We start from the raw sequence: 72,089 nt of genomic DNA, 5'->3' as shown, positions 1-72,089 counted from the left end.
GACTATTTTAAACAGATATATTGGTGTCTGAACAGTCAGGGAGACACTATTACTGTTTTTTTTTTATGGAAAAAATGCCAAAAGCAGGATAATACAGAGATTTGACCCGTGGAACTGCAAAACCACAGTTCTAGTTATCTGGCCTACAACAGATTCTTTTAAACAGATATATTGATGTCTGAACAGTCAGGGAGACACTATTACTGTTTTTTTTTACGGCAAAAAATGCCCAAAGCAGGATAATACAGAGGTTTGACCTGTGGAACTGCAAAACCTCAGTTCTAGTTATCTGGCCTACACCAGACTCATTTAAACAGATATATTTGTGTCTGAACAGTCAGGGAGACACTATTACTGTTCTTTTATACGGAAAAAATGCCATAAGCAGGATAATACAGAGATTTGAACCGTGGAACTGCAAAACCACAGTTCTAATTATCTGGCTTACACCAGAATCTTTTAAACAGATATATTGGTGTCTGATTAGTCACAGACACACTCAATTTTTTTTTTGGGGGGGGGGATACCAAAAGGTTAATAAGATGCGTATTTGTACAGTCTGACTGAGGAAAAAAAAAAATACAGGATTTAGATGAAAAAAAAAAGGATTTTTCCTGGCCCTTGAGACCGGGGGATAAGTCTAGCAATTTGACCAGCAGGAGCACACAGGACTGTAATGCAGCATTTGCTGGTATAACCACTGCTTCTCCTATACAGCCTGCCTGCCTGCCTGATATCTGGGATGGATATTAGTCCTGAAAAGGACTGTTTTTTTTATTTGGCAGGCTTTAGAGACCCTACACTACCTATTTCGCACTAGATATCTCTCCCTAACTCAGTAGCACTCTCCCTACACTGTCTGATCCGGAGCGACTGTGTCCGGCGCCCGGTTTTAAATACTCGAGGTGACGCTGTGCGGCCAGCCAATCACTGTAATGCCCACAAACAACATGGCTGCGGCATTACAGTGACTGGCTGGCAATCCCTGCATGTTCATTGGCTCTGTAAAGAGCGCCAAACGTGCAGGGCGGAGATCCAAGCTCCCGCCCGAGTATCCCGGAAATGCTCGGTGCTCACCGAACATCCCGAGTACCGAGCAGTGTCGAGCATGCTCACTCAACAATAGTCTTGAATAATCATTGATATGAATATCTATTGCTTACCTGTTGGTGCATGTTTTGGGTTATTATTCCCTCACATGTCTCTTGGTTTCTTTCTCTTTTAAATGTTTTTAATATTCTTCTGTGTGGTCTATATGATCCTTTGTCAAATGTTTGTTCAATAAAATATTATATATTTTTGTAATACAAATATTTGGGTGTGCCTGGCTTTATGTACCTGTGGCTTTTTCTCTTCTCACACTATATGCATCACACAGGCTGCCTTTAGCACCTCTCTCATATCTTGCAGTGCCTCCTATTGCTTTTATCTCATTTGTAGAATGGAGGGCACATGTAGGGTGATAGAGATGAGAGAGGAGATATAGGGTGGTGCAGAACTGTGGAGAGCTTTGTGTGTGAGAGAGATAAGTTTATATAGTATTCTGCAGCAAATTGGCAACTAGTGATGTATTGACTGGAATAAGGTGGAGGCATCGGTGAAGCGGCTGGACAGAAACACGAACCTGGCTGCTGCATTCAGGACGGATTGGAGAGGAGAGAGTTTGGTTAGAGGGAGACCGATCAGTAGAGAGTCGCAGTAGTCTAGACAAGGATGAATAAGAAATACAGTAATAGTTTTATTAGTTATGAATATATCAGTAGTCTAGTATATATGTGTTAATATATTTACTGATCACATCTGTTCCAATGTCCAGAGTGGCCTCATTATTTTTCTAAACCACATGCCACTATTTAGCTTTGTTGGCTCACACATCATTTCCTGTATGGAGCGGTAGCTGCTTGGCCAATGTAACCCAAAAGAATCAGAACAAAACTCCATAGGCTTGCATTCAGAAATTGATTTCCAGTCCACACATAAAACCCTATGTGAGTCGTCTGATTTTAAATAACATGGTTCAGAAGAAGATTCGAAAAATGATGGAAGCCAGAGTGAACAGCAATTGGTCAATTTTTAACATACACTATATACACTAAACTACAGATATATTCATGATCAGGTGTCAAGTCCTCCAGAGTCATACCATAATCCTAACAAACTCTTTACAAACCAGTGGGGCCATTAGGCACTGTTTTGATCTATTATACAGATCCAGCACAGTGTTTTAGCTTCCATTATGAAAGGAAACCACCAAGCATTAGAGTTGTGCAGAGCGATTTGCAGTATTCCGGTCCTTCACCAGGTCAGTAATCTCTGGTCGCTGGACTGGAGGCTCACAAATCTTTTACCTTCTGGGATCCCTGGCGCGGCATTACATTAGTTGGGTTGGTGCGATGTTATCATTGTGGTGTGACGCAATCAAAAGTCATGTCAAAGACCATGGAAGGTAAGAGATTTGTGAGACTCCTGTAATGGGGCCAGAGATTATTGACTTGGCCAATGGACGAGAGTGCAGCTAATCGATCTGCCCAACTCTGCTAAGCACATGTGAGCAAAGCCTTACAATTGTAGTTGGTGCCATAGAAAGTGTCTTTCAATCACAGCCATTCTTATGTGCCTGGGCACAGCTCCTGTTACCACCAGCCCAATTCAAATATTTTAGATGTCATTATGAGAAAGAGGTTAAAGTATTGTTTTACTCTGACGTTTACTTAATTTTTTTATTTCTTCTCATAATTTCTTTTCTTTTTTTCTTTTAGTGTATTTTTCATTCCCTGTTTCGGCAGTGTGACAGAACACACCAATAATGCACATTTTAATACATGAAAAGAAACAATATTCTGTTATTTATGAACATTTCGAGTTCACACGAGACCTCTTTTCCTTCTTTTTACCAGATACAATAATAACAGAGGATACCCACAAGTCTCCTTCTAAGCTCTTTTTCTCTGTAGCACACAGGAAAAAAATTATTCTCAGAAATATATTTTAGTTTTCAATAAAATTGAGTTCAATAAAATTGAAAGTTGCCATCTGTGTGAACAGATGGGGATTAGCACAGGGATAGTCTGTCAGGATTGCTGACATATTAACAACCTAATCATGGCATACAAGGTCAGCGATAAGAGAGCTCCAATCTGGGAACATCAAAAATCCTTCTAGAGGTACTCAGCCCGGCACCAGCCGCTGACATGCTTCATTAAAATATGCATGAGCTGTGCCACTGCAGCCGCAATGTTTCCACAAGGTTTTGTTTTGTAGGTACGGTGGTGACACTGGAGCTGCCGCTAGTCGATCAGATTTAGGGATATCCCTGCATGAGCACAAATGAATTAATCACTAACTCGGTCATTTCTGATGGTGCCACCTGTGCTGACATGCAAAGATGCTTACTGTTTGGCCAGTCTTCTGTCCGCGGGGACAGCAGCTGAAAACCTCTAGATTTACCATGTGCTATATATGACCTTTCCATTGAATCATTCTCAAAATCATTCATTATGACTTTAAAATAATTCCATGCTTTTTGTATTCACCATATTTATCCCTACAGCATTAAAAGAGTTAACACTGGCTGCTGATAGTACAGACCACAGTGTTAAAAAAATGACTTGCCCTATGGTTAAAACGAAATAAAATACTCTCACTGCCACAATGTTCACAAAAGGCATAATAACAATATTTAAATAAGGAGCTTGAAAAACTTTAGGAAAACTGTTAGGCTATGTGCCCATGATTCGTACGTAGCAGCGCTTTGGACACAGCATATTTTTGCTGCGTCCAAAGCGCTGCATTTTATTGAATGCAAGTAAATCCGCATGTGTTCACTGAACCATGCGGATATACTGCATTCAATACATTCTAATGCTCAAATTTCTGCTGCGCAGACTTGCGACTCCGCTAGAAATTGATATGCTGCAGTCAAGAAAGATGCACCACATGTCTGTGTCCATGGGTGATTCGCAACCTCAGATGCATGCATAGTGGACATGGGATTTCTAGAAATACCATCCACTATGGTGTAACATCTGGCCGCTGCCGGTTTGACGCAGCATTTCCTGATCACGTGTACATACCCTAAGTACCCTAAGGGTCTCTGCACACTTTGCAGATTTGTCACAAAACCTGATGAGTTTCCTGACTCCAGCAAAATAGATGAGAATCCTGACATCTCATGCACACGTTACTTACAGTTGAAACCAGAAGTTTACATACACTATATGAAAAGACACATATTAATGTTTTTCTCAATATCTGACATGAAATCAGAATAAACCTTTCCCTTTTTAGGTCAATTAGGATTACCATAATTTTTACTCTTTGCCAAATGCCAGAATAATGAGAGAGACAGAATGTTTTAAGGCATTTTTATTACTTACTGAAAAGTCAAAAGTGTACATACCCTAAGATTACTATATATTTATACATATAGTAACATAGTAACGTAGGTTGAATAAAGACCTAGGTCCATCAAGTTCAACCTTTCTATAAAAGAAAAAAATATATATATATTTATTTACATATTTACACATACACATAAATAATGTATTTTTAACACTGGAAAAATCTGGCCAGAAATAAAATTGAAGCATCAAAATTGTGTTTTTGTTATAACTGCATCTCAAAAAAGCGATCATAATGTCATATCTCCACCAAAATGGCAAGAAAAAATAGCATCAGCTCGCCATGCTAAAACAAGCCCTCACACAGATCTATCAACATGAAAATGAAAATGTTTCAGGTCTTGGAAAATGGCAACACAAACAATATTTTTTTTTACAAATGTTGACATTTTTTTCTCCACTTAAATAAAAAAACATACAAGTGCGATCTTTATGAACCTATATCTTTTTTCAACCTATATAACTATGTAACAATTATATCTCCATAATTGCACTATCCTGGAGAATCATGTTGATCATGTTAACAAGCTATTTTTACAATAAACACCATAAAAACAAAAAAACAATTATGAAATTCATGTTTTTTTTTTCATTTTTTCCCTCCATTTCCCAATACAGTGAATGGTAAAATGAATATTGTCCTTTAAAAAAACAAGCCATCTTGTGGCTATAATCGACAGAAAAATAAAGAAGTTGTGGCCCTTGGAAAAAGTGGAAGAAATAGCAAAAGTGGGAAGGGGTTAAATGTAAAATACACTGCATTCAAAGCTTTTTGATTTGTGAAAATTTTGGTGCCATTTTTTTCAATTTAGTGGATTTTTTTTCAAATTGCAGCATACTTTTGCCATACTTTTTTTCAAGTATGTGCCAAAATACACAAAAATAACTAATTACTAATGTCTAATAAAAAAAATATAAGAAGGCTGTAAATTAATGAAGGTTGTTGCAAGTATTCAAAAATGCTGATAATATAAGAGTATGTAAAGAAGGTATAAATCTCATCACCACCCTTTCCAAAATATTTCGGTTAAGTTGATCATATGTTACACAATTTTTCACCCATTTAGAGCTTTCTCCTTTCATTTAGGATAATCCACTGAACTGCATCTTCTACATGACACCTTTTATATCTTGTTTGGTGAAATATATTTCTTATTGAATTACATGACACATGATTTATAGCAAATAATACAAAAATCTATAAGAAACTCTTTCTGGAGGTGTCTTGGCTTCAAGACGTAAGAATCATCTGTCTATATATTAATGGACATGTTTTGGTGTGATAAATCTGTGTTTCACACTCTTTGCCCTTATGTAGGCCCTAAGGAGACTACTGTAAATTTGTGTTCACATAGAGCACATCTTAATGTGAAATGGATCACTTGATGGAGAAATCTATCTTCCTAGCTGTAGACTATGCACATGTACAAGGTTGGATTTTTTTTATTTAAAAAATTATAGCTAGTTTCCTATTTCTGATACATGTATGGAAAGAAATACACTTGCATGGCTGTGTGCCCACTATGTGTTTTTTAAGAGTTTTCCGCTGCAGAAACGCTTAAACGCTTGGTAGAAGGTCTGCCATGTTCCCCAATGATAATCCGCACATGCTGCGGAAATTTCCGCTGCGGATTATCATTGCGGAAAAATCCGCAGCACTACCAATTATTTTGAGTAATCGCTGTGTTTTCACCGCCATTGACTTGCATTGAATCGCTTAATATCCGCATGACTACATGTGCACATGCGGATATTAAGCGATTCAATGTGCGGATGGTACCTGGGTCTGGAGAAGAGGAGACTCTCCTCCAGACCCGGGTACCATAGTATCGGTAAAAAAAAAGAATTTAAAATAAAAAAATACATTATACTCACCTTCTGATGGCCCCCGGTCTCCATAGTGATGCATCCTGGCTTCCCGGCGTCTCGCGATGGTCTAAAAGGACCTTCCATGACGTCATTTAGCCATGTGACAGGTCACGCGACCACCGACGTCGGTGGTCGCGTGTCCAGTCACATGACTAAATGACGTAATGGAAGGTCCTTTTAGACCACTGCGAGCCGCCCAACACACCGGACGCACCGGACAAGAAGACCGGGGGCCATCGGAAGGTGAGTATAATGTTTATTTTTTATTTTTTACCATTCTTGTACGGTCACACTATATAAATGTATGCTGGTTGCATGGATTTATATAGTGTGACCAAGTGGCAAGCACTTTCCAAGCGATTCTAAAATCGCTTGGAAAGCGCTTGACAACCCGCATGCGGAAATACATGCAAAAACGCTTCACTTCCGCTTGTCCCTGTCAGGAAAAATGCATGTAAAATCCGCATGCTTTTTTTCTGCCAGGGAGATGCAGAAACGCTCAGGAAAAATCCAGAGCATTTCTGCATCGTGGGCGCTTAGCCTAAATCGAATTAGTAAAAACTGTAAATATAATTTTTTTTACTTTTAAATAGACGGATAAGCTTGGCTTCATATGAAATACCCACTATTGGGTTTATGTATGTGTGTTTAAAGGGGCTTTCCACTACTATTTAAAATATGCCAAAGCATTTTTATGATGAAAAGCAGCTTCTTTGTAATTACCTCCCTTTGCCTTTTCTGCCTGTGAGCGGCGCTATCACTGGCCGCTCACAGGCATCACATGACCCCTGGCTGCAACCGGCTCTGACATCCGCTGACGTCACGAGAAGTCCAGGCTGCAGCTGGGGGTGGGGTTATCCCCGCGTGTCATACCCAGCATCCACCGCTCGCTCTCCCTCTCCCCATTCATTGGGAAAGCGTGCGGTGGATGCTGGGTGTGACGCGGTGGGGTAACCCTGCCCACAACCCAGCAGCCACCGCGGGGACCCCAGCGCTGAGTCATGCCTCAATAGAATGGACGTCAGCGGGGGGGTCACGTGCTGCCTGTGAGTGGCCAGTGATAGCGCCACTCGCAGGCAGAAAAGGCAGAGGGAGGTAATTATAAAGAAGTAGCTTTTCATCATAATAACGCTTTGGCATATTTTAATGTAGTAGTGTATAACCCCTTTAAATAGGGAATTTAGATCATTAGCTTCTTTGGCACAAGTAATGATGATATCTCATAACAATGGAGATGCTGTAAAAACAAGTAAAAAAACTCACTCAGTAGAGATGTGTGGAGCTTTTGAAATTCAAATTCACCAGTGTTGCAGAATTTTCCCCAAAGATTCAATTTGCCGCGAAAACATTTTTGCTAATTTCAATGCTTGGAATCTTGTAATTGCTTGGAAATTACACATGGAGGAGCTGACGATAAGAGCTTACACTCTACAGATGAGAGATAGAGAAAACCCCGCTGATTATAAGAGCTTACACTCTACAAGGGAGAGAGGACCCTGCTGACCATGAGAGCTTACACTCTACAGGAGAGAGAAGAGCCTGCTGACCATAAGATCTTCCACACTACAGGTGAAACAGAGGACCCTGCTGACCATTAAAGCTTACACTCTACAGGAGAGAGAGGAGCCTGCTGACCATAAGATCTTACACTCTACAGTTGAAACAGAGGACCCTGCTGACCATAAGAGCTTACACTCTACAGGGAAGAGAGAGGACCCCACTGACCATAAGAGCTTACACTCTACAGATGAGAGAGAGAGGACGCCACTGACCATTAGAGCTTAAACTCTACAGATGAGAGAGAGAGAAGACCCTGCTGAACTTATGAGCCTACACTCTACAGATGAGAGAGAGAGAAAAGAATCCACTACCATAAGGCCTTACACTCTATAGGAGAGAGAGAGAATGAGGACCACACTGATGATAAGAGCTTATACTCTAAAGATTAGACAGAGAGAGAGGACCCCACTGACCATAAGAGCTTACACTCTACAGATGAGAGAGAGAGGACCCCGCTGACTATAAGAGATTACACTCTACAGATGAGAGAGAGGACCCAACTGACCATAAGAGATTACACTTTACAGATGAGAGAGAGGACCCCACTGATCATAAGAGCTTACACTTTACAGATGAGCGAGAGAGAGCACCCTGAAACTTATTTCAAACATCAACACAATTTCTATCCGCTCCTCACGTGTTAACCTCTGCGACATGTCAATGGCTGTAAACAAAGAGAAACTTGTAAATAACTCATTAAAGAATAAAGTTACGTTAAAACCAAGCACACCATTGTTTTTCTTATGAAATTCTCAATAAGTTTGATGTGTCACAAGACCCTCTTCCCATTGAAAAAAATGAAGTTGGATCCAAAATGGCCAGCTTCAAATTGGCCGCCATGGTCCCCACCCATCTGGAAAAGTTTTTCCCCTCCCATATACTAATGTGCCACAAACAGGAAGTTGATATCACCAACCATTCCCATTTTATTTAGGTGTATCCAAATAAATGGCCCACGCTGTATAGCATTGGAGCAAGTGCTATTCGATGAAACATCAGACAGCACTCTTTCGAGTTATACGCTGGCTACTGGCCAGTCTGACTGAGCCCTAAAAGTGCCATGTCTTACTGTACTACCTTCCAGAAACCTTAGATGTAAAGATGTCTGACAATTGAAAGGAACCTGTAGGCCAGTATCTTAACATCCACTACCTTGTGTTCTACAGCAACCCAAATTTTTGAAGATCAAATTCTGTACAGAAAAAAGTTTTAATAATTAAGAGACAATTTAGAATATTTAATTAACATGTCTCCATAATTTTGCCTCCATGGTTTTCACGGACCACTTGGTCCGCAAAAGAGCACATGCATACTGTATGTACAGCCCCATCTATAATATAATCATCCAAACGTCCCTCTGTCTGAAGCCTCTATAGACTGCGCAAGCGTGACATGCCTGCGCAGTCTGGCTCCAAACAGAAGAATGCATGGAGGCGCTACAGGTAAGAAGAGTGTATGGTGCAGGAGATCGCAGTATGCATAGAAACTGAACACATACCGCAATCTCCAGCGCCATACTTACATACTTACCTGACCGGGAGAAGCATTGCCGTGGCGCCTCTCTTCGGGCCAGAGACAGGGGGCGGAGTGAAAGCATCGGAATTGGCGCATGCACATAGCGCTATCCGGCGCCATTTTACTGAAGACACATTTGCAGTGTGTCTTCAGCAAAATGGCGCCGGACAGCGCGGTGGTCCGGTGCCACATCCCCCCCGCCCCCAGCCTCCGGCAGAACAGGACAGCGCAGCGCTGGAGCACAGGGAAGAAAAGTGAGAATAAGTGTTTATTTTTTTGTATGTGTGCAGCGTGAAAGAGATGAGGAGTACCATGCATACCAGGATTGGGGGGTGAGGGGGCCACACATACCCGGATTGGGGGATGAGGGGGCAACACATACCAGGATTAGGGGATGAGGGGGACACACATCCCAGGATTGGGTGATGAGGGGTACCATACATACCAGGATTGAGGGATGAGGGGGTCACACAAACCAGGATTGGTGGGTGAGGGGGCCACACATACCAGGATTGGGGGATGAGGGGGCCACACATACCAGGATTGGGGGATGAGGGGGCCACACATCCCAGGATTGGGTGATGAGGGGTACCATACATACCAGGATTGGGGAATGAGGGGGCCACACAAACCTGGATTGGGGGGATGAGGGGACCCATGCATTCCAGGATTGGGGGATGAGGGGACCATGCATACCAGGATTGGGGGTGAGGGGACCATGCATACCATAGTTGAAGGATGAGGGCGCCACATATACCAGGATTGGGGGATGAGGGGTACCATACATACCAGGATTGGGGGATGAGGGGTACCATTAATACCAGGATTGGGGGTGAGAGGACCATGCATGCCAGGATTGGGAGGTGAGGGGGCCACACATACCAAGATTTGGGGATGAGGGGGCCACACATACCAGGATTGAGGGATGAGGGGTACCACGCATACCAGAATTGAGGGGTGAGGGGTGCCATGCATACCAGGATTGAGGGGTGAGGGGTGCCATGCATAGCAGGATTGGGGGTGAGGGGACCATGCATACTAGGATTGGGGGTGAGGGTACCAAGCATATCAGGATTGGGGATGAGGGGTACTACACATACCAGGATTGGGGGATGAGGGGTACCATGCATACCAGGATTTGGGGATGAGGGGTACCATGCATACCAGGATTGGGGGATGAGGAGTGCCATGCATACCAGGATAGGGATGAGGGGGCCATACCTACCAGAATTGGGGATGAGAAAGCTATGCATACCATGATGAGTGATTGAGTACCATACATACTAGGATTGGGGGATAGGGGGTGCCATGCATACCAGGATTGGGGGATGAGGAGTGCCATACATACCAGGATTGGGATGAGGGGTGCCATGTATATCAAATTTGGGATGAGGGGTGCCATGCATACCAGGATGAGAGATGGGGTGCCATGCATACCAGGATTGGAATGAGGGGTGCCATCTATACCAGAGTTGAAATGAGGGGTGCCATGCATACCAGGATTGGGGATGGAGGGTGCCATGCATACCAGGTTTGGGGATGGTGGGGTGCCATGCATACCAGGATTGGGGGAATTGGGGGTGCCATGCATACCAGAATTGGGGGATGAGGGGTGCCACACATACCAGGATGAGGGGTGCCATGTATATCAAATTTGGGATGAGAGGTGCCATGCATACCAGGATGAGAGATGGGGTGCCATGCATACCAGGATTGGGATGAGGGGTGCCATGTATACCAGATTTGAAATGAGGGGTGCCATGCATACCATGATTGGGGATGGGGGGGTGCCATGCATACCAGGGTTGGGGATGGTGGGGTGCCATGCATACCAGGATTGGGAATGAGGGGTGCTGTGCATACCAGGATTGGGGGATGAGGGGTGCCATGCATACGAGGATTGGGGATGAGGGGTGCCATGCATACCAGGATTGGGGATGGTGGAGTGCCATGCATGCCAGGATTGGGATGAGGGGTGCCACGTGTATCAAATTTGGCATGAGGGGTGCCATGCATACCAGGATGAGAGATGGGGTGCCATGCATACCAGGATTGGGATGAGGGGTACCATGCATACCAGGATTGGGGATGGGGGATGCCATGCATACCAGGTTTGGGGATGGTGGGGTGCCATGCATACCAGGATTGGGGGATTGGGGGTGCCATGCATACCAGAATTGGGGGATGAGGGGTGCCACACATACCAGGATGAGGGGTGCCATGTATATCAAATTTGGGATGAGAGGTGCCATGCATACCAGGATGAGAGGTGGGGTGCCATGCATACCAGGATTGGGATGAGGGGTGCCATGTATACCAGATTTGAAATGAGGGGTGCCATGCATACCAGGATTGGGGATGGGGGGGTGCCATGCATACCAGGGTTGGGGATGGTGGGGTGCCATGCATACCAGGATTGGGTATGAGGGGTGCCGTGCATACCAGGATTGGGGGATGAGGGGTGCCATGCATACGAGGATTGGGGATGAGTGGTGCCATGCATACCAGGATTGGGGATGGTGGAATGCCATGCATACAAGGATTGGGGATGAGGGGTGCCATGCATACCAGGATTGGGGGATGATGGGTGCCATGCATACCAGGATTGAGGGGTGAGGAGTACCATGCATACCAGGCTTGGGGGATGAGGAGTACCATGCATACCAGGATTGGGGGATGAGTGGCCATGCATACCAGGATAGGGATGAGGGGTACCATGTCTACCAGGATAGGGATGAGGGGTACCATGCATACCAGGATGAGGGATGGGGTGCCATGCATACCAGGATAGGGATGAGGGAGCCATGCATACTAGAATGAGGGGCACAATGCATGCCAGGATTGGGGATGAGAGGTGCCATGAAAGCCAGGATTGGGGATGAGGGGTGCCATGCATAACAGGATTGGGGATGAGGGGTGCCATGCATACCAGGATTGTGGGTGAGGGGTGCCATGCATACCAGGATTAGTGGTGAGAGGTGCCATGCATATCAGGATTGGGGGTGAGGGGTGCCATGCGTACTAGGATTGAGGATGAGGGGTGCCATGCATACCAGGATAGGGATGAGGGGTGCCATGCATACCAGGATTAGTGGTGAGAGGTGCCATGCATACAAGGATTGGGGGTGAGGGGTGCCATGCGTACTAGGATTGAGGGTGAGGGGTTCCATGCTTACCAGGATTGAGGGTGAGGGGTGCCATGCATATCAGGGTTGAGGGTGAGGGGTGCTATGCGTACCAGGATTAGGGGTGAGGGGTGCCATGCGTACCAGGATAGGGATGAGGCGTGCCATGTGTACCAGGATAGGGATGAGTCGTGCCATGCTTACCAGGATAGGGATAAGGGCAGCACATAACAGGATGGGGGAACAGGATTGGGGAGCACAAATACCAAGATGGGGACAGCACAAATACCAGGATGGGGGCAGCACAAATACCAGCATGGGAGACCATATACCAATATAAATGCTCGCCATCCGGGCATAGAACGGGCTCAAAAGCTAGTAAAATATAAGAGGCTATAATGGGTACGTATTTTATTTGTGAAAAACACAGAACATATACATGTATACATGACTCACAGATGTCTAAATGAGATCTTATTCATTTTTAAAAGGTTTCCTACAATAATTGTTGCATTCCCCAATCACATACATAATAGCAGTTTTAGACTTAAAGGGGTTGTCCACTTAACGGCAACCCCTTCTTGATCTGAATGTTTCCCCCATGAAAATAAAAACACTTATACTCACCTTCTGTGCCGGTGCCGTTCCGGCGGTGCCGACACTCGCATTCCCAGGGCTGACGTATGGTTGTTATGACACGTGAGCCCTGAGCCCAATCAGCGCTGGTGTCACAGTCCCCACCTTCGGACGTATTAGCAATCAAAGAAAGTAAGCAGCCAGCCGCAGCATCCATTTCCTCTTGATTACATATATGTCCGAAGGTGGGGACAGTGACGCCAGTGCTGATCGGGCGCAGCGCTCAAGTGTCATAACAACACCGTTCGGCTATACGAGGCTATGCAGAAAAAAAAAAAAAAACTTTCCATGAAAGATCAAAAAGAAACCGACACTAGAGAAAGAAAAAAAGGTGAAACAGGAGTAGCAAAACACTTTTTGAATCAAGACACGTAGTGTCTGACCTCAAATGGTTAATATTGGAAGAGATAGAAGGTAATAAAAGAGATGCGATTAAGAAGCGTTTGCTTCAGAGAGAAGTTTTTTGGATTTTCACAATGGATTGACACTAGTGTTGAGCGAGTATGTTCTGTTCGAGTATGCTCTGGCCGAGCTCCGAGTATTTACAGCTGCTCGGTGATATGTTTGAATCACTCCCGTGTGCATGATTTGCAACTTTTTGACAGCTTTATTACATGTGAGGAATGTGTAAGAAATAGACATTCCTACCATGTAATAAAGCTGTCAAACAGTTGCAAATCATGCACACGGGAGTGATTCAAACACATCACCGAGCAGCTGTAACTACTAGTGTTGAGCCACCCCCGTAGTGTTCGGGTTCGGTTCGGTTCATCGAACACCGGGATGTTCGAGGAACTGTTCGTCGAACTGTTCGTCGAACACCTTAGAACACCGTCGAACACCGTTAAAACCAATGGCAGGCAAACAAAAACACATAGAAACACATAGAAAACACCTTCAAAGGTGCTCAGAAGACACTCTCTTTAAAAAAGCCGGCCGGCAAATTCAGCAGCGGCATACACCGGTACCCGACAATTTATAACAGAAAGAATAGAGCATCACACATAGATTAGATAGATAGAAACATGTCAGTCACACATATAAGAAGCACAGTGACAGTGTTGGTTACTGCACTTGTCATTTAGTGTAAAGGATTTATTAAAAAAAATATTAGTGTTTTCATGCACCGTCTCTTTAAAAAAGCCGGCCGGCAATTCAGCAGTGGTACCCGACAATTTAGAACAGAAAGATAGAGCATCACATATAGATTAGATAGATAGAAACATGTCAGTCAGATATATGATAAGTACAGTGATAGTGTTGGTTACTGTACTTGTCATTTAGTGTTAAAATAAAGGATTTATTAAAAAAAAAATTAGCGTGGGGTTCCCCATAATTTTAGTCTCTAGCGGAGGTTAAGCAGACAGCTGGGGCAGATGTTTGAAGCCCGGGAAGGGGGTAATACCCATGGAGCTTCCCAGGCTACTAATATCAGCCCCCAGCTGAATACCTAGCCTTTACTAGCTATTAAAATGGGGGACCCCCCCAAAATGATGACGTGGGGTCCCCCCTATTTTAATAGCTAGCAAAGGCTAGGCAGACAGCTGGGGGCTGATATTAATAGCTCAGGAAGGGTGCCATGAATATTGGCCCCCTCCCAGGCTAGAAACACCAGCCGTCAGCCGCCCCAGAAATGGCGCATCCATAGGATGCGCCAATTCTGGCACTTAGCCTCGCTCTTCCCACTGCCCTGTAGCGGTGGCAGTGGGGTAATAGGGCTGGGGTTGATGTCAGCTTATAATGCCAGCTGACACCAAGCCCAGGTTAGTAATGGAGAGGCGTCTATAAGACACCCCCATTACTAACCCCATAGTGAAAGTTAAAAAAAACACAAACACCCATAATAAAATCCTTTAATTGAAATAAACACACAATTCTTTATTGTTCTAAATTAAACCATACTTACCGTCACGCCCATTCCAGCTGAAGCCAATGATCTCCTGCAATAAAAATAAAATAATAAACCAACATCATCCTTACCTTTCGATGGTTCCCAGGACAGCTCCAGCTCTGCTACATCGAGATGACAGGCTGGACCGCAGCAGAACGCTGCCATCCAGCCTGTCAACCCGCAGACACTGAGAAGAGCAGGCTTGCTTGCGCTCCTCAGTGTCTCGCTGTGACGGCATCCAGATGAGCCGAGGTCATGTCCAATGAACTCGGCTCACCTCATGCACGTCACTGACAGCGTGGGAAAATTCTCCTGCACTCAGCGCTTCAGTGTGGGAGCATTCTCACGCTGAAGCGCTGAGTGCAGGAGAATTTTCCCACGCTGTCAGTGACGTGCATGAGGTGAGCTGAGATCATTGGACATGAACCCACCTAATGCACGTCACTGACAGCGTGGGAAAATTCTAACGCTGAAACGCTGAGTGCAGGAGAATTCTCCCACGCTGTCAGTGACATGCATAAGGTGAGCTCATGTCCAATGAACTCAGCTCACCTCATGCACGTCACTGACAGCGTGGGAAAATTCTCCTGCTCTCAGCGCTTCAGCGTGAGAATTTTCCCACGCTGTCAGTGACGTGCATGAGGTGAGTTCATGTCCAATGATCTCAGCTCACCTCATGCACGTCACTTACAGCGTGGGAGAATTCTCACGCTGAAGCGCTGAGTGCAGGAGAATTTTCCCACGCTGTCAGTGACGTGCATGAGGTGAGCTGAGTTCATTGGACATGAGCTCATCTCATGCACGTCACTGACAGCGTGGGAGAATTCTCCTGCACTCAGCGCTTCAGCGTGAGAATTTTCCCACACTGTCAGTGACGTGCATGAGGTGAGCCGAGTTCATTGGACATGACCTCGGCTCATCTGGATGCCGTCACAGCAAGACACTGAGGAGCGCAAGCAAGCCTGCTCTTCTCAGTGTCTGCGGGATGACAGGCTGGATGGCAGCGTTCTGCTGCGGTCCAGATAGTCATCTCGATGTAGCAGAGTTGAAGCTGTCGTGGGAACCATGGAAAGGTAAGGATGATGTTGGTTTATTATTTTTCTTTTATTGCAGGAGATCGTTGGCTTCAGCTGGAATGGGCGTGATGGTAAGTATGGTTTAATTTAGAACAATAAAGAATTATGTGTTTATTTCAATTAAAGGACTTTATTATGGGTGTTGTGTTTTTTTAAAATACTTTACTAGAAATTCATGGCAGTCATGTCTAATACTGGCGTGACCCCATGAATTTTGGGCTTAGGGCCAGCTGATAATACCAAGCTGGCCCTAACCCCTTTATTACCCAGTGAGCCACCGCACCAGGGCCCTGGATGAGTTGGGTACAGCGCCAGAAGATGGCGCTTCTATGAACGCGCCATTTTCCGGGGTGGCTACGGACTGCAATTTGCAGCGGGGGGGGGGGCCCAGAAAGCTTGGGCCTCCCTGCGCTGCAGATTCCAGCCCCCAGCTGCCTAGTTGTACCTGGCTGGACACAAAAATAGGGGGAAGCCCCACGTATTTTTTTTTTTAATTATTTCATGAAATTCATGAAATAATTAAGAAAAAAAGGCCTTCCCTATATTGTTGTGTCCGGCCAGGTACAAATAGGCAGCTGGTGGTTGGGGGCTGCCCGTTCCTGCCTGCTGTACCTGGCTGGACACAAATATAGTGCGAAGCCCCACTTCAATTTTTTTTAATTATTTATGGAAATTCATGAAATAATTAAGAAAAAAAGGCCTTCCCTATATTGTTGTGTCCGGCCAGGTACAAATAGGCAGCTGGTGGTTGGGGGCAGCCCATTCCTGCCTGCTGTACCTGGCTGGATACAAATATAGTGCGAAGCCCCACTTCAATTTTTTTAAATTATTTCAGGAAATTCATGAAATAATGAAAAAAAAATTGACGTGGGGCTTCGCACTATATTTGTGTCCAGCCAGGTACAGCAGGCAGGAACGGGCTGCCCCCAACCAACAGCTGCCTATTTGTACCTGGCCGGACACAACAATATAGGGAAGCCCTTTTTTTCTTAATTATTTCATGAAATAATTTAAAGAAAATTGACGTGGGGCTTCGCCCTGTTTTTGTGTCCAGCCAGGTACAACCAGGCAGCTGGGGGCTGGAATCCGCAGCGCAGGGAGGCCCAAGCTTTCTGGGCCACCCCCGCTGCAAATTGCAGTCCGCAGCCACCCCGGAAAATGGTGCGTTCATAGAAGCGCCATCTTCTGTCGCTGTACCCAACTCATCCAGGGCCCTGATGCGGTGGCTCACTGGGTAATAAAGGGGTTAGGGCCAGCTTGGCATTATCAGCTGGCCCTAAGCCCGAAATTCATGGGGTCACGCCAATATTAGACATGACCACCATGAATTTCTAGTAAAGTATTTAAAAAAACACAACACCCAGAAAAAAGTTCTTTAATTGAAATAAACACACAATTCTTTAGTGTTCTAAATTAAACCATACTTACCGTCACGCCCATTCCAGCTGAAGCCAACGATCTCCTGAAATAAAAGAAAAATAATAAAGCAACATCATCCTTACCTTTCCATGGTTCCCATGACAGCTTCAGCTCTGCTACATCGAGATGACAGGCTGGACCGCAGCAGAACGCTGCCATCCAGCCTGTCATCCCGCAGACACTGAGAAGCTCAGGCTTGCTTGCGCTCCACAGTGTCTCTCTGTGAGGGCACCCAGATGAGCCGAGTTAATGTCCAATGAACTCGGCTCACCTCATGCACGTCACTGACAGCGTGGGAAAATTCTCCTGCACTCAGCGCTTCAGCGTGGGAGAATTCTCACGCTGAAGCGCTGAGTGCAGGAGAATTTTCCCACGCTGTCAGTGACGTGCATGAGGTGAGCTGAGTTCATTGGACATGAGCTCACCTCATGCACGTCACTGACAGCGTGGGAGAATTCTCCTGCACTCAGCGCTTCAGCGTGAGAATTTTCCCACGCTGTCAGTGACGTGCATGAGGTGAGCCGAGTTCATTGGACATGAACTCGGCTCATCTGGATGCCGTCACAGAGAGACGCTGAGGAGCGCATGCAAGCCTGCTCTTCTCAGTGTCTGCGGGATGACAGGCTGGATGGCAGCTTTCTGCTGCGGTCCAGCCTGTCATCTCGATGTAGCAGAGCTGAAGCTGTTGTGGGAACCATGGAAAGGTAAGGATTATGTTGGTTTATTATTTTTCTTTTATTGCAGGAGATCATTGGCTTCAGCTGGAATGGGCGTGACGGTAAGTATGGTTTAATTTAGAACAATAAAGAATTGTGTCTTTATTTCAATTAAAGGACTTTATTCTGGGTGTTTGTGTTTTTTTTTAACTTTGACTATGGGGTTAGTAATGGGGGTGTCTTATAGACGCCTCTCCATTACTAACCTGGGCTTGATGTCAGCTGGCATTATAAGCTGACATCAACCCCAGCCCTATTACCCCACTGCCACCGCTACAGGGCAGTGGGAAGAGCGAGGCTAAGTGCCAGAATTGGCGCATCCTATGGATGTGCCATTTCTGGGGCGGCTGACGGCTGGTGTTTCTAGCCTGGGAGGGGCCAATATTCATGGCACCCTTCCTGGGCTATTAATATCAGCCCCCAGCTGTCTGCCTAGCCTTTGCTAGCTATTAAAATAGGGGGGACCCCACATCAATTTTTTGGGGGTCCCCCATTTTAATAGCTAGTAAAGGCTAGGCATTCAGCTGGGGGCTGATATTAGTAGCCTGGAAAGCTCCATGGGTATTACCCCTTCCCAGGCATCAAACATCTGCCCCAGCTGTCTGCTTAACCTCCGTTAGAGCCTAAAATTATGGGGAACCCCACGCCAATTTTTTTTTAAATAAATCCTTTATTTTAACACTAAATGACAAGTACAGTAATCAACACTGTCACTGTACTTCATATATATGTGACTGACATGTTTCTAGCTATCTAATCTATGTGTGATTCTCTATTCCTTCCATTCTAAATTGTCGGGTACCGCTGCTGAATTGCCGGCCGGCTTTTTTAAAGAGACGGTGCATGAAAACACTAATATTTTTTTTAATAACTCCTTTACACTAAATGGCAAGTACAGTAATCAACACTGTCACTGTACTTCTTATATATGTGACTGACATGTTTCTATCTATCTACTCTATGTGTGAAGCTCTATTCTTTTGGTTCTAAATTGTCGGGTACCGGTGTATGCCGCTGCTGAATTGCCGGCTTTTCATGTTTCACTGTGAGCACTGTTCCCATCGATTTGGGCAATCACTCTACTGCCACAACCACCATGGCTGTGGCATTACAGTGAGTGGCAGACAATCCCTGCATGATTGGTGCTCTAAATAGCGCCAGACATGCAGGACGCGCTTTTGGTGCACGAACAGTTATCGAACATAACCTCGAACAGCCGAATTTTTTGCAAATCGTTCGGGTTCGTCGAACAACTCGAACACCGCCCAAAACAGCTCGAATTTGAGATTGGCGAACAGTTCTAGTCGAACACCGCTCATCTCTAGTAACTACTCGGAGCTCGGCCCGAGCATACTCGGCGAAAGGGTTAATAGAACATACTCACTCAACACTAATTGACACCTAAGGGATTAAACAAACAATTTTTATGGATTGTGTTTCTTTGAAGTACACTAGATTGTTTTTATTAGTTTGTTTAATATGTTGAATTTTTCCATAATGTAATATATGTATCTATGTAAATTAACCTGAATGATTCAGTATTTAAACCTGTGCAATGGTATAACACGCAAGTTTGAGAAAGGGGGAGCTCCCCTGAAACGTAGCCTAAGTCAGTGTGTTGGGAACCTGCCGCTTCTGTGTCGTTGACTGGGGTAGCATTTCTGGTGAGGCGCACAGGAGCGTACGCCACTAATAAGATGTGCCAAACTCATTAGGTGTTGTGTACCTCTTAATGAATTTGGCATATCTTATTCCTGCATGACCATCATTAAGACTGGTGTGCGAAACAACAACCTTAATAAATCGGGGCCTTCGATTCTGAACCATGTATTACTTTAGTATATGGAGACTTCATATGCAGAAAAACAGCTGGAAACGTTGTGTTAATGGAATAATGCATTGTCAAGTAATTCTTGCATTCTCAAGGAACTTTTATGTGAGACCTCAAGGGGTGTTAATAAACTGAAAGACATGTTTTTCTAATTTATACCTAAATGTTAGAAACATCTATCGGTTCATTAAATCTGACAACTTTCTGGTTCCTTGGACTAATGTAATTTTATGGTTTTAGAGAACCTGATCATTCAGCATAGCAATATGCTTACTCTTTCTTCTTTGTATGCATGTTGTTGTTGCTTTATTAAACTGACCCGAGCCCTTGTAAGAAAATAATGACAGCAAAGTTATATCTGTGTGTACAGATAGTTCCTGCACTGATCAAATGCTTCTGTAGATTTTGTCTTTCTGATAATATCTGCACGGTTCCTGTCCTTTGAGTGGAAAAGTAAGGTAATGAGAAGAATAATTCTAGTTTCCTCACAAACAATAAATTGTATCTATAATAGTTAATGATCTGACCTGGTGAGATCATCATTAATGATTGTCATTATGTGCATATTGCCTAAACAATCAGTTTCAACTTATCATGACCATTAGTGGTAGAATTTACAATAATAGCTATTGCTTGAGATATTTAGCAAATTATTTTCTAAGTGAAACGTTTCAAGGGAAATATCTTCAATAGTATAACCATTTCCCAACTAGCATTCAGACAGCAAAATATAGCAAAATGTCCAAGCAAGTGGCATAGTTAGGGGTTCAGCATAGAAAAGGCAAAACACATAAGAGTGGTCCCCTAACCCAGGGTTCCCCACCTCCAGTCCTCAAGACCCACCAACAGGTCTTGTTTTCAGGATTTCCTTAGTATTGCACAGATGATAATTGCTTCATCTGGACAGGCAATAATTCCATCACCTGGGCAATACTAAGGAAATCCTGAAAACATGACCTATTGGTGGGCCTTAAGGACTGGAGTTGGGGAACACTGCCCTAACCTATAGTAGTTAACCACGTTTATAACTAACTATAGTGGGTAAAGTGAAACCACAGCAGAAGCCAATGCTGCTACTGAAAAAAAAACTATACAAATACCAAAACCGATATTACCACTATACAGTGATTGTAGAGTGGAAGTGTGACATTCTTGTCTGAACAAACTGCTGCCGCCTCTGCCCTGAACACTAGGTGGCACTGCACTAATACCAAGGTTGCTGCTAGACAACATTAGTATGTGTTTTTTTTAGCTTCCAGATTGCTTAGACTAATTGTCCCTTTCATTTCCACCTGTGTTTTGCTTCACTCAGATAGTAATATAATTTAGTCTCTGCTAGTAGCTATGAGTGGGGCTCCTTTCCATTGAAACTCCAGTAGAGTATTTCAGACTGACATTTAGTTCAGCTAGACCTGTTCACAACTCTGATCCATTGCTCCTGTAGTGCTACTTTGTTTATCCCATTTTATGACCTCGGAATGTATTTTGACCACCGACTTGCTTTCTGATTTTGTCCCAGACGTGACCTCTTGGTCTCGACACCAAGTGATGACTCCTCTTGCTGCGAGTTTGCTCCACCAGTAAGTAACCTAATCAGTGGCCACAACCCAGAGGTCGCCGTGTAAGTCCAGATCCTTGTACCAGATTTAAAGGGTGAAGGCCAGGACATCTCCTAGAAACTGGTAAATAGAGTAGCTTGCGCTAAGCTGCCCATTTGCCACAAAAAAGTGCACCCATGACAGTTACTGTAGATACCAGTTCTGTACAAAATATTAAGAGATTACTGTACAGTTATAGATAATGACTTACAGGTTCTTTTTGATGGAATTGTACTTTCCCATCTGGCGCAGACGACTTCTCCCAGCTATGACTCATGTTTCAGAGTTTACAATAAAGACACATTAAATTATTATTTTATATTAGATCTATTGCTGTACTCCTCTATTATTTTCTGAGGCAGCTGATTCACCAGTGATACACATAGGGATTAATCTCTTCCCTTTTGGTATGCTATGATGTGAAACTGGACTTGGGAATACTGTAAACATCTCAATATTTCCTTTAAATATATACAGTATATTTTTTCTTGATGCTGAAATTATTTTGCACAATTATGTCTTAGATTCCATAAATATCTCTTTATAATGGTTATGTGCCAATTTCCTAGCAGTATTCCTATTTGGATTTCGGTGTACAGTTTCATCTTTCATTTTTTATTTTTTTGTAGTAATTTTTAATGTTTAATCTTTTGTCTCGTTGATTCTTTCCCTTTGTTGGATAATGCTAATTGGGGTTTATGGATTTGTTTAATGCAATCTTAAGTGGTTTTACTTTATTTATTTTCCTTACATGTTATTTTTTATACCAATAAATATATCTTTCTCATTTAATATGCCGGTATTTATCTGCGGTGCTGAGTCACTACTCACGGGTCTGTGGCGCTGAGTCACTACTCAAGCCATGAGACAGGGTAGTCAGGAGGTCTGAGGTCAGATACCAGGAGGGCTTGTAGAACAGAGGGGTGAGACAAAGGCGTGGTCAGGTGGGATCAAATGCCAGTAGGGTAAGTAAAAACAAGGGAGTACAACAAACAGATAGTTAGAGGCCAAGTTCATTGTCAGATACCTGAAGTCAGAGAGCGTCAAAAGCAGAAGGGATAATCCACAAGAGAAGTCACAACAAATCCAGGGTCACCAGCAGTAGTCAGACACAAAGCAAGCATACACACCGAACTACCTAACACCCAACTACAGCAAGCTAGTTAAATACCCTGCAAATCATTTGAGGACAAGAGGCTCCTGAGGAAGCACCCACAGGCTACACCAGATTGAACAATCAAAACACTGACAGCACAGCATGTCCCAGGGTCAGATTGGATGACTGGACTATCGCTCACAAAACCGACAGTCCAGCACACCACAAATCCCATAGGACGGCTGAGCTGTCACTCACAGCGTCCCTAGGCCACAGTCATATATGAAAACGTGACATCCTTTTTGACGTGCCTTTTTCTATGTTTTTCTAACTGTTTACTTTGATACCATCTCTCTTGTGCACTTCCTGTTATATTACATATGGTGCCCGCCTATGCTTTTTTTATGTTGAGAGTGTAAAACAAAGTCACATTTGACTTCTCACATTTACAGCACTGTCCCCATCTATTCTAAGCTTGCATAAACTCCCCATTATGCTCATGCCCAGTGCTGAGCTTGCTGGCGTATTTGTCTCTATCAGTGATTCTGCTGTGCGACATGATAGAAGTATTCATCTCAGTGCCCTATATAGTAATAATGGCCACCACTTACATAGTAAAATGCCCCATTTGTACCCCCTAGATGTTAAAATTTCCCTTTAGAAGTTAATATTGATGACCTCTGTGAGTACCCTAAAAAGTAATAATGCCTATATTTTGCCCCTCTAGAAGTAATAATACCCCCCAGGCACCTTTAATAGTTCAAACACCCTGAGTGCACTTTTAACGGAATAATGTTTAAGTGCTCCGATAACATTTAATATTGTCCCTTAAGTACTCCAAAAGGTAATAATGCCCAATGTGTGCCCTTGGTGATTAACCCCTTCAGCACCTTGCAAGTTTTGTGTTTTTGCATTTTAGTTTTTTGCTTTCCTTTTTCCCAAAGCCATAACTTTTTTGGGCTTGTTTTTTGTGAGATGAATTGTACTTTTGAATACCATTGATTTTAAAATATACAGTAGTGTACAGGAAAATGGGAAAAAATTCCAAGTGCGGTGAAATTGCAAAAAAAAGTGCACTTACACAATTGGTTTGGGAATTTTTTATTTACCATGTCCTCTAAATGTTAAAACTGACCTACAAATATATTTCTCCAGGTCAGTACGAGTACACAGATACCAAACATGTATAGGTTCTTTTTATTTAAGCTGAGAAAAAAAAATCCAAAGTTAGTAAGAAAAAAAAAAAAGACGCCATTTTCTGAGACCCATAGCATCAACATTTTTCGTGATCTGGGGATGGGTGAGGGCTTATTTTTTTCATGCCAATCTGATGTTTTTATTGATATAATTTTGGGGTAGATACAATGTTTTGATCGCCTGTTATTGCTATTTTTTATTGCACTGTTGCAGCGACCAAAAAAACGTAATTCTATTGCTTAGATTTTTTTCTCGTTGCGCCATTGACATATCAGATAAATCACATTTGTGCTATTGCTGGGCATGTGTTGATTAATTTGGAAATGTTTCCTGCCATCTGCCGAGTCAAAGGTCGTGCTGCGAAGGACATTGGCGCAAGCAAGACAGCGGCCACAGGGAAAACATTACAAAGCTGGCCCTTTAGAGCCAAGAAAGGCTTTTTTGGGGACATAATGACTTTTAACTAAAATATCCATAAGGTTTTTATAACATCTCGGTGTCATTAAAGGTGATTTGGCTAGGAAAGGTCCCAGAGACGGCTCAGTTTTTATTATCGACCAATGTTTGGCAAGAATAGATATTATATTCTTCCACTCATGATTATTAGTGATGAGCGAGCGCTAAAATGCTCGGATACTCGTTGCTCGGGTCGAGCAAATTGGAATGCTTGGTCCGAGTAACGAGCCCAATGTAAGTCTATGGGAAACTCAAGCATTTTTCAAGCGGCTCACCCCGGCGGTCTGCAGAGGGCCTAAAAATTGCCCAAATCGATGGGAACAGTGCTCAAATGACATGGGAACAGCATGGGGAAGACCCCTGGAAGCATTTCTGACTCCCAGGTCACTGCTGTCAACAACGTTGTCAGAGGTATTGCGGCACTTTTACGGACTCACATTAAAACATGCAAAAACGAAACCAAAATGGAATTTCCTAGGAAATATGTTAAAGAACATCTTTTTCAGGGTAATGACTTGCATATAAGGCAAAATAAATAACCAAAAACGAAATTGCTCCTCCGCACCTTGGGCTATGTTCATACGTAGCGTTTTTGATGCGTTTTTGCACTTTTGCATTGCTTTCAACCAAGACAAATGCATTCACTGGGAAATGTCATTTTAACATTTTAAAACCTTATCTGGCCATGTGGTGTGTGACACATCATCAAACACATCCTATTTCATTAATGATGGAGGGATTCTGAAAGTCACAAAGCTTATTTTTATGGGGCCATTAGGTGGCCCTTACTATTCTTAAAGAGACAGCAGTCGGCCCTTGCTATTGTTAGAGAGTAGTGTTGAGCGAGCATGCTCGACACTGCTCGGTACTCGCCCGAGCATCTCACTACTCGGGATGTTCGGCGAGCACGAAGCATTTCCGGGTTACTCGGGCGGGAGCTCAGGTCTCCACCCTACACGTTGGTGCTCTTTACAGAGCCAATGAACATGCAGGGATTGCCAGCCAGTCACTGTAATGCCGCAGCCATGTTGTTTGTGGGCATTACAGTGATTGGCTGGCCGCACAGCGACACCTCGAGTATTTAAAACCGGGCGCCGCCATCTTGGACACAGTCGCCCAAGATCAGACAGTGTAGGGTCAGTGCTGCTGAGTTAGGGAGAGATATTAGTGCAAAATAGGTAGTGTAGGGTCTCTAAAGCCTGCCAAATCAAACAAACAGTCCTTCTCAGGACTAATATCCATCCCAGATATCAGGCAGGCAGGCTGTATAGGAGACACAGTGGTTATACCAACAAACAGTGCATTACAGTCCTGTGTGCTCCTGCTGGTCAAATTGCTAGACTTATCCCCCGGTCTCAGGGGCCAGGAAAAATCCTTTTTTTTTTCTTCTAAATCCTGTATTTTTTTTTTTTCCTCAGTCAGATTGTACAAATACGCGTCTTATTAACCTTTTGGTATTTCCCCCCCCCCCAAAAAAAAAATTGAGTGTGTCAGTGACTGTTCAGACACCAAAATACAGTTATATGAAAAAGTTTGGGCACCCCTATTAATCTTAAGCTTAATGTTTTATAGAAATTGGTGTTTTTGCAACAGCTATTTCAGTTTGATATATGTAATAACTATTGGACACAGTAATGTTTCTGCCTTGAAATGAGGTTTATTGTACTAACAGAAAATGTGCAATCTGCATTCAAACAAAATTTGACAGGTGCATAAGTATGGGCACCTCACCAGAAAAGTGACATTAATATTTAGTAGATCCTCCTTTTGCAAAAATAACAGCCTCTAGTCGCTTCCTGTAGCTTTTAATGATTTCCTGGATCATGGATGAAGGTATTTTTGACCATTCCTCTTTACAAAACAATTCCAGTTCAGTTAAGTTTGATGGTCGCCGAGCATGGACAGCCCTCTTCAAATGATCCCACAGATGTTCAATGATATTCAGGTCTGGGGACTGGGATGGCCATTCCAGAACATTGTAATTGTTCCTCTGCATGAATGCTTGAGTAGATTTGGAGCGGTGTTTTGGATCATTGTCTTGCTGAAAGATCCATCCCCTGCGTAACTTCAACTTTGTCACTAATTCTTGAACATTATTGTCAAGTATCTGCTGATACTGAGTGGAATCCATGCGTCCCTCAACTTTACCAAGATTCCCGGTGCCGGCATTGGCCACACAGCCCCAAAGCATAATGGAACCTCCACCAAATTTTACAGTGGGTAGCAAGTGTTTTTCTTGGAATGCTGTGTTTTTTTGCCGCCATGCATAACGCCTTTTTGTATGATCAAACAACTCAATCTTGGTTTCATCAGTCCACAGGACCTTCATCAAAAAATAAATTGGCTTCTCCAAATGTGCTTTTGCATACCTCAGCGGACTCTGTTTGTGGCGTGCTTGCAGAATTCGGCTTCTTTCGCATCACTCTCCCATACAGCTTCTCCTTGTGCAAAGTGCGTTGTATTGTTGACCGATGCACAGTGACACCATCTGCTGCAAGTGTTAGAACCTTGCTCTTAGGTTTTTTCTATTGCTGGTCACATGACCTTGTTGGCCTATTTAGTCCTGCTCCGCCCTTCTGGCTTTGCTGGACTTCATTGTATTACTACTCTTTAGCTAGCCGGTGCTCAGTATCTAACTCTGTTAGTTTGCTTGGTCTTCGGACCTCTGTGTTCTATATATATTATTTGTTCGTCTGTCTGCTACTATTTCTGTTAGGAGGTGTCCATTTTGCTCCCAGTCCCTAGTACTTGTAGGGATTCCTTCCCCACATTTATAGGTCTCCGTACAGACTAGCTGAGGACTTTAGCAGGTCTGATCGCAGGATCAGGTCCCCTGTTACATTGTAGGGATCAAGCTGAGTTCTATCGTAGGGACAGATCCCCTCTCTTTCCTTAGCTCTGGTAGCAGAACATAACAGTAAGTCCAGCCTGCAAATTCTCTAAGGAAAGATTTTTCTGTTCCATCATGGTGTCGGTTCAGGATTTGGCTAAACACCTGCAGGGACTCTCTCTGGAGGTGGCCGAGCTCCATCAGCACGTGAGTAACTGTTCTGGAGCACATTTCTTGGAGCCTAAGGTACGTTTGCCTGATTTATTTTTTGGTGAACACCAAGAATTTTTTTCATTTAAAAATGCTTGCTTATTGTATTTTCGTTTGAGACCCAGGTCCTCTGGGGATGAATCCCAGCGCGTAGGGTTCATAATGTCACTTTTGCGCAAAGAACCTCAGGAGTGGGCCTTTTCTTTGCTACCTAGTGATACATGCCTTAGATCAGTGGATAGTTTTTTTTCTGCTTTGGGGCTATTATATGATGATCCTGACCATGTCTCATCTGCTGAGACTGAGTCGAGAAGTTTGAGACAGGGATCAGGTAATGTGGAAAAATATTGTACTCATTTCCGTCGGTGGTCTACTCAAATAGGGTGGAACGATTCTGCTCTGAAGAGTCTGTTTCTGGCAGGGCTTAGTGAAAGGGTTAAAGACCTGCTAATTGCTTATCCCACACCTGAAGATTTGCAACAGGCTATGCAATTAGCTATACGGGTGGATAGGAGACTGCGTGCAAGGGTTAATGAGAGCAAATCCTCTGCTATGTCAGTTTCTGGTCATATGAATGTGTGTACTAACAGTGGAGAGCTGATGGAGATTGGAGCGATGGCACCTCGCTCTCAAGAAAAAGACCGCAGATTTTCTGAAGGTTTGTGTTTCTATTGCGGAAATTCTGGTCATTTCATTAAAAGCTGTGTGCTTCGCATGAAGAAAGAAAAAAAAAATGGTCAGTCATGCCCGTATTGCCTGTTTAAATTCCAAGGGTGTATTTTTAGCTGCCTCCACTATTGCTCAGGAAAAATTAATGGAATTTCGGGTGTTTGTCGATTGTGGGTCTACTCTGAATGTAATTGATGGGGGATTCTTGGAAAAACTCAATTTAAAACCCGAACCTTTGTCATCCCCCATTGCTGTGGTTTCTGTGGATGGCTCCCCTTTGAAGAATGTTACCCTCAAGGTCTGTGAATTTCCCCTCACTATTAATGGTGTTCACCATGAGAAATTGGATTTGGTAGTTTTGAATAACTTGCCTTCTCCGGTGGTGTTGGGATTGCCCTGGTTAAAATTGCACAATCCTGTACTGGATTGGTCTACCAATGAAATTAAATCCTGGAGCCATAAATGTTATGACAAGTGTTGTAACGGGCGCATTGCAGCTGTGGATAGGGGGGAATTGCCTGTTCCTATTCAGGATTTTTGGAGAGTTTTTTTCTGAGAAGGAATCGCAGGTTTTGCCTCCCCATAGAGACTATGATTGTACTATTGAATTTGTCCCTGGAGCGACTCTTCCTAAGAGTCGTTTATTTAATCTTACTATTCCTGAGAGAAAGGCTTTGGAGGAATACATACAGACAAGTTTGGCCGCCGGTCACATTAGGCCCTCTATGTCTCCTGTGGCGGTTGGATTTTTTTTTGTGAAAAAAAAGGACGGCGGTTTACGTCCTTGTCTGGATTTTCGTGAGATTAACAAAATTACTGTACGCAATCCTTACCCACTGCCATTGATTCCTGATCTGTTTAACCAGTTAGTGGGGGCCAAGTGGTTCTCTAAAATTGACCTTCGGGGGGCATACAATCTGTTGCGCATGAAGGAGGGTGACGAATGGAAGACTGCTTTTAACACTCCTGTGGGTCATTTTGAGAGTTTGGTTATGCCTTTTGGTCTTACTAATGCTCCTGCATTTTTTCAGAATCTTATTAATGACATCCTCAGACCTTTGATCGGCAAAAATGTGGTTTTGTATTTGGATGACATTTTGATTTATTCGCCGGATCTGGAGTCTCATTGGCGGAGCATACGTGAGGTATTACAGTTATTAATGGACATTTCACTTTTTGCTAAGCTGGAGAAATGTGAGTTCGCTGTACAGAGAATTAGTTTTTTGGGCTACATTATCTCCAGCGAAGGTTTTGAGATGGACCTGGTGAAAGTTCAAGCTGTGCAGGAATGGCCTAGGCCTATTGGTTTGAAGTCAATACAGAGGTTTTTGGGTTTCGCCAATTATTATAGAAAATTCATTAAAAATTTTTCTATTATTGTCAAACCTCTGACCGATCTCACCAGGAAAGGTGCTGATGCGGTTCAGTGGACTTCTGAGGCCATTGAAGCTTTTGTGTATCTCAAGGAGAGGTCCACCTCTGCTCCCATCCTTATGCAGCCTGATGTGACTAAGCCGTTTTTGGTTGAGGTTGATGCTTCCTCTGTGGGGGTTGGCGCAGTATTGTCTCAGGATAATGGGGATGGAGTACATCCCTGTGCCTTTTTTTCAAAAATTTTTTCGGAGACTGAACTGAATTACGATATTGGTAATCGGGAATTATTGGCTATTAAACTCGCATTTGAACACTGGCGCCACCTCTTGGAAGGTGCTGAATTTCCCGTTCAGGTTTTTACGGATCATAAAAATCTGATATATCTTGATGCTGCCAAGCGCCTGAATGCCCGTCAGGCTAGGTGGGCACTGTTTTTCTCGCGGTTTAATTTTTCCGTTACTTACATCCCAGGTACTAAGAATGTTAAGGCGGATGCCTTGTCTCGCAGTTTTTCTCCCATAGTCAGTGCTGAGAAAGAGGAGAACATTTTATAAGAAGGTGTTATGATAGCTGCTTTGGACTCCGTTTTGGAAGATGAGATTCTTAAAGCACAGGAGAATGCCCCATCTAACACTCCCCATGGGAGGTTGTTTGTGCCTGGGACCTTTAGGAGAGATTTGTTTGTTGAGTGTCACTCTCGGTTGGCAGGTCATCCCGGAATCTCTGAGACCAAGAGACTGGTGGGTCGCAGTTTTTGGTGGCCTGGATGGCAGAAGGAAGTCATTAAGTGGGTGCGTCAATGTACTATATGTGCTAGATCTAAGTCCTCACATACTCCTGCTGCGGGGTTGCTTTGCCCTCTGGAGGTTCCCAGTGCTCCTTGGACACATTTGGCTATGGACTTTATAACTGACCTTCCCCCCTCTGAGGGTTTTACTGTCATCTGGGTGGTCGTGGACCATTTTAGCAAGATGTGTCACTTGGTTCCCTTCGTCAAACTGCCCTGCGCTAAGACTCTCGCTAAGGCCTTTGTCAAGGAAATTGTCAGACTTCATGGCGTTCCTACTGACATTGTTTCTGATAGGGGACCTCAGTTCGTGGCTCGTTTTTGGCGCGCCTTTTGTGACAGGTTGGGAGTTCATTTGTCGTTCTCATCCGGATATCATCCTGAATCTAATGGCCAGACAGAAAGGAAAAACCAGGATGTTGAGCAGTTCTTGCGTTGTTTTGTGGCAGACAATCAAGAGGGGTGGTCTGAGTTTCTGCCACTTGCTGAATTTGCTTTGAACAATCATACATCTTCTTCTGCTGGTTGTTCGCCTTTTTTTTGTTGTTCTGGGAGACATCCGTCGTTTGGGTCGTTCTCCAAGTTGGTATCTGCCGTGCCTGAGGAGGAGAATTTTTCCGGCGATTTGGAGAGAGTTTGGACGGATGTGCGTGGTAATCTTCAGGAGGCTAACAGAAAATCTAAAGACTACTTTGATAGGAAACGACAGGAGGTTTTGTTCGCTGTTGGTGACATGGTTTGGTTGTCCTCTAGGAATCTGCGGTTGAGGATTCCTTCTAAGAAATTGGGTCCCAAGTTTGTAGGGCCCTTTAAGGTGCTTCAGGTTGTCAACCAATCTGCTGTTAGGTTGGAGGTTCCTACCTCCTGGAGAATTAATCCGGTGTTTCATGTCTCTCTGTTGAAAAAAGCTGTTGTGTCGGATTGTGACGCCTCTGCTTCTGTTCCTCCGGTGGTGGAGGACGGGGAATATGAAATTTCTCGCATCCTTAATTCTAGACGGTATAGAGGTAGTTTGCAGTATCTCGTGGCCTGGAAAGGTTTCGGACCCGAGGATAACTCATTGGTGAGGTCGGATGATGTTTCCGCGTCCAGACTTATCAGAGCGTTTCACAGGAGATTTCCTGATAAGCCTGGTCCTAGGGGATCCGGAGGATCCTCTTAGAAGGGGGGGTACTGTTAGAACCTTGCTCTTAGGTTTTTTCTATTGCTGGTCACATGACCTTGTTGGCCTATTTAGTCCTGCTCTGCCCTTCTGGCTTTGCTGGACTTCATTGTATTACTACTCTTTAGCTAGCCGGTGCTCAGTATCTAACTCTGTTAGTTTGCTTCGTCTTCGGACCTCTGTGTTCTATATATATTATTTGTTCGTCTGTCTGCTACTATTTCTGTTAGGAGGTGTCCATTTTGCTCCCAGTCCCTAGTACTTGTAGGGATTCCTTCCCCACATCTATAGGTCTCCGTACAGACTAGCTAAGGACTTTAGCAGGTCTGATCGCAGGATCAGGTCCCCTGTTACATCGTAGGGATCAAGCTGAGTTCTATCGTAGGGACAGATCTCCTCTCTTTCCTTAGCTCTGGTAGCAGAACATAACAGCAAGTTGATGCTGCAGCTCTCTGGAGGTGGTCTGAGGATTGCCCTTGACTGATCTCACCATTCTTTTTCTCTGCCTTTCTGATGTTTTTTCTTGGCCTGCCACTTCTGGCCTTAACAAGAATTGTCCCTGTGTTCTTCCATTTCCTTACTATGTTCTTCACAGTGGAAACTGACAGGTTAAATCTCTGAGACAGCTTTTTGTATCCTTTCCCTGAACAACTATGTTGAATAATCTTTGTTTTCAGATGATTTGACAGTTGTTTTGAGGAGCCCATGATGCCACTCTTCAGAGGAGATTCAAACAGGAGAACAACTTGCAAGTGGCCACTTTAAGTAGCTTTTCTCATGATTGCATACACCTGGCTATGAAGTTCAAAGCTCAATGAGGTTACAAAACCAAAAAAAGGGCTTTAGTAAGTCAGTAAAAAGTAGGTAGGAGTATTTAAAACAAGAAAATGATAAGGGTGCCCATACTTATGCACCTGTCAAATTTTGTTTGAATACAATCTGTATTGTGTAATCTACACATTTTCTGTTAGTACAATAAACCTCATTTCAAGGCAGAAACATTACTGTGTCCAACAGTTATTACATATATAGTTATTGGTGCAAAAACACCAATTTTTATAAAACATTAAGCTTAAGATTAATAGGGGTGCCCAAACTTTTTCATATAACTGTATCTGTTTAAAAGAGTCTGGTGTAGGCCAGATAACTAGAACTGTGGTTTTGCAGTTCCACGGTGGAAATCTCTGTATTATCCTGCTTTTGGCATTTTTTCCGTTAAAAAAAAAACAATAACAGTGTCTCCCTGACTGTTCAGACACAAATATATCTGTTTAAAAGATTCTGGTGTAGGCCACATAACTATAACTGTGGTTTTGCAGTTCCACGGTTGAAATCTCTGTATTATCCAGCTTTTGGCCATTTTTCCGTAAAAAAAACAGTAACAGTGTCTCCCTGATTGGTCAGACACAAATATATTTGTTTAAAAGATTCTGGTGTAGGCCAAATAACTAGAAGTTTGGCTTTGCAGTTCCACGGTTCAAATCTCTGTATTATCCAGCTTTTGGCCTTTTTTACATAAAAAAAAAACAGTAATAGTGCCTCCCTGACTGTTCAGACGCAAATATATCTGTTTAAAATATTCTGGTGTAGGCCAGATAACTAGAAGTTTGGTTTTGCAGTTCCACGGTTAAAATCTCAGTATTATTCAGCCTTTGGCCTTTTTTACATAAAAAACAGTAATAGTGTCTCCGTGACTGTTCAGACACAAATATATCTGTTTTAAATATTCTGGTGTAGGCCAGATAACTAGAAGTTTGGTTTTGCAGTTCCACGGTTAAAATCTCTGTATTATCCAACTTTTGGCCTTTTTTACATAAAAAAAACAGTAATAGTGTCTCCCTGACTGATCAGACACAAATATATCTGTTTAAAATATTCTGGTGTAGGCCAGAGAAATAGAACTGTGGTTTTCCTCTTCCACGGTTCTAATCTCCTTTCTATTACCCTTTTTCCATTGATAGTGCGAGTGTAAGCTATTTTACTTCATTTACAATAGGCAAGGCGCGTGGCAAGGGACGTGGAACTGGAGGTTCTGGTGATGGTGTGTGTAGAGGACGGGGCCGTGGCCATGGTGAAAATGTGCCACAACTAACAGCCACATCTTCTCGCTCCCACTTCTTGACCGAATTACTAGGGAAGCACACTACAACACCAGTATTGCGAACTGATCAGTGTGAACAGGTTATTAATTGGATAGCAGATAATACTTCCAGTTACCTGGGCACCACTACCTCCGGTCTGTCTTCCACACGGTCAAGTTTTAGTAGCCGTGAGTCTCGACCGCATACTCCTCCTCACCCTGATGCTCCTTCCTCCCACCATGCTGAGTGTCGTCAGACAGCAACTGATCCCACACTTGGACACTCTGAAGAGCTGTTCACTGGTCCATTTCCATATTTGGGCCCCTCGCCTGCTCCGGTTGAAGTGGTGGAATAGGAGATCCCATGTAGCGATGGCCAAATATTTGAACAGCCACGGCCAGAGGAAGTTGACGCTGGCAATTTGTCACAAGAGGTGGACGATGACGAGACACAATTGCCACGAAGTGAGGAGGAGGATCATGGTGCGCAAGTGGAAGAGAAGGAGGTGGTGGATGATCTAGTAACTGACCCAACGTGGGAGGAGGACACGCAGAGCAAGGCCAACAGCACACAGGGGGAGGGAAGCAGAGTGCCCCAACAGGCAGGAAGAAGTAGTGTGGTGGCCGCACACAGAAGGCGGCCAACAGTTCCCCGTAACACCAACATGAGGGATGTTGCCAGTACAACCGCTGATAACCCCAAAAAGGCCATTTGTACCACCTGCCAGCATCAGCAGGGGTGACAAAACTACCAGCCTGACCACCACCAGCATGATCAGGCACATGTCATCAAAACACCCGACTTTGTGAGGCGAAGCCCAGGGTCCACGACCAGTGTTAGCGGGTGTCACCACTGCTTCTTCCGCTGTTGTGCGTGCAAGGCAATCCCCTGTCCATACTGCATGCAAAGATGCCCCCTCCTCTCAGTCTTCACTTGTTATGGCAGTTTCTCAAGAAACAGCATCAACGTCCACGTCCACGTCCCACCGCAGCGTTCAATTGTCCATATCCCAGACCTTTGAACGAAAGCGAAAATTCGCAGCCAACGCCCCACAGGTCACAGTCCTAAATTCACACATTTCATGACTGCTTGCGTTGGAAATGCTGCCTTTTAGGCTGGTGGAGACGGAATCCTTCCGCAACCTTATGGCGGTGGCCGTCCCTCGGTGCTCGGTCCCCAGCCGACACTATTTTGCCTGGTGTGCCATCCCCGAACTACACATGCACGTGTCCCAAAACATCTGCCGTGCCCTCAACAACGCAGTTACTGGGAGAGTCCACCTGATAACGGACACGTGGACAAGTGCTTGTGGCCAGGGATGGTACATCTCCCCGATGGCACACTGGGTAAACATAGTGGAAGCCGGGACCCAGTCGGACCTTGGGACAGAACACATCCTCCCCACACCGAGGATTGCGGGCCCTATGTCAGTCAGAGTTGCCCCCACAGTGTACAGCTCCAGCGCATCATCCTCCTCCTCCTCATCATGTTCAGCCTCCATCTCAGATATCACCACATCAGTTACAAGCTGGAAGCACTGCAGCACTGCCTCAGCCAAGTGGCAACAGGCTGTGCTGAAACTCATAAGCTTAGGTGATAAACCTCACACTGCTTGTGTGTTGTGAACAGCTGTGAAAGAGCAGGCAGATCTGTGGCTGAGACCGCTGAACCTACATCCATGCATGGTCGCGTGTGACAACGGCCGTAACCTGGTGGCGGCTCTAAGGCGAGGCGAGATCACACACTTACCATGCCTGGCTCATGTGCTTAACCTCATGATTCAGCGGTTTCTTAAATCGTACCCTGAGTTGCCAGATCTGCTCGTCAAAGTACACCGCCTGTCAGCTCATTTTCGCAAGTCGGCTACAGCTTCCGCCGCCCTTGCTGTGTTGCAGCAGCTTTTGCAGCTTCCCTCACACGGATTGGTGTGTGATGTCCCCACACGTTGGAACTCTACCCTCCACATGTTGCAAAGGATTTGTGAGCAGAAGAGAGCAGTTGTGGAGTACCAGCTGCAACAAGGCCATCGATATTCAGGTCAGACTCCACACATAAGACCTCAGGAGTGGACCTGGATGTCTGACATATGTACCATCCTGACAAACTTTGAGGAGTCCACCAAGATGGTGAGTGGTGATGACGCCATCGTTAGCGTCAGCATCCCATTTGTCTGTGTTTTGCAACGCTCTCTGCAGAGAATTAAAGAGGAGGCATTGCAGCCAGAGTATGATGAGATGGATCAAGAAGCTGTAATGGGTGATAACACACAGCCCAGCCTCATCTCATCCCAATGTGCATTGGGGGACAATGAGGGAGAGGAGGAGGAGGAGGAGGAAGAGCAGGAGTTGGTATCATGCGCTGTAGACGGTAGTACCTGTACAACTCTCATACCGTCGGATCAGCGTGGGTGGCCTGAGGACAGGGGGGAGGAGGAGGAGGAGAGCATGGTCAGTCGTCATCTTGGTGAGGACACGGAAGTCTTGCCCGTTACCAGTCTTGCACGCATGGCTGACTTTATGTTACGCTGCCTTAACTGTGACCTTTGCATTGTCAAAATGTTGGGTGACAGTCATTACTGGTTGGTGACACTTTTAGACCCCCGCTACAAGGCGAACTTTCACTCTCTTATTCCTGAGGTGGAGAGGTCTACAAAAATGTGTCAGTACCAGAAGACCCTTGCTGCAGAACTGTTAAAAAAATTCCCATTTGAACGCGCTAGCAGCAGAGGTCACAGTTCATTGACCAACCAAGGTGTACAGGCGAGAGAGACGCAACTCCAATCCAGCAGAGGCAGGAAAACACTGTCAACATTCTGGGACAGTTTTCTGAGACCCGCCCAGCTTACAGGCTCTGAGGCGCGGGGTACTCTCACAAGGAGTGAATAGTTTCAAAACATGGTGAGGGAGTACCTTGCTCACCGTACCAGCATCCTCCGTGATTCCTCTGTGCCTTTTAATTATTGGGTATCCAAGCTGGACACTTGGAATGAACTCGCTCTGTACGCCTTGGAGGTCCTGGCCTGCCCTGCCGCTAGTGTGTTATCGGAGCGTGTTTTTAATGCCACTGGGGTAATTATATCTGATAAGAGCACTCGCCTGTCAACTGACAATGCTGACAAGCTGACCCTTATCAAAATGAACAAGGGCTGGATTGGGCCAGACTTCTCATCACCAACAAATGACAGCAGAGTAACATAAAGTCAAATCCACTGTGTTATTTCAGTAGGTGTATTCCCTTGCACCGCTTCACACCCACACATGGGTATATGCTTCCTCATTTCGGCTGCATTTTGCTCTTCTCCTTATCCTCAGCCTCCACCACCACTATACTACCAGGGTGACCGTGGTCCATGTTCCCAGCATTGCAAGTTCCTCCATCCTAATTTTTGGCAGCTTTTTCTTGGAAGGCATAGGCAAAGACTATGGGAGACCCACTCCCCAATAATGGGAATAATGTTTTGAATATGCTGTACTGCATGGCTCTTGTTTGCCAGCATTGCAAGTTCCTCCGTCCTAACTTTTGGCAGCTTTTGATTGGAAGGAAAAGGCAAAGACTATGGGAGACCCACTCCCCAATAATGGGAATAATGTTTTGAATATGCTGTACTGCATGGCTCTTGTTTGCCAGCATTGCAAGTTCCTCCGTCCTAATTTTTGGCAGCTTTTGCTTGGAAGGCATAGGCAAAGGCTATGGGAGACCCACTCCCCAATAATGGGAATAATGTTTTGAATATGCTGTACTGCATGGCTCTTGTTTGCCAGCATTGCAAGTTCCTCCGTCCTAATTTTTGGCAGCTTTTGCTTGGAAGGCATAGGCAAAGACTATGGGAGACCCACTCCCCAATAATGGGAATAATGTTTTGAATATGCTGCACTGCATGGCTCTTGTTTGCCAGCATTGCAAGTTCCTCCATCCTAATTTTTGGCAGCTTTTGCTTGGAAGCCATAGGCAAAGACTATGTGAGACCCACTCCCCAATCATGGGAATAATGTTTTGAATATGCAGTACTGCATGGCTCTTGTTTGCCAGCATTGCAAGTTCCTCCGTCTGAATTTTTGGCAGCTTTTGCTTGGAAGGCATAGGCAAAGGCTATGGGAGACCCACTCCCCAATAATGGGAATAATGTTTTGAATATGCTGTACTGCATGGCTCTTGTTTGCCAGCATTGCAAGTTCCTCCGTCCTAATTTTTGGCAGCTTTTTCTTGGAAGGCATAGGCAAAGACTATGGGAGACCCACTCGACAATAATGGGAATAATGTTTTGAATATGCTGTACTGCATGGCTCTTGTTTGCCAGCATTGCAAGTTCCTCCATCCTAATTTTTGGCAGCTTTTGCTTGGAAGGCATAGGCAAAGACTATGGGAGACCCACTCCCCAATAATGGGAATAATGTTTTGAATATGCTGTACTGCATGGCTCTTGTTTGCCAGCATTGCAAGTTCCTCCGTCCTATTTTTTGGCAGCTTTTGCTTGGAAGCCATAGGCAAAGACTATGGGAGACCCACTCCCCAATAATGGGAATAATGTTTTGAATATGCTGCACTGCATGGCTCTTGTTTGCCAGCATTGCAAGTTCCTCCGTCTGAATTTTTGGCAGCTTTTGCTTGGAAGGCATAGGCAGAGACTATGGAAGACCCACTCCCCAATAATGGGAATAATGTTTTGAATATGCTGTACTGCATGGCTCTTGTTTGCCAGCATTGCAAGTTCCTCCGTCCTAATTTTTGGCAGCTTTTGCTTGGAAGGCATAGGCAAAGACTATGGGAGACCCACTCCCCTATAATGGGAATAATGTTTTGAATATGCTGTACTGCATGGCTCTTGTAAGGGGCATTAAAATAGTCTTGTTAAGCTACTGTGACCTCCACCACTCTTCCAAGGGGCATTGATATTGTCTTTTTATTCCACTGTGACCTCCACGTCTCTTCAAAGGGGCATTAAAACTGTCTTGTTAAGCTACTGCCAGTGAATATGAATAGCGGTACCAGAGCGCTACGCATTTCGGTGGACACAGCCACCTTCATCAGGTGTCATCTGATGAAGGTGGCTGTGTCCACCGAAACGCTTTGTGTGTATTAATAAATCAGTCCTTTTAATATTTTTGCCCTGTTTTTGGCGCTCTGGTACCGCTATTCATATTCACTGATTGTCCCTTTCCCCCTGTTGGGGTGTGGTAGAGCTGCCTTTAATCTATTGTTCTTTCACCTGTGGGAGCAATTTAATTAGAATTACTACCCTGGTTTTCCAAGCTGCGCTGCCCTAACCGCTCCGGAGCGATGCCGGGGGTGTTGGTGAAGCTGGGTGTCCATCTCGGCATTACATGCTACTAACCTGACCACGTGATCCACCACCGAGAGATCAGGATCTGTGAATGCCGCTGGAAATAGATGACAGCCACCAACAGAGCGGAGCTTGTGGAGCTTTACACTGGGGTTGTGCAGAGGTGCACAACTTCACAAGGTTAGTAGCCATCCCCACACCCTTCTAACAATTGCAATACTGAGCCACCCCTTGCGCCTTGTTCTCTCCTCTCTTTACACTTGTTAAGCTACTGCGACCTCCACATCTCTTCCAAGGGGCATTAAAACCGTGTTGTTAAGCTACTGTGACATCCATGTCTCTTCAAAGGGGCATTAAAACCATCTTGTTAAACCACTCTGAACTCCACGTCTCTTCCAAGGGGCATTAAAATCGTCTTGTAAAACCACTCTGAACTCCACGTCTCTTCGAAGGGGTATTAAAACCATCTTGTTAAGCTACTGTGACCTCCACCACTCTTCCAAGGGGCTTTAAAACTGTCATGTTAAGCTACTGTGACCTCCACGTCTCTTCCAAGGGGCATTAAAACCGTCTTGCTAAACCACTCTGACCTCCACCACTCTTCCAAGGGGCATTGATATTGTCTTTTTAATCCACTGTGACGTCCACGTCTCTTCCAAGGTGCATTAAAACCGTCTTGCTAAACCACTCTGAACTCCACGTCTCTTCCAAGGGGCATCAAAACCTTCTTGTTAAACCACTCTGAACTCCACGTCTCTTCCAAGGGGCATTAAAACCGTCTTGTTAAACCACTCTGAACTCCACGTCTCTTCGAAGGGGCATTAAACCCATCTTGTTAAGCTACTGTGACCTCCACCACTCTTCCAAGGGGTGTTAAAACCGTTTTGTTAAGCTACTGTGACCTCAACCACTCTTCCAAGGAGCTTTAAAACCGTCTTGTTAAGCTACTGTGACCTCCACGTCTCTTCCAAGGGGCATTAAAACCATCTTGTTAACCTACTGCGACCTCCACCACTCTTCCAAGGGGCATTGATATTGTCTTTTTATTCCACTGTGACCTCCACGTCTCTTCCAAGGGGCATTAAAACAGTCTTGTTAAACCACTCTGAACTCCACGTCTCTTCCAAGCTGCATTTAAACCGTCTTCTTAAGCTACTGTGACCTCCACGTCTCTTCCAAGGGGCATTAAAACCATCTTGTTAAGCTACTTCAACCTCCACCACTCTTCCAAGGGGCATTTAAACCATCTTGTTAAGCTACTACGACCTCCACCACTCTTCCAATAGGCATTGATATTGTCTTTTTATTCCACTGTGACCTCCACGTTTCTTCCAAGGGGCATTAAAACCGTCTTGATAAACCACTCTGAACTCCACGTCTCTTCCAAGGGGCATTAAAACAGTCTTGTTAAACCACTCTGAACTTCACGTCTCTTCCAATGTGCATTAAAACCATCTAGTTAAACCACTCTGAACTCCAAGTCTCTTCCAAGGGGCATTAAAACCGTCTTGTTAAGCTACTGTGACCTCCACGTCTCTTCCAAGGGGCATAAAAACTGTCTTGTTAAACCACTCTGACCTCCACCACTCTTCCAAGGGGCATTGATATTGTCTTTTTAATCCACTGTGACGTCCACGTCTCTTCCAAGGTGCATTAAAACCGTCTTGCTAAACCACTCTGAACTCCACGTCTCTTCCAAGGGGCATCAAAACCTTCTTGTTAAACCACTCTGAACTCCACGTCTCTTCCAAGGGGCATTAAAACCGTCTTGCTAAACCACTCTGAACTCCACGTCTCTTCGAATGGGCATTAAACCCATCTTGTTAAGCTACTGTGACCTCCACCACTCTTCCAAGGGGCGTTAAAACCGTTTTGTTAAGCTACTGTGACCTCAACCACTCTTCCAAGGAGCTTTAAAACCATCTTGTTAAGCTACTGTGACCTCCACGTCTCTTCCAAGGGGCATTAAAATAGTCTTGTTAAACCACTCTGAACTCCACGTCTCTTCCAAGCTGCGTTTAAACCGTCTTGTTAAGCTACTGTGACCTCCACCACTCTTCCAAGGGGCATTAAAACCATCTTGTTAACCTACTGCGACCTCCACCACTCTTCCAAGGGGTATTGATATTGTCTTTTTATTCCACTGTGACCTCCACGTCTCTTCCAAGGGGCATTAAAACAGTCTTGTTAAACCACTCTGAACTCCACGTCTCTTCCAAGCTGCGTTTAAACCGTCTTGTTAAGCTACTGTGACCTCCATGTCTCTTCCAAGGGGCATTAAAACCATCTTCTTAAGCTACTTCGACCTCCACCACTCTTCCAAGGGGCATTAAAACCATCTTATTAAGCAACTGCGACCTCCACCACTCTTTCAAGGGGCATTAAAACCGTCTTGTTAAGCTACTACGACCTCCACCACTCTTCCAATAGGCATTGATATTGTCTTTTTATTCCACTGTGACCTCCACGTTTCTTCCAAGGGGCATTAAAACCGTCTTGTTAAACCACTCTGAACTCCACGTCTCTTCCAAGGGGCATTAAAATAGTCTTGTTAAACCACTCTGAACTCCACGTCTCTTCCAATGTGCATTAAAACCATCTAGTTAAACCACTCTGAACTCCAAGTCTCTTCCAAGGGGCATTAAAACCGTCTTGTTAAGCTACTGTGACCTCCACGTCTCTTCCAAGGGGCATTAAAACCGTCTTGTTAAACCACTCTGAACTCCACAGTTCCAAGGGGCATTGAAATGTTGTTTTTAATTAACTCTAACCTCCACGACTCTTCCAACGGGCATTGCATTTCCTCCTAATTTTAGTCAGCTTTTGCTTTTCAATGCATAGGCGAACACTAAGGGAGACCCACTCCCCAATAATGGGTAGAAGGTTTTTAGTACGCTGTAATCCACGTCTGTTTCAAGGGGCATTGCAGTTCCTCATAATTTTTGGAAAGCCTTCCATTCACTGCTTAGGCCAACAGTGTACAGGAGACCCAGTTGCTATAAATGGAAAAAACGGTTTAGCTAAGGCCCTCTGACCTCCATGTCTCTTCCAAGGGGCATTGGAATGCCTCGAAATTTTTGGTAGACATTGCACTCACTGTATGCCCTATAACTGTCTAGCCGAACTGTTCCTTTTGGTACAGAAACATATCCTACAAGATGTGTGGTTAACTGGCCTGATATTGATGTGAATGGTCCCTGTTCCTCCTGCTCTTTCTCCTTTTCCACCACCTCATCCATTATTCATCACTTGAAGCTTTGTTTTAACGGGAGTCATAGAACTTGGATAGTAGCAAGAAAACATCCAGCAATCTTCAGAGGAGGTAGGATATGCGCCAAAACGCTGACCACCTCAGGCCTAGCAGCTACTACAAACATGCGCTTGCATTCCAAGAACAGAAAGCTAAGGAGATGAATGGCCTCATGATCATGAATAATTTACTCATTGTGTAGGAGGCCGACCACTGCTGCTATCTACCTTGTGAACTTTGTGTTGAAGCCTGATTGACCCAGGACCCGCAGTCCTCTTTGTCTGGAGGACGTGTTGCATCCCAGTGTCCAACTGTGTCCCGGCTTCCACAATATTAACCCAGTGTGACTGCGTCAGTCAGATGGACCATCCCTGGCCACATTTGCTTGTCCACGTGTTTGTGGTTAGGCTGTCCTTCAAATAGGGGCGGCTGGGGACCGTTTATGGACACCCGGCCGCCCCCAGGTGGCTGGGGACCGTGAGTGGGCACCCGGCCGTGGGGTGGCTGGGGACCGAGTATGGACACCCGGCCACCCCTGGCGGCTGGGGACCAAGCGTGGACACCCGGCCGCCGGGCGGCTGGGGACTGAGTATGGATACCAGGCCGCCGATGCAGCCATGATGTGGTGGCCAGATTCCGCCTCCACATGCCTAAAAGGCCCAATTTCAAGTTCAAGCAAGCAAGCAGTATGGTATTGCAGCCTGGGGGTGGATGGGTGGCCGGCTGCATACTTGTGCTTGAATTGCAAGGAATGGGGGAGGTACAATTGAACACTGCCCTGGGACAAGGACTTGCAAGTCTAATGCGGCAGGAATCACTTCTGATGGGCACACTTTTAGGCAGTGACCTGGGTGTCAGAGATGCTTCCAGGGGTCTTCCCCATGCTGTTCCCATGTCTTTTCAGCACTGTATGCATGTGTCACACAGCACATGGGCAGATAAGGTTGTAAAATGTTAAAATGACATTTCCCGGTGAATGCATTTGTCACGGTTGAAAGCAATACAAAAGTGCAAAAACGCATAAAAAATGCTACTTGTGAACATAGGCCAAGGTGTGGAGGAGTATTTTTGTTTTTGGTTATTTATTTTACCTTATACACAAGTCTTTACCCTGGAAAGGATGTTCCTTAACATATTTCACAGGAAAGCAGTTTGTTTTGTTTTTGAACGTTTTATTGTGAGCCCTTAAAAGTGGCTTAATACCTCTGACCACTTTGTTGACAGCAGTGACCTGCGGGTCATAAATGCTTCCTGTGGCGATCCACATGCTGTCCCCATGTCATTTGAGCACTGTCACTATTGTTTTCGGCACTTTTTAGGCTTTCTACAGGCTGCAAAAATGCTCGGGTCTCACATAGACTAACATCGGGCTCGTTGCTCAGGTCGAGCACCCGAGTATCACGGTGAGCTCGGACCGAGCTTCGAGCACCCGAGCATTTTAGTGCTCGCTCAACACTATTAGAGAGCCATCAGGCTGCTATGCTTTGTTGTTCCCATTATTAACGAGTGGGTCTCCTATACTGTTATTGCGTATGCAGTGACAGCAAGGGTTGCCAAAAATTTGGAGGCATTCCAATGCCCGTTGCAAAAGACATAGAGGTCAAAGAGCATCCTAAAACAATGTTCCCATTATTATGAAGTGGGTCTCCCTTAGTGTTTGCCTATGCAATGAAGCAACAGCTGCCAAATATTTGGAGGAACTCCAATGCCCCTTGCAAGAGACATAGAGGTCAGAGAGCCTCCTAAAAACAATGTTCCCATTATTAGAAAGTGGGTCTCCAATAGTGTTTGCCTATGCAGTGACGCAACGGCTGGCAAAAATTTGGAGGAACTCCATTGCCCCTTGCAAGAGACATAGATATGTTGATATGGTTCATATGGTGGTGACATGGTAGTGGAGGATGAGGATGCGGAGAAGGAGGAGGACAAGAGCAAATAGACAAAATCAGGAAGCGTATTCCCATGTCTCGGTGTGCAGACAGGTGCATGGGAATAGAGTTAGACTCCCCCAAAAAAGACACTGTATTTGAGTTTATGTTACACTGCTATCATTCAGTGGTGTTGAGAAGTCTGGCCCAATCCAGCCCTTGTTCATTTTTATAAGAGTCAGCCTGTCAGCATTTTCAGTTGACAGGCGAATGCGCCTATCGGTTATAATTCCACCGGCGGCACTAAAAAGCCGCTCTGACAAAACGCTAGTGGCATGGCAGGCCAGGACTTCTAAGGCGTAGAGAGCCAGTTCATGCCACGTGTCTAGCTTGGATTCTCAATAATTATAAGGCACAGACGAATCACAGAGGACATTGGTACAGTCGGCAAGGTATTCCCTCACCATCTTCTGAAACTTTGCACTCCTTGTGAGAGTACCCCCCGCCTCAGGGCCTGTGCGATGGGAGAGTCTGAGAAAACTGTCCCAGAACTTTGACAGTGTTCCCCTTCCTCTGCTGGATTGCATTTGTGTCTCTCTCGCCTGTACTCCCTGGTTGTCCAACGAACTGTGACTTCTGCCGCGAGCATTTTCAGATGGGATTTCTTTCACTAATCCCGCAACAAGGGCCTTCTCGTACTGCCCCATTTTATTTGGCCTGTCCTGCCAAGTAATGCAAGACATAAATTTCTCCTTGTAGCATGGGTCTAGAAGCGTCACCAACCAGTAATGACTGTCACCCAAAATTTGGACAACGCAAGGGTCACGGGAAAGGCAGCGTAACATAAATTCAGCCATGTGTGCCAGACTGCAAAGAGGCAAGACTTCTGTGTCCTCATCAAGAGGACGACTGACCATGCTCTCCTCCTCATTGTTAGAATCTATTTTGTTTTACTATCGGCCAACTTGTTGTGGTTTGCTGGCTTCTAGTCTTTTCCTCTGGTGCTGGGTTTCTTGGTCACATGATCTCTGGCACTCTTTATTACTCAGCACCTGGCTCCCATTCCCCGCTGAACATCAGTGTTGTTACGCTTGTGCTCTGGATAAGTAGCCTTGTTTAGTTCTTTGTGCTTTGGACAATTGTTATCCTGGGACTTCTTGTTCCACCAGTTTTGTTCCCTTTAATCTTTGTTTCTGCAACTAACTTTAATGTTAGGAGGTCCCCTGCTTTTGCTCCCAGTCCTTAGATCTTTTAGGGACCCCTTTCCCCTTTCTACAGGTCATCATTTGAGTTCAGTGCAGGAGTTTCTGTGGGGCTATTCATAAGGAATCAGGCACCCACCCCAGCATAGGGTTAAACTGAGTCTCAGTGCAGGGACAGCTTTTCCCTCCTATTCCTTAGTTCTAAATTGCCGAACATAACAGAATGTCCAGCCGTGTTTAAAAAAAAAAAGGGGGGGGTTTCCTTCTCCTCTCCTCTTCCTGGATTTTCCTCAGTATGAGTACCATCCAGGAGCTTGCTCAACGCTTGCAAGGGTTGACTCTGGAGGTTGCCGGTCTTCAGCAGTACGTGAGTAAATACCCTGCAGAACGCTATGAAGAACCTAAGGTAGGATTACCTGAGTGTTTCTCGGGGAAACGGCAGGATTTTTTTTCATTTAAAAATGCTTGTTTGGTGTATTTTCAGCTCAGACCTAGATCTTCTGGGAGTGAACTACAGCGTGTAAGGATTATTATGTCTCTATTGCGTAAGGAACCTCAAATCTGGGCTTTTTTCTTGTCTCCTGATGATCATTGTTTGAGGTCTGTGGAGGCATGTTTTGATGCCATGAGTTTTCTATATGATGATCCTGATAGGGTTACATCAGCTGAGGCAGAGCTCAGACGTCTCAAACAGGGTTCTCTTGATGCTGAGAGTTATTGCACCCTGTTCAGACGATGGTCTGCAGAGGTCATGTGGAATGACCCTGCACTCAAGGTTCAGTTTCTGGCAGGCCTGAGTGAAAGGGTTAAAGACTTGCTCATTGCATTCCCTGCACCTGATACTCTGCAAGTTGCCATGCAGTTAGTTATCCTTGTGGATAGAAGGTTGAGGGCTAGACAGAATGAGGAGAAGTTTCCTGTATTGCTGGATTTTGTTTCTCACAATATTCCTGCCGACACTGGGGAACCTATGCAGGTCGGGGCAATGTCATTCCATTCCAAGAGGTTCTCTGAGGGACTTTGCTTATATTGCAGTAAGGCTGATCATTTTTTAAAGCAATGTGAGGTTTGCTTAAGGAAAGAAAAAAAAATGGTCAGTAGAAATAACACTCACGTTCGCATTGCGTTTTTACGTTCTGCTGGGTTGTTTTTTCCTGGTAATACCACCTGTCAAGGTCGTTTGATTGAGTTTCAGGTTATGGTGGATTGTGGTTCTGCACTTAATTTGATTGATCAACAATTTCTTGAAAAGTATAAGTTTGATTCTGAACCTTTGTTGTCTCCTTTTCCTGTGGTGGCGATTGATAATACTCTCCTGGAGCATGGGAGCATTCTTCGAAAGGTCACTGGGTTTCCGCTTACTATGAATATGGAACATCAGGAGCAGATTGTCTTATCTGTACTTGCTAAGTTGCCTTCCCCGGTCGTCCTGGGGTTGCCCTGGTTAAAAGTGCATAATCCTTTGCTGGACTGGTCGTCTGGTTCCATAAGATCCTGGGGTCAGGGGTGTTATGGTAAGTGTTGTAATGTTCACATTGCAGCTGTTATGAAGGGGGAGTTACCTGAACCCATTCAGGATTTTTGGAGGGTTTTTTCGGAGATGGAGTCGAAAGCTGTACCACCTCATAGAGATTACGATTGCGCTATTGACTTTGTCCCTGATGCTAAGCTCCCCAAGAGTCGGTTGTTTAATCTGACAATTCAGTACCTTCAGACTAGTTTAGCTGTAGGTCACATAAAATGAAATGGTTTTCTAAGATTGACCTTCGTGGGGCATATAATTTGCTGCGGGTGAAGGACGGAGATGAATGGAAGACAGCTTTTAACACCCCGGAAGGACATTTTGAGAGTTTGCAGATGCCTTTTGGGCTCTAGCATTTTTTCAAAATTTCATCAATGACATTCTGAGACCCTTGATCGGTAGGAGTGTTATTGTTTATCTGGATGACACGACACTTTGATTTATTCATTGGATCTTGAGTCTCATTGGCAGAGAGTCCGCGAAGTTCTTCAGATACTGAGAGATAACACACTCTTTGCTAAATTGGAGATGTGTCAGTTTGCTGTCCCGAAAATTCATTTTTTTGGGTTACTTTGTCTCTTGTGATGGTTTTGAGATGGACCCGGTGAAAGTTCAGGCTGTGCTGGAGTGGCCGAGGCCTGAGGGTTTGAAGTCCATACAGAGGTTTTTGGAGCTTGCCAATTATTATAGGAAATTCATAAAGAATTTCTCAGTCATCGCTAAACCCATTACTGATCTCACCAAGAAGGGTGCTAATACAGTCCAATGGTCCACTGAGGCTATTGAAGCTTTTGAGTATCTCAAGGAGAGGTTCTGCTCTGCTCCTGTTCTTATCCAGACGGATGAGACCAAGCCATTTTTGGTTGAGGTGGATGCCTCATCTATAGACGTAGGGGCAGTTCTGTCCCAGGAGTGTGAGGATGGGGTGCATCCTTGTGCTTTATTTTCAAAAAAAATTTCTGAAACAGAGCTCAACTATGATGTTGGGAATCATGAGTTGTTGGCTATTAAACTCGCGTTCGAGCATTGGCGACATTTTTTAGAGGGGGCTCGACATCCTATACAGGTTGAAACTGATCATAAGAATTTGATCTATCTGGACGCAGCTAAACGTTTGAATGCCCGTCAGGCCAGGTAGGCACTGTTTTTTGCCCGGTTCAACTTTTCCGTAACCTTTGTCATGAGTCTCGGTTGTCGTGTCACCCAGGGATTTTGGAAACTAGGAAGTTTATCAGTCGGAGTTTCTGGTGGCCAGGGTGGCAAAGGGAAGTCATCAAGTGGGTGCGTCAGAGTTCTGTATGTGCTAGGTCGAAGGCCTCTCACGCTCTGGCTGCGGGGTTGCAATGCAACTTGGAAGTTCCTAGTTCGCCATGGACACACCTTGCCATGGATTTTATCACCGATCTGCCTTTATCGGAGGGTTTTTCTGTCATCTGGGTTGTTGTGGACCGGTTTAGTAAAATGTGTCATCTGGTTCCGTTCAACAAGTTACCTTGCGCCAAGACTCTTGCTAAGGCTTTTGTGAAGGAGATTGTCAGGCTCTATGGTGTTCCCACGGACATTGTTTCCGATGGAGGACCACAGTTTGTGGCTTGATTTTGGCGTGTTTTTTGTGACAGATTGAAAATTCATTTGTCATTCTCGTCGGGGTATCATCCAGAGTCCAATGGACAGACTGAAAGGAAGAACCAGGATGTCGAGCAGTTTTTGAGTTGTTTTGTGGCAGACAATCAGGAAATGTGGTCAGAATTTCTACCACTTGCAGAGTTTGCCCTTAATAATCAGGTATCCATCTTTTGGTCCATTATCCAAAGTTGGGGCTGCTGTACTGGAGGAGGACATTTTTTCTAGAGATTGAGAGAGGGTTTGGACCAGTGTACGCCTGAACCTTAAAGAGGCTAACAGGAGATCAAAAAGGTATTTTGACAAAAAAGAAAGGAGTCCTTGTTTGCTGTTGGGGATATAGTTTGGTTGTCCTCTAGGAATCTTCATTTGAAAATTCCTTCTAAAAAACTGGGGCCTAAATTTGTGGGTCCTTTCAAAGTGGTTCAGATTGTCAACTCGGCACTTGGTTGGGCATTCCCTCATCCTGGAGGATTAATTCTGTGTTTCATGTGTCGTTACTTAAGAAGGCGGACACTGTTCCTCTTGTTGATAAGGACGGTGAATTTGAGATTTCTCGCATTTTGGATTCCAGGTGGCATAGAGGAAGATTACAGTATCTTGTGTCCTGGAGAGGTTTCAGCCCCGAGGATAATTCCTGGGTGAAGGCCGAGGACGTCTCGGCCTCAAGGCTAATTAAGGCTTTTCACAGGAGATTTCCTGGTAAGGCTCGGTCTAGAGGATCCGGAGGATCCTCGTAAAAGGGGAGGTACTGTTAGAATCTATGTTGTTTTACTATCGGCCATCTTGTTGTGGTTTCCTGGCTTCTAGTCTTTTCCTCTGGTGCTGGGTTTCTTGGTCACATGATCTCTGCACTCTTTATTACTCAGCACCTGGCTCCCATTCCCCGCTGGACATCAGTGTTGTTACGCTTGTGCTCTGGCTAAGTAGCCTTGTTTAGTTCTTTGGACAATTGTTATCCTGGGACTTCTTGTTCCACCAGTTTTGTTCCCTTTAATCTTCATTTCTGCAACTAACTTTTCTGTTAGGAGGTCTCCTGCTTTTGCTCCCAATCCTTAGATCTTTTAGGGACCCCTTTCCCCTTCCTACAGGTCTTCATTTGAGTTCAGTGCAGGAGTTTCTGTGGGGCTATTCATAAGGAATCAGGCACCCACCCCAGCGTAGGGTTAAGCTGAGTCTCAGTGCAGGGACAGCTTTTCCCTCCTATTCCTTAGTTCTAAGTTGCAGAACATAACACTCATCCTCCTCCTCTTCCTCCTCCTCCCTGTCCTCAGGCCATCCAGCAGGCTGAACAGACGGTATGGCAGTTGAGCAGGTAGTACCCTCTATATCGCAGGAAACTAGCTCCTGTTCTTCCTCCTCCTCCTCTTCCTCATTGTCACCCAATACACATTTGGATGAGATGAGGCTGGGCTGTGTGTAATCACCCTCTATGGTTCCTTGCCCCTTCTCATCGTGCTCCGCCTGCAATGCATTCTCTTTAATTGAGAGCAGAGAGCATTTCAGAAGACAGAGAAGCGGGATGGTGATGCTAATTATGGCATCATCGCTGCTCACCATCTTGGTGGAGTCCTCAAAGTTTTGGAGGATGGTACAGATGTCTAACATCCATGTCCACTCCTGAGGTCTTATGTGTGGAGTCTGAACGGAATACTGACGGCCTTGTTAATGCTGGTAGTCAACAACTGCCCTCTTCTGCTCACAAATCCTTCCCAACATCTGCAGTGTAGAGTTCCAACGCGTGGGGACATCACACACCAGTCGGTGAGCCGGAAGCTGCAAACGTTGCTGAAGCACGGCAAGGGCGGCAGAAGATGTAGCTGACTTTCTAAAATGGGCACACAAGTGGCGGACTTTCACAAGCAGATCCGTGGACGTGCTTGCTCATGGTACTAGTTGAAAGTGTTCAACGACAAGTGCAGGGCGGGAGGCATTTTTGCATGTGCCATGGACAAGGGAACAAGCAGTGGTGTCACCCTCAGACACTGTTGCTGGACCCTGGGGTTCGGCCCACTTACTCAGGTGCTTTGCTGCCATGTGCCTGATCATGCTGGTGGTGGTCAGGCTGCTAGTTTTGCCACCCCTGCTGATGCTGGCCTGGCAGGTGGTAGAAATGGCCTTTTGGGGTTTATCTGCAGAGTCTTTAAAAAACAACCAGACTCCGGAAGACCTAACAGTTGTACTGGCAACTTCCGTCGTGTTGATGTTGTGGGGAACGGCTGCCGCCTATGTCTGCGACCACCATACTTCTTGTTCTTGCCTGTTGTGGTGCTACGCCTCCCTCCCCCTGTGTGCTGCTGTCCTCGCTCTGCATGACACCTTGCCAGGTTGGGTCAGTGACTTCATCCTCCACCACCTCATCTTCCACTTCCGCACCCTGGTCCTTCTCCTGACTTTCTGGCAATTGTGTCTCATCATCATCCACCTCTTGTGACAGTTTCCCACCGTCGCCTTCGTGTGACCGTGGCTGCTCAAATTTGGGTACCGCTACGTGCAATCTCCTCTTGCCCCGCTTCAAGTGGACCGGGCGAGAGGCCTGAATCTGGAAAAGTGAACAGCTCTTCGGAGTGTCCAAGTGTGGGATCAGTTGTCTCCAGGCACTCGGCATGGTGGGAGGAAGGAGGATCAGGGTGTGGAATATGCAGTCCAGACTTACGCTAACTGAGACTTGATCGTGTGAAAGACAGGGTGGTGGTGGTGGCTAAGTGACTGGACGTGACTTCCCCGTCCCTTGCCACGCACCTTTCCCATTTTAAATGGAGGACAATATTTTCCACGTTCACTAAAAATGGCTGGATTTGAACCGCAGTGATATGTGATACGTGTGACGGAAAACCACTGTTTTAAATAGCTGGCCTGTAAATTACTATTTTTCACAGCGACCTGGTGTCAATAACTTCACTAACACACTGCAACAAAATTTACATGGAGGCCAGAAATGACTGAATTTGGAGCAAACTTATATGTGATACGTATGACGGAAATCCAAAATTTTAAATAGCTGGCCTGTAGGTTTCTATTTTTCACAGCGACCTGGTGTCAATAACTTCACTGACACACTGCAACAAAATTTAAATGGAGGCCAATATTTTCCACGTTCACTACAAATTTCTGGATTTTTATCGGTGTAATATGGAAAGAATCTGGCTGAATTCTGCTGTGGCAACAAGCAAATGGAGCAGAGAAATGGTGTTCTCTGGATTGCTATTTAACCAAATAATCAAGATTAAGATGAAAAAATAATTATCCCTGGCCCCTGATACTTGGGGCTATTTGTAGAAATATCTGTAACAGCAGCAGCAGACAGAACTGGAATGGAGCTTCTTGTACTATATACTATTATACACTGCAGTCTGCCACATACACTGCCTGCCTGCCTAGCTCTGATATATATATATATATATATATATATATATATATATATATATATATCGTACAGACCAAAAGTTTGTACACACCTTCTTATTTAAAGATTTTTCTGTATTTTCATGACTATGAAATTTGTACATTCACACTGAAGGCATCAAAACTATGAATTAACACATGTGGAATTATATACTTAACAAAAAAGTGTGAAACAACTGAAAATATGTCTTATATTCTAGGTTCTTCAAAGTAGCCACCTTTTGCTTTGATGACTGCTTTGCACACTCTTGGCATTCTCTTGATGAGCTTCAAGAGGTAGTCACTGGAAATGGTTTTCACTTCACAGGTGTGCCCTGTCAGGTTTAACAAGTGGGATTTCTTGCCTTATAAATGGGGTTGGGACCATCAGTTGTGTTGTGCAGAAGTCAGGTGGAAACACAGCTGATAGTCCTACTGAATAGACTGTTAGAATTTGTATTATGGCAAGAAAAAAGCAGCTAAATTAAGAAAAACGAGTGGCCATCATTATTTTAAGAAATGAAGGTCAGTCAGTCCAAAAAATTGGGCTAACTTTGAAAGTGTCCCCAAGTTCAGTTGCAATAACCATCAAGCGCCACAAAGAAACTGGCTCACATGAGGACCGCCCCAGGAAAGGAAGACCAAGAGTCACCTCTGCTTCTGAGGATAAGTTTATCCGAGTCACCAGCCTCAGAAATCGCAGGTTAACAGCAACTCAGATCAGAGACCAGGTCAATGTCACACAGAGTTCTAGCAGCAGACACATCTCTACAACACCTGTTAAGAGGAGACTTTGTGCAGCAGTCCTTCATGGTAAAATAGCTGCTAGGAAACCACTGCTAAGGACAGGCAACAAGCAGAAGCGACTTGTTTGGGCTAAAGAACACAAGGAATGGACATTAGACCAGTGGAAATCTGTGCTTTGGTCTGATGAGTCCAAATTTGAGATCTTTGGTTCCAACCACCGTGTCTTTGTGCGACGCAGAAAAGGTGAACGGATGGACTCTACATGCCTGGTTCCCACCGTGAAGCATGGAGGAGGAGGTGTGATGGTGTGGGGGTGCTTTGCTGGTGACACTGTTGGGGATTTATTCAAAATTGAAGGCATACTGAACCAGCATGGCTACCACAGCATCTTGCAGCGGCATGCTATTCCATCCGGTTTGCGTTTAGTTGGACCATCATTTATTTTTCAACAGGACAATGACCCCAAACACACCTCCAGGCTGTGTAAGGGCTATTTGACCAAGCAGGAGAGTGATGGGGTGCTACGCCAGATGACCTGGCCTCCACAGTCACCAGACCTGAACCCAATCGAAATGGTTTGGGGTGAGCTGGACCAGAGAGTGAAGGCAAAAGGGCCAACAAGTGCTAAGCATCTCTGGGAACTCCTTCAAGATTGTTGGAAGACCATTTCCGGTGACTACCTCTTGAAGCTCATCAAGAGAATGCCAAGAATGTGCAAAGCAGTCATCAAAGCAAAAGGTGGCTACTTTGAAGAACCTAGAATATAAGACATATTTTCAGTTGTTTCACACTTTTTTGTTAAGTATATAATTCCACATGTGTTAATTCATAGTTTTGATGCCTTCAGTGTGAATGTACAATTTTCATAGTCATGAAAATACAGAAAAATCTTTAAATGAGAAGGTGTGTCCAAACTTTTGGTCTGTACTGTATATATATATATATATACATACACACACAGTACAGACCAAAAGTTTGGACACACCTTCTCATTTAAAGATTTTTCTGTATATGTTGTGGAATAGCTAAGCTAGCAGGACGTTCAATGGACCCTCTTGCTATATGCATTGCAGTCTGCCACATACACTGCCGGCCTGCCTAACACCTTCACCACTGAAAATATGCAGCTGGATTAGTCCTCAGAAGGACTGTTATTTCAGATGGATATGTATAGATGTTGTGGTATACCTACACTAACTAATAAACAAGCAAATCTCTCCCTAACTCAGCAGCATCTCTCCCTACACAGTCTGTTTTGGGGTAGACTGTGATGAGCATGGCAGCGCCAGGTCTTATATAGACCTGATGACGCTGTGCAGCCAACCAATCACTGTAATGCCACAACCAACATGGCTACAGCATTACAGTGTGTGGCAGGCAATCCCTGCATGTTCACTGGCGCTCTAAAGAGCGCCAAACATGCAGTGAGGGGACCCGAGCTCTCGCCCGAGCAACCAGGAAATACTCGCAGAGCGCCGAGTGTCTCGAACAGTGAGATGCTTGGGCGAGTACCGAGAAGTGGCGAGCATGTTCGCTCATCACTAATGATTATGTGTTGAAATTAACCGGATCTTATCGTCACAGTTCTTTTTCTCACTATTTTGATGCAGCAATTGGTTTGAGGGAGTGGATTTTGCACTCTTATGCTAATTCTTGATGCATCTACCCCCTTTTTTCAAATCTCATTCTAAGGTCAACAGCCTACACCTCAAATTTTTCCTTGGATGAGCAAATCAGCCTCATTCTGAGGAATTGTCCAACCTGGACAGCCCTGATAGTAGCAGAGTAATGAGCATATGTTGCATATATCAGAGCGATGTTGATTAACCGATGTTGATTTTCTGTAGACATCAGTCTGTGTAAAGAAATCATTGTCTACTTCAAAACTCATGTCAAAGGAAACAATTCCTTTCTTTCTTAAGTCCATCTCTTACAGCTTGCTCCTGCAGCTGCAAGATGTTTGTGCACTGATGACTAAGCAATAGTGATGAGCGAGCATGCTCACCACTGCTTGGTACTCGCCCGAGCATCACAGTACTCGAGATGCTCGGAGCTCGCCAAGTACTTACAAGATGCTCGGGCGGGAGCTTGGGTCCCCGTCCTGCATGTTTGGCGCTATTTGGAACACCAATCATGCAGGGATTGTCTGCCACTCACTGTAATGTCACAGCCATGGTGGTTGTGGCATTACAGTGATTGCCCAAATTGATGGGAACAGTGCTCAGTGTGAAACATGAAAAGCCGGCAATTCATCAGCGGCATACACCGGTACCCGACAATTTAGAACAGAAAGAATAGAGCATCACACATAGATTAGATAGATAGAAACATGTCAGTCACATGCATAATAAGTACAGTGACAGTGTTGGTTACTGTACTTGTTATTTAGTGTTAAAATTAAGGATTTATTAAAAAAAAAATAATAGTGTTTTCATGCACCCCTCTCTTTAAAAAAGCCGGCCGGCAATTCATCAGCGGCATACATCAGCAGCCGACAATTTAGAACAGAAAGAATAGAGCATCACACATAGATTAGATAGATAGAAACATGTCAGTCACATGCATAATAAGTACAGTGACAGTGTTGGTTACTGTACTTGTTATTTAGTGTTAAAATTAAGGATTTATTAAAAAAAAAATAATAGTGTTTTCATGCACCCCCCTCTTTAAAAAAGCCGGCCGGCAATTCATCAGCGGCATACATCAGCAGCCGACAATTTAGAGCAGAAAGAATAGAGCATCACACATAGATTAGATAGATAGAAACATGTCAGTCGCATATATAATAAGTACAGTGATAGTGTTGGTTACTGTACTTGTCATTTAGTGTTAAAATAAAGGATTTATTAAAAAAAAAATTGGCGTAGGGTTCCCCGTAATTTTAATCTCTAGCGGAGGTTAAGCAGATGGCTGGGGCAGATGTTTGAAGCCTGGGAAGGGGGTAATACCCACGGAGCTTCCCAGGCTACTAATATCAGCCCCCAGCTGAATACCTAGCCTTTACCAGCTATTAAAATGGGGGACCCCCCCCAAAAAAAATGACGTGGGGTCCTCTCTATTTTTATAGCTTGCAAAGGCTAGGCAGACAGCTGGGGGCTGATATTAATAGCCCAGGAAGGGTGCCATGAATATTGGCCCCCTCCCAGGCTAGAAACACCGGCCGTCAGCCGCCCCAGAAATGGCGCATCCATAGGTGGCAGTGGGGTAATAGGGCTGGGGTTGATGTCAGCTTATAATGCCAGCTGACATCAAGCCCAGGCTATTAATGGAGAGGCATCTATTAGACACCCCCATTACTAACCCCATAGTCAAAGTTAAAAAAAAAAACACAAAGGCCCAGAATAAAGTCATTTAATTGAAATAAACACACAATTTTTTAATGTTCTAAATTAGACCATACTTACCATCACGCCCATTCCAGCTGAAGCCAATGTCTTCTGCAATAAAAGTAAAATAATAAAGCAACCTCATCCTTACCTTTCCATGGTTCCCAGGACAGCTTCAGCTCTGCTACATTCACATGACAGGCTGGATCGCAGCCGAAAGCTGCCATCCAGCTAGCCATGCCGCAGACACTGAGAAGCGCAGGCATGCTTGCGCTCCTCAGTGTCTGGCTGTGACGGCATCCAGATGAGCCGAGTTCATGTCCAATGAACTCAGCTCACCTCATGCACGTCACTGACAGTGTGGGAGAATTTTCCTGTGCTTGCGGTGAGCGTGAGAGAATTCTCCTGCGCATGCGGTGAGCGCAGGAGAATTCTCCCACGCTGTCAGTGACGTGCATGAGGTGAGCTCATGTCCAATGAATTCAGCTCACCTCATGCACGTCATTGACAGCGTGGGAGAATTCTCCTGCGCTCAGCGCTTGAGCAGGAGAATTCTCCCATGCTGGGATGGCATTGAGATGACAGGCTGGATCGCAGCTGAGCGCTGCCATCCAGCATGCCATCCTTCATAGCCACTGCAGAGCGCAGGCATGCTTGCGCTCTGCAGTGTCTCTGAAGGATGAAAAGCTGGATGGCTTTTTTTAAATTATTTCATGAATTTCATGAAATAATTTTAAAAAATTGACGTGGGGCTTCGCCCTATTTTTGTGTCCAGCCAAGTACAGTATCCAGGAACGGGCTGCCCCCAACCACCAGCTGCCTATTTGTACCTGGCCGGACGCAACAATATAGGGAAGCCCTTTTTTTATTATTATTATTTCATGAATTTCATGAAATAATTAAAAAAAATTGACGTGGGGCTTCGCCCTATTTTTGTGTCCAGCCAGGTACAGCAGGCAGGAACGGGCTGCCCCCAACCACCAACTGCCTATTTGTACCTGGCCGGACACAACAATATAGGGAAGCCCTTTTTTTAATTATTATTATTTCATGAATTTCATGAAATAATTTTAAAAAATTGACGTGGGGCTTCGCCCTATTTTTGTGTCCAGTCAGGTACAGCAGGCAGGAACGGGCTGCCCCCAACCACCAGCTGCCTATTTGTACCTGGCCGGACACAACAATATAGGGAAGCCCTTTTTTTTTTATTATTATTATTATTTCATGAATTTCATGAAATAATTAAAAAAAAATTGACGTGGGGCTCCTCCCTATTTTTGTGTCCAGCCAGGTACAGCATCCAGGAACGGGCTACCCCCAACCACCAGCTGCCTATTTGTACCTGGCCGGACACAACAATATAAGGAAGCCCTTTTTTTTATTATTATTTCATGAATTTCATGAAATAATTAAAAAAAAATTGACGTGGGGCTTCGCCCTATTTTTGTGTCCAGCCTGGTACAACTAGGCAGCTGGGGGCTGGAATCTGCATCGCAGGGAGGTCCAAGCTTTCTGGCCCCCCCCCCGCTGCAAATTGCAGTCCGCAGCCACCCCAGAAAATAGCGCGTTTATAGAAGTGCCATCTTCTGGCGCTGTACCCAACTCATCCAGGGCCCTGATGCGGTGGCTCACTGGGTAATAAAGGGGTTAGGGCTAGCTTGGTATTATCAGCTGGCCCTAAGCCCGAAATTCATGCGGTCACACCAATATTAGACATGACTGCCATGAATTTCTAGTAAAGTATTTAAAAAAACACAACACCCAGAATAAAGTCATTTAATTGAAATAAACACACAATTTTTTAATGTTCTAAATTAAACCATACTTACCATCACGTCCATTCCAGCTGAAGCCAATGTCTTCTGCAATAAAAGTAAAATAATAAAGCAACCTCACCCTTACCTTTCCATGGTTCCCAGGACAGCTTCAGCTCTGCTACATTCACATGACAGGCTGGATCGCAGCCGAAAGCTGCCATCCAGCTTGCCATGCCGCAGACACTGAGAAGCGCAGGCATGCTTGCGCTCCTCAGTGTCTGGCTGTGATGGCATCCAGATCAGCCGAGTTCATGTCCAATGAACTAAGCTCACCTCATGCACGTCACTGACAGCGTGGGAGAGTTCTCCTGTGCTCATCGCATGCGCAAGAGAATTCTCTCACGGTCGCCGCATGCGCAGGAGAATTATCCCACGCTGTCAGTGATGTGCATGAGGTGAGCTGAGTTAACCTCCGCTAGAGACTAAAATTACGGGGAACCCCACGCCAATTTTTTTTTTAATAAATCCTTTATTTTAACACTAAATGACAAGTACAGTAATTAACACTATCACTGTACTTTTTATATATGTGACTAACATGTTTCTATCTATCTAATCTATGTGTGATGTTCTATTCTTTCTGTTCTAAATTGTCGGGTACCGATGTATGCCGCTGATGAATTGCCGGCCAGCTTTTTTAAAGAGACGGGTACATGAAAATCGGAGGGCATTAGTGTGTTCCAATTGCCCTGCTATGTTTTTCATGCACCCTCCTATATACCCTGCCTGCCTGTATGCCTATATATTCTGCCTGCCTGATGTTTATTTGAGCACCGTTCCCATCGATTTGGGCAATTTTTGACCTTCTGCAGACCGCCGGGGGGGGACCTCCAGAAAACCGCTCGAGTTTCCCATAGACTTACATTGGGCTCGTTGCTCGGGTCGAGCACCCGAGTATTCCAATGTGCTCGACCCGAGCTTCGAGCACCCGAGCATTTTAGTGCTCATCACTACTAAGCAATGATATTCTAAAATATCACAGTAGACTTTCTCAGGGTGCATCATTGTCAGCACAAACTATCCGTCGACATTTGAATGAAATGAAACGCTATGATAGGAGACTCAAGGGGACACCACTGCTGACACAGAGACAAAAAAGCTAGACTGCAGTTTGTCAAAATTTATTTTAGTAAGCCAAAATCCTTCTGGGAAAACGTCTTGTGGACAGATGAGACCAAGATAGAACTTTTTGTTAAAGCATACAGTATCACTCTACTGTTTACTTAAAAAGGAATGAGCCCTACAAAGAAAAGAACACAGTACCTACAGTCATACATGGTAGAGGTTCAAAGATGGTTTTTTTTTTTTTTTTGCTGCCTCTGGCATTGGGTGCCTAGACTGTGTGCAATGCATCATGAAATCTGAATAGTAAAAAATATTTTGGGTCACAATGTAGTACCTAGTGTCAGAAATCTGGGTTTGCATCCTAGGTCCTGGGTCTTCCAGCAGAACAATGACCCCAAACATACTTCAAGAACACAGATATTGATGGAAACAAAGCGTTGGAGAGTTCTGAAGTTGCCAGCAAAGAGCCTGGATCTAAATCTCATTGATCACCTGTGGAGAAATCTTATAATTGCTGTTGAGAGAAAGCACAATTCAGATATGAGAGACCTGGAGCAGATTGCAAAAGGAGAGTGGTCCAAAATTCTAGAAGAAGTGTAAGGAGCTTGTTGATAGTTATAGGAAGCAATTGATTGCAGTTATTTATTCCAAAGTGTGTGCAACCAAATATTAAGTTGAGGCTGCAAACAATTTTGTCACGCCCATTTTGGGGGTTTTGTGTGAAATTATGTCCAATTTGTCTTTTTTTCTCTGCTTTTTTTGTGTTGTATCAATACACACAAAGGAAATAAACATGTGTGAAACAAAACATGTGTAATTGCCGTAATTTTCTGTGAGAAATACTTCATTTTCTGGAACAATTTCAATGATGCCAACACTTTCAGCTATGTATTTGTGGTTTACCTACAGTTGAAACCAGAAGTTTACATACACTATATAAAAAGACATATATGCATGTTTTTCTCAATATCTGACATGAAATTAGAATAAACCTTTCCCGTTTTAGGTCAATTAGGATTACCATAATTTTTAATATTTGTCAAATGCCAAAATAAGAGGAGAGAGAGAATGTTTTAATGCATTTTTATTACTGCAAAGTCAAAAGTTTAAAAAAAAACAGAGAAACTAGGAGTTTCTTGTACAAAAATATAATCTTTATTAAATACACATGTATACATATTAGCAAGAAGACAGTATGGGTAAAAGCAGTGTGCATAAAGAGCAGTGTCAGGAAAAAACCCTTCCCTTGAGAAAGCAAAGCACAGGCAACGTGAAACGTGCATTGGGAAGACGTCAATCCACCCCAGCTACCGGTCTGAGGGTCTTTGGGACACTACAATTAGGGTAAGCCGTCTTAGGCTTTGTGGTACAATACTCTGATACTTATATATGTGTTGATGGTGGCCCTGGGAGTTTGTATTTTAGCAGGCACACTTTGTGCTTATACTCCTATTACTTGCTTTATATACACTACCTGGATTAACCTGTTATGATTAGCCTTAAATATTCCGCTTTTCCCGGCCCATACCTACTATACCATCATAGATAACCTCTGACCAGTTTTTTTTGTTCTGGGGTGGGCGGGGGGGTTCCTGACACTGCTCTTTATGCACACTACTTTTACCCATATTGTCTTCTTGCTAATATGTATACATGTGTATTTAATAAAGATTTTGTTATATTTTTGTACAAGAAACTTCTAGTTTCTCTGTTTTTTTTCATGTTTTTGGAGTTACATGGGCACACTCCTACTTATGCAAGCTGATGTGTCCTAGTCTAATATGATCTTGGGAAACCTTTATATAAAAGTCAAAAGTTTACATACACTGAGATTACTATGCCTTTAAACAATTCTGGTCTGCCCGTATGATGATGTCATGTGTTTGTAAGCTTCTGATTTTTTCATTTTTTTGGGCAACATTCTTATTATTTTTTTTATTATTATTTATTATTATAGTGCCATTTATTCCATGGCGCTTTACATGTGATAGGGGTATACATAGCAAAAACATTTACATAGTCTTAGCAAAACGAGTCAGCGACTGGTACAGGAGGAGCGAGGACCCTGCCCACGAGGGCTCACAGTCTACAAGGGATGGGTGAGGATACAGTAGGTGGATGTAGAGGAGGTCATGCAGTAATGTGGTGGAGCGGTGGTTACTGCAGGTTGTAGGCTTGTCGGAAGAGGTAGGTCTTCAGGTTTCTTTTGAAGGCTTCCATGGTAGGCGAGAGTCTGATGTGTTGGGGTAGAGAGTTGCAGAGTAGGGGGGATGCACGGGAGAAATCTTGTATGCGATTGTGGGAAGAGGAGATAAGAGGGGAGTAGAGAAGGAGATCTTGTGAGGATCGGAGGTTGCGTGCAGGTAAGTACTGGGACACTAGGTCACAGATGTATGGAGGAGACAGGTTGTGGATGGCTTTGTATGCCATGGTTAGGGTTTTGAACTGGAGTCTCTGGGCAATGGGGAGCCAGTGAAGGGATTGTCAGAGGGGGAGGCTGGGGAATAGCGGAGGGACAGGTGGATTAGTCGAGCAGCAGAGTTTAGGATAGATTGGAGGGGCGCAAGAGTGGTAAAGGGGAGGCCACAGAGCAGGAGGTTGCAGTAGTCGAGGCGGGAGAAGATGAGGGCATGCACTAGTGTTTTTGCAGAGTCTTTGCTGAAGAATGCATGAATCCGGGAGATATTTTTGAGTTGGAGTCGGCAGGAAGTGGAAATGGCTTGGATATGTGGTTTGAAGGAAAGATCAGAGTCCAGGGTTACCCCAAGGCAGCGAGCTTGTGGGACTGGGGAAAGTGAACAGCCATTGACGTTGATGGATAGGTCAGATGGGGGATATGATGAGAGGGTGGAAAGATGACGAACTCTGAGTTTTAGAAATCTGGCAGAGAAGAAGGCTGAGATGGCGGTCAGACATTGTGGGATTTTGGTTAGCAGGGAGGAGATATCGGGTCCAGAGAGGTAGATCTGTGTGTCATCAGCATAGAGGTGATACTGAAAGCCGTGAGACTCTATGAGCTGTCCCAGACTGAAGGTGTAGATGGAGAAGAGCAGGGGTCTGAACTGAACCTTGGGGGACACCGACAGATAGGGGGCGAGATGAGGAGGTGGTGCGTGAGTGGGAGACGCTGAATGTCCTGTCTGTTAGGTATGAGGAGATCCAAGATAGGGCCAAGTCTGTGATGCCAAGAGATGAGAGAATCTGTAGTAAGAGGGAATGGTCCACTGTGTCGAAGGCAGATGACAGGTCCAGAAGGAGGAGGATGGAGTAGTGTCGCTTGGATTTGGCGTTTAGTAGGTCATTGGTGACTTTGGTCAGGGCAGTTTCAGCCGAGTGGTGCGGTCGGAAGCCAGATTGCAGGCGGTCGAAGAGGGAACAGGAGGAGAGGTGGGAGGACAGTTCAAGGTGGACATGTTGTTCTAGTAGTTTTGAAGCAAAGGGGAGAAGTGATATGGGGCGGTAGCTAGTCAGAGAGGATGGGTCAAGGGAGGGCTTTTTGAAGATGGGTGTGATTGCGGCATGTTTGAAACATGAGGGGAAGACACCGGTTGTTAGTGACAGGTTGAAGAGGTGGGTTAGGGTTGGGATGAAGACTGTGGTAAGGTTAGGGATGAGGTGGGATGGGATTGGGTCAAGTTCTCAGGTGGTGAGGTGTGATTTGGAGAGTAAGGAGGAGACTTGACCTTCTGTAATGGTGGAAAAGTGGGGTTTGGAGGAGGAAGGTTGAGTAGATGTGAGAAGGGGTTGTGCGGATTTTAGGCAAAAGCTTTGTCTGATGGTGTCAATCTTCTGCTCGAAGAATGAGGCAAAGTCTTCGGCTGAGATGAGAGAAGAGGGAGGAGGTGCTGGGGGACGAAGGAGAGAATTGAAAGTGTTAAATAGTTGTTTAAGGTTGTGAGACAGGGAGGATATGAGAGATGAGAAGTAGGTTTGTTTTGCTGTAGTGAGTGCAGACTTGAAAGTAGTGAGGGATTGTTTGAGTGCTATGAAGTGCTCGAAGGAGTGAGACCTTTTCCATCTTCGCTCCGCAACCCTGGAGGCCCGTCGCAGTTCTTTAGTAAGTTTGGTGTGCCAGGGTTGCCTGTTGATTGTGCGAGATTTGGTGTGTGTGAGAGGGGCGATCGAGTCGAGAGCTGCAGCTATTGTGGTGTTATATGAAGCAGCAGCAACATCTGCATTGTGTAAGGAATTTGTGTCTGTGAGAGGGAGGAGGGATTCAGAGAGTGAGTGTAGGTCAAGGTGTTTGAGGTTTCTGCGAGCATGTGTAAGTTTGGGGAGTGGGGATTGTGCACCTAGAGAGGAGAGGGTAGAGAATGTGAGGAGGTTATGGTCAGAGAGTGGGAGGGGTGAGTTAGAGAGGTTAGATAGGGAACAGAGGTGGGTGAAGATGAGGTCCAGTGTGTGGCCATCTTTATGAGTAGCTGGCGAAGACCATTGAGCAAGGCCAAAGGAGGAAGTGAGGGATAGGAGTTTAGAGACAGACGAGTGGGAAGTGTCAATGGGGATGTTGAAGTCACCCATTATGATAGTGGGGATGTCAGTGGAAAGGAAGTGAAGCAGCCAGGTGGTGAAGTGGTCTAAGAAAGTGGTGGCTAGCCCTGGGGGTCGGTAAATGACAGCCAGTTGGAGGTCAGAGGGGGAATAGATACGCACACAGTGCACCTCAAAAGAGGGGAGTGTAACGGAGGGTGGCAATGATATATGGGTGAAAGCGCAGGTATCTGACAGGAGAAAACCTATGCCTCCGCCATTTTTGCCATTGGGGCGGGGTGTGTGGGAAAGATGGAATCCGCCATATGAAAGTGCAGCTGGGGAGGCTGTGTCAGAGGGGGTGAGCCAGGTTTCGGTGATCGCGAGGAAGGAAAGTTTGTTAGTAATGAAAAGGTCGTGGATGTAGGAAAGTTTATTGCAGACAGAGCGAGCGTTCCATAGAGCTCCTGTTAGTGCAACTGAGGAAGTGGGTATTAGTTGGATGGGTATGAGGTTAGAAGGGTTGCGACAGTTTGTGGAAGGTCTTGGATAGGAGGTAGAAGTAACTGTGGGAATATGGTGAAGAGGACCAGGATTTGGAGAGATATCTCCAGCAGCGAGGAGGAGCAGAGAAAGTGTTAGCAGGTGGGAGCAGGAGAGAGCATGAGGTGGCTGTCTGTGTTTGGAGATCCAGGATTGAATGTTGAGGAATAATTCGGAGGAGGAGGCGAGATGAATGGGGAGGATGGAGGGAGCGATGAAAAGTTCCTTACTAGGTGTAGGGATTTGAGGGGTTAATAGAAAGTGGAGGACTATAGAGGGTAGAGTGAGCGCTAATAGAAACATAGTTAATAGAGAGTAAGTTGTGAAAGTGTTGTTTACCTGACTCCTGCCCTGACTAACTGCCTCTGAAGTAACGGCCACTTATCTCCGAAGCCACTTTGCACAAGAAGACGCGTGCACAACCCAGCACGCGTGCACCTCTTAAAGAGCTTCTAAATATATAGGGCACACTAAACCATCAGGTGAGGGGCATTGTGGGAGCTGCTTGTGGCTAAATTAACAGCTGGTCATCACACCAGGAGATGGCTGGGTGATCAAAGACAGAGCCATGACTCTGTAAGCTCTGCAGTTTAGCACCTCTAAACATCAGATAAAATCAACGGTGGGGAAAGGACAGACATATGTGAGTATTGAGTGGAATGGGACAGACAGAGCAGAAATATCAAGCAGAGGGGTCTACCAGTGAGTTGAATCAGGAGAGTAGAGCATTAGATGGCGGCATATACAGCAAGCAGAGGAATTGTGCAGGGAATAGCATGTACCAGTGAGTTGAATCAGGAGAGTAGAGCATTAGATGGCGGCATATACAGGAAGCAGAGGAATTGTGCAGGGAATAGCATGTACCAGTGAGTTGAATCAGGAGAGTAGAGCATTAGATGGCGGCATATACAGCAAGCAGAGGAATTGTGCAGGGAATAGCATGTACCAGTGAGTTGAATCAGCAGAGTAGAGCATTAGATGGTGGCATATACAGCAAGCAGAGGATTTGTGCAGGGAATAGCATGTACCAGTGAGTTGAATCAGGAGAGTAGAGCATTAGATGGTGGCATATACAGCAAGCAGAGGAATTGTGCAGGGAAGAGCATGTACCAGTGAGGTGAATCAGGAGAGTAGAGCATTAGATGGTGGCATATACAGCAAGCAGAGGAATTGTGCAGGGAATAGCATGTCAGTTAATTATAGACACACCCGTGGATGTATTTAAATGCACACCTGAAACACTTTGCTTCTTTGTGCAGCATTATGGGAAAGTCTAAAGAAATCAGCCAAGATATCAGGAAGAGAATTGTGGACTTGCACAAGTCTGGTTAATCCTTGTGTACAATTTCAAGATACCTGAAGGTGCCTCGCCTCGTTCATCTGTGCAAGCAATTAAACGCAAGTACAAACAAGATAGGAATGCCCAGCCATCATACCGCTCAGAAAGGAGTCAGGTTCTGTGTCCCAGAGATGAATGTGCTTTGGTCCGACATGTGCATATCAACCCAAGGACAAAAGCAAAAGACCTTGTGAAGATGATGGTGGAAGCTGGTAAGATTGTGTCAATAACCACAGGGAAACGAGTACTGTATCAACATGGGCTGAAAGGCCATTCTACCAGGAAGAAGCCATTACTCCAAGAGAAACATAAAAAAGCCAGATTAATGTTTGCAAATGCACACAGGAACAAAGACCTTCATTTTGGGAAACGTCATGTGGTCTGATGAAACTAAAATTGAACTTTTTGGGCATAATGACCATCGTTACGTTTGGAGGAAAAAGAGAGAAGCTTGGAAGCCTAAGAACATCATCCCAACTGTGAAACACGGGAGTGGCAGTATCATGTTGTGGGGTTGTTTTGCTGCAGGAGGGACTGGTGCGCTTCACAAAATAGATTGCATTTTGAGGAAAGAAGATTATGTGGCAATACTGAAACAACATGGCAAGACATCAGCCAGGAAGTTAAATCTAGGGCAGAGATGGGTAATCCAAATGGACAATGACTCGAAGCATACTGCCAAAATGGAAAAAAGTGGCTTAAGGATAACAAAGTCAATGTTTTGGAGTGGCCATCACAAAGCCCTGATCTCAATCCTATTGAAAATTTATGGACAAAGCTGAAAAGGCAGGTGCGAGCAAGGCGACCTACAAACCTGGATCAGTTACATCAGTTTTGTCAGGAGGAATGGGCCCAAATTCCGACCAACTATTGTGAGAAGCTTGTAGAAGGATATCCCAAACGTTTGACCCAAGTCATTCAGTTTAAGGGCAATGGTACCAAATACTAATGAAATGCATGTAAACTTTTGACTTTGCAGTAAGTAATAAAAATGCCTTAAAACATTCTCTCTCTCTCTCTCTATCTCATTATTCTGCCATTTGGCAAATATTAAAAATTATGGTAATCCTAATTGACCTAAAACGTGAAAGGTTTATTCTGATTTCAAGTCAGATATTGAGAAAAACATGCAAATGTGTTTTTTATATAGTGTATGTAAACTTCTGGTTTCAACTGTATTTATCACATTATCTATCAAATGAGATAAAGCTGGGTGAAAGTACAGTTACCATTTCAGGATACTCGATGACTATGCTCTTGTTTTAACTGTCCGTTATTCAAAGTGGATAGTGAAGATTCTATCCGGTGATTATCAAAATTTAGAGAGTGATGATATTGCTGTCAAATGATTCACTTACAATGAAAAACGTAATCAATTTGGGTTCAAGAGCATTAGCTCCGAGTTAGGAAAATTGCTTAGTGAAAATGTGAACAATATGTAGGTTGTAAAGTCAAAAAGATTAAATGAAATGATATTTGAGAATAGATGGAGCATAAATATGTGGAGAGTCAAAAAAATTCCATTAAGACTGCATCTGTTTGTCTTGACACTAAGTAATGGTAAATCTCTTTGTTAATTGTCCTTTATCCTTCAGCTTGATTCTAATTATCACTTAAAGCTAATGACACTCAGTACATGTAATTGTAAGTAACTGCATGTGTGGATACTAACGCTCCCGTCTACCTGGTGGAATGTTGCAAACAATTTGATGCAACTGTTTTTAATTAAAAACACACATGACAAGATCCCTATGGATGCAGCTGGATTTCCCTTTCAGAATTATTGCTATGATGTTTGCACAGAAGAAAATGTGGATTTGTAAACATTTCATTTTTTTCCAGCTTTTTTTTAAATTAATTCTTGAAACCTAGATTTATAATTTAGTGTGTAATTGTCACTATCTATGTAATATCAGAACTCATAAAATATTTATACTATGGAACTTTCAGTAAACTTTTTCTTAACCTACATAGCCTGGGCACACAATGCATTTGCTAAATTATTCATAAAAAATTCACTGTACACATTTAAATTACCTTTTAGCATATTGTACAATTTGCAAACATTTTCACAAACTTCTACATTGAATAGACTTTGGCAGCTTTGTCACTTTCCAAGCAAATCAATGTCAAAATCTGTTTAACTCCTGGCCCTTTTAAAGAATACATGCATAGCAGATTTTGATAGCGGTTTAGAAGCCATATAAAACTAGAATCTGAGCCTTCTCCTCTTAGACAGTTTTCATCCAGAAACTAGCAATTATCTAAAACAAATTGGTGTCCTTGACAGATTAAAATCCTTTAAGTGCCATTTATATCAAAATCAGAGTCAGGCATTTTTTTCTGTGAATTTAGTAAGTAAATTAGCACTGTTTACAAACAATAACTTTATACATAATGTGTATACTTTACTTTCTTGTGCATTGTAACCCCTTAACAATCAGGCTTGCAATAACCTAAAGGACGAGCAGATTTTTTGTTGTTGTTTTTTTTCGCCTCTTCACTTTTATTTTTTTTTACTGATGTGGATGTTTGAGGCTATGTTTTACGTGGGACAAATTGTATGATATTCTACTACTGTTATGGCTACATTTAAATCTCCAGGCTGTTACCGTCTTGTGGATAGCGAAAATGTGTATTTTTTTAAATACAGTATGTAGTAAGATATATTTTATGTGAAAATAATCAGATATTTTTCACATTGGAGACGTATTTCCTTTTATTACTTTTTTAACTCTTTGCAGATGTTATTTATATGTGTTTATAAAAATAACTAGTATATTATGCTACAGTATGTGCTCAATTGTGATACATTTGTACTGCTTGTAGAGTTGAGTGAGTGTTGAGAATTTAGTATTAAATCAATTTGAATCGGCCGGGAAGGAGTTAAAAAAAACCTCACACACATCTCTCCTTTGCCCCCTCCCCATACCTGTCCCTCGTGGCTGGTCCTCTGGTGGCTCTTCTATCTTCTGCCTTCCCTTTGCCGTATGGCTTAGGGCTCATGTGGAGCATAATGACTGAAACAGCTGCGTTTCGCCCCACAAATCATTAGGTAGGGTGCGGCACAAAGCAGTGACATGCATTGTGCCCCATGTGACGGCATGGGGCCAAGGATCTGGCGGAAAGGAAAATAAAAGATGATAGGAAAACATACATGATGAGCGGTAGCATAGCAGCAGTACAGGAACATGGAGGATCAACAAGAGGTGATTGAAGGATTTTTTTAATCTCTTCCCAGCCCTCTATTTAGCCTCATTTAGACATCAGTTATATTTCTAATACTTGAAAATTTGAGCTAATTTCATCAGCGTTTGGTCAGCGTTTCAGATTTTACCATCAGTGTTTCATCAGTTTTTTTTGCAAATTGTCTCTTCAGAGAGGAAGAAGACTAGAACTCTAGTGCCACCTACAGGAAGTAGCAATCCTAAAAGTCAATAGTGATCTTTAACAAGCCTTATCACATGACTTAGAATAAAAGCCAAGACCAGGAACTCAATTTGCAGACACTTTGTTTTGGGCTACTGACCCTCGTCAGTGCAAAGTGTGAGTTCTGGTTTGGCTGGATGACAGGCGTCAGACCGGTATCTAGGGGTACTATTTCTCCTTGCGGAGAGTGACGTTTTAAGCACGTCAGGTGAGGAGACTTTTAAAGCCGCAATGCTCCTCTGGGAATTATGCAAATTGTCTCTACAGAGAGGAAGAGGACTAAAACTCTAGCGCCACCTACAGGAAGTAGCAATCCTAAAAGTCAATAGTGACTTAGGATACAAAAACATGTATACAAAAACAACTGATGGAGGTTTTTCAAGCTTCTCCTATCAAACAGTCAGTGAAAAGCAGGCAGCACACAGATGGAATCCAAGTGCTGTTCATGGGCCTATAGACTTGCAATGGCAAGTTCGATCCATGGCTAAGATCAAAATTGGACATGTTTCTGTGTTTGGGTGTGGACCACATGTACAAGTACATGAACATGTGAACAGCCCCATAATGAACCCTTCCAGCAAAATAGCAACTGGATTCCTCCTAGGTAAATAGTTAAAAATTCGGAATCTGACTTAAAAAAAAAAATGAAAAATTTAAGGCAAATTCGATTAGCTTTGAATCGATTTGCTGATCTCTAACTATTTTAATGTATGACTGATAAACTTGAATAGACACTTAACACGTGGCAATAGAATTTTAGATTCTTCATTTAATTGATATATGCAATCCAAACTAATAAACATTTCGGTCTTTTCATCAGACCTTCATCAGTGATTCAGATTGCTCAGATGATCGATAATATGAGTAGCAAACTGCCATATAGATGTCACCTGAATTAGCGATATAGCCATTGCTGTGGGAAGGTTACACCCAAACCATATGAGAACCCAGTTATATTTTGCTCCCAAATTTTCAAGTTATTATACCTTTTACTTTAAAACATATAGAAACATAGAATTGCCAAAAAAAGAGGTTTCCCTATATACATATTACTAAACTCTTAGATCAACACTTTTAGAAATATGAATTGACATTTTTGACTAAGGGTGTATCTGTTTTTTGTGAGCAGCATTAGCAAAATAGTTAAAAAGTTAAGAATAGATCTGTGCAAAGGGAAATTAGAATACATTTTTTAAAAATAATCTCATGTATCTTATTTTAAGAGATCTATTAGTGTCTATAAAATGCCCTTACGATACATTTTTTTGGGGTGCAACTTAATATTCGCATCTCATAAATGTTTGATATATCCAAGGATTATTTCATAAGTGGCTGATAGATTCATATCTCACTTTTGGGACTCACACATATCTTGAGAATAGGGCTCCTTCTTATGTCACAAAATACTAATAACAATGCTGCCACGTAAATGTGACCTAATACTGATAAAGCATTGGATTGGTTACTTTTTGGGCCTGTACAGCAAGAGGAAGATAAAATGTTTTTTAGGAATTAGCTAGAGAGTCGCTTTAACCCCTTCACAACATTTGACATATGTTTACGTCAAAGGACGTGACCCTGTCTTTGATGTGAGCTTCCACGCGGACCTCACATCTTTCCCAAAAATTCACTGACTTGGGTGGACTCACTACATTAAAATATAAGCTTTATTTAATTATTATGATAAAAATATTTCTATCCTCCGTGCTATTGTGCAGTCTAATAATAAAAATGCAATATTGTGTCTAGCTATGTCTGTTCAATATTGGAGGTATCACTATAAGTGTCAGCAATATTGGGCTGTAAAGAGCCCAAATATTGTTCTTGCACAGGGGCCCTCTTCTGTCTATGTCTGCGCCTGTATTATTGTGAGTAATAAGAATAATGTAAATACAGAGGGTGTTATCTCACCTGGAGGAATTGCACAATGAGTACAACACCAGTGTACATGTGTCCTAAGTATTGATCTCCTCATTTACTCATCGCTCCTGTCTTACAACAGGACGTTAGGGAAGAGAACAGATACATAAGTATAGCCAACACCGAATTTAATGGATGCCCGAGTGTGGTGTTCATCTGGAGGATTAAATCATCATGAAAAAGGTGAGTAAATAGAACTTGATGCTTTATTGATAATCAGACCTCTTGCTCTGCACTGAAGAGGGGCAAAAAAAAACATGAAATGTGTCAGGAATAAGTTAGTTTATATTTAAACTCAAACAGATGTATTTTTATGCCTGAGAAAGATTTCTGAGTTTGGAATCGAGATCCTAGGGATAACGTTTTTCCTTGCGGAGCTTGAAATTTCAAGCCTGACATGCCAAGGTTAGGAAACTTTTAAGCCTTGCGATTGCTCCTCTGGAAAATATGCAAATTGTGTCTTCAAAGAGGACTAGAACTCTAGATCCCTGGTTTGGCTTTTATCCAAAGTCATGTGGCAAGGCTCGTTAGAGAGTCGATACTGACTTTTAGGATTACCACTTCCAATAGGTGGCACATGAGTTTGGATTCAAAATGTGTCCCACTTTTATCCCAATAAAGACTCAAGTTCTATATGCTCACTTTGCTCATGATGGTTTAATCCTCCAGATGAACACCGATGACTTTTATGGGAGAGTTTTCTAGGCAATCTCTGTGGTCTGTGCAGAGGTCATTGTGCAGGGAAGGGAAGGAGGTGACCTATGACCTCCACCTATTGTAAACAGTGTTATCCTGAGTTATCTATACAGATGATCCCTTTCATTGTAATGCTTCATGTGATGATTATGTGATAACTGCTGAGAAATGATCTCTAAATAAAGGTAAATGTCAATGTATTAGGATGCTCAATGGTTAGAATTGTTAAAATGACAACTGCAATTTCAAAAAATGAATAATTAAATGCTACATTACATAAGACAAAAACTAATTTAAAAAAGTTATGTATAACATAAAATCTTTAATCAACATGTTATTTTTGACATTACATCATCCTTAAGTCAGTTCAAGTACAGTCATATTTTTTTGCCCAAAAATTCTGCATTTTTAAGAGAGACTTCATAAAAGTTTAATTGATGTTTTTCTAGTCTTATCCTTCTTTTATTGAATTAGTGCATATTGGTAAGTTTTCCCTTGTCTGGTCTTATGGTACAAGTCTGCAGTCATGCTATGTTTCTGCAGACTTGTGAATCTCCACATTGCGCACTGCGTGCTGTAATGATTCTTGGATGCCGGTATCGAGAGCAATTGGTCATGTGACAGCAAGTATGTGATTTGCATATTTGCGGCCACATTCCGAGTAGACTATTTCTGGTCTCCCTCAATATAGTTGCATTGAGAGAGACTGCGCCCATCTAGTTGGCACATGATTGCATGTATGCAGATCACATATTTGCAATCACGCGCCTCTCCCAGCACCAGAGAATCCTCACAGTGTACAGTGTGACTGCAGACTTGTTGCTTAAGACTGGACAACCCCTTTTAAGGGTTATTTCCATCTTTACCATTCAAGTGTAAGATGGGGATAACGGTTTCTCGTTCCTGAAGATGAGAAGCGATGTTATGAAACCAGACAAACTAAGATGTGCTATGCTGTTTGTGTATCTCTTATAGAAGTGAGTAGGAGCTACAGAAACAGCATGGCAAAATGAACTACTATATTGCTATAACTCCCGAAAGGCAGAATTGGGAATAATCCTTTAGGGACGTTTGTATCTCCATAGGCACGTTTAACCACTTTATGTTGC

The sequence above is a fragment of the Phyllobates terribilis genome, unplaced genomic scaffold (assembly GCF_046119375.1).
Source record: "Phyllobates terribilis strain yellow unplaced genomic scaffold, ASM4611937v1 Scaffold_1__5_contigs__length_1240528914, whole genome shotgun sequence".
Lineage (NCBI taxonomy): Eukaryota > Metazoa > Chordata > Amphibia > Anura > Dendrobatidae > Phyllobates > Phyllobates terribilis.
Note: the sequence above shows the minus strand (reverse complement) of the source record.